This window comes from Babylonia areolata, chromosome 24 (genome assembly GCF_041734735.1).
Source record: "Babylonia areolata isolate BAREFJ2019XMU chromosome 24, ASM4173473v1, whole genome shotgun sequence".
Lineage (NCBI taxonomy): Eukaryota > Metazoa > Mollusca > Gastropoda > Neogastropoda > Buccinidae > Babylonia > Babylonia areolata.
The window spans coordinates 6,253,226-6,325,314 of NC_134899.1; the positions used below are offsets into that span (position 1 = coordinate 6,253,226).

Here is a 72,089-nt window from a genome sequence, read left to right on the forward strand (position 1 = left end):
AGACCCTCGATTAGCAGATAATCGTCTGAACCATTCTGCCACCTACCAGCTACTGAATATATATATATATATATATATATGTGTGTGTGTGTGTGTGTGTGTGTGTGTTGTTGTTGTTGTTGTTGTTTGGGTGTTTTTTTTCAGGACCGAACGTTGTGTTGAAAATTCTACAGTTACATCTTAAGCAGCCCACCTCGATTGGCATTGCGTTTTCCGATCATAATACAAATCTCAAACTTTCCCTGTCTTCATCACAACGTTTTGGTTCGATAAATGTTGCAAAACTTCGGACTTATTAATAACATGCATGATAATCACTCCGGATCGCACGTTAGTCTTCTTCTTCTTCCACTTAACGACCAACATCAGTATGCTGATGAAAATTGTCGTGTTGTGGGAGGTTGCTGTTGGGCGCAATTTAGCTGGGCTACCCAGGGAAGTTCTGTTAACTGATAGGGGAGACAGGTCACAGTCCACTGGTGAATTCGCATCACCAGCTAGGCCAATCCGGCCACTGTAGCAGTCCCCGGGAAACACCCGACCGGCACAGCTGTAGCCTTCTACGACACTACTTACCAATGGAAAAAAAAAGAAAGAAAAAAGTGAGGGTGGGTGGACTTGCTGGCTGGTGCGGGGTGTGCGGGCGGGGACCTTAACAGAGGTGCTGGAGGGTTGTGGGAGAGGTGGGGGCGGATGGGGAGTGGGGGGGAGGGGGTGAGTCTACTCTGATGTGTCACAGGCAGGAGGCGAGTCTAGACTTGAAGCAGTCCAGCGACTCAGCTGTGACAACCTCCTGGGGCAATGTATTCCATTCCGGAATGGTACAGGGGAAGAAAGACATCTGTACTGCGTCCTGCAGGTAGGTATGTCGTAGTTGCAGGTGTTGTTTTTCCTGGAGCTCAGCCTGCTGTCTGATGGTGTTGGTAGGTAGACTGAGCTGATGGAGATGAGACCATGGTGGAACTTGTAAAACATCTCCAGGCGATATTAATTCCGAATGGTTTGTAGAGGGTACCAGTTGAGGGAGCTAAGGATGGAGCCAACACAAGATGTCTGTCGATGTCGGTTTGTGACCTATCTTGCTGCTCGGCGCTGGATCTTTTCGATGGCCTGGATGTCACTGGCCGTATAGGGATCCCACACAGATGCAGCATACTCAAGGATAGGTCGAACAAGGGCTTTCTACGCAGTTTTCTTTGTCTTCTTGTTTCCTATCTTCAGGTTGCGCCGGAGAAAGCCTCAGGTCTTGTTGGCTTTGTTGGTTGTAGAATTGATGTGGGATCCCCAGCGTAGGTCGTCATGGATGTTCACACCAAGATATTTTGTGGTGTTGACGTTTTCAAGCAGATGGCCATGGAGTCTGTAGTTTGGTGCGAGCTTTTTCCTCTATCGACTGACACCTACCATCTACCAACAACTCAAGGTGGAGCACTTTTGCGGGTGGAATTGCATGGCCCACTGTTTCTCCCAGATGGAAAGGGAAACTAGGTCTTCTTGGAGTGTGTGTTGGTCAGCTTCCTTCTTGATTATTTGGTTGCACATGGTGTCGTCTGCAAATAATCTGGCCTTAGATTTGATGTTAACAAACAATGAGGCCAGGAGATCAAATGAATAACAAATAGTAAAGGGTGGTAACTCTCTCCATACATAAGGTACACAACTTCCAAGTCAGTGCTGAATTGGTAGCGTAAGCAGCATTGACTTGTAGTTGTGTACCTTGCGTATGGAGAGAGTTACCACACTTAACTATTTGTTAATCTTAGATGTGATAGTATTTGGGAGGTCATTGATGTAGAGAAGGAAGAGACAAGGGTCGAGGACCGAGCCCTGGGGAACACCTGAGTTGACTGGAATGTATTCTGAGGTGACTCCCTCCACCACAACTGCTTGCTGCCTGTCCTCAAGAAAGCTTTTGATCCAGGTGTTGAGCTGACCTCTAATTCCATAGTGCTGTAATTTATGGGCAAGCAGGGCGTGACTGACCTTGTCAAAGGCCTTGGAGAAGTCGAGGACAATTGTATCCACTTGGTTTCCTTTTTCCAGCTCAGTTGTGGTTTCGTCAATGTATCCGAGCAGCTGTATTTCACAAGATCGTCCTCTTCGGAAGCCGTGCTGTTCTGGGCAGAGGATACCATTGCTCTCCAGGTACGTCATGATGTGGCTGGTGACAATGTGCTCCATCATTTTGCAAGCTACACACATGAGGGAGATTGGTCGATAGTTCTCTGCCTTGTAACATTCTCCCTTCTTGAAGACAGGTGTGATGTAAGCCTACTTCCAGTCGTGTGGCAGTGTTCCAGTGTTGAAGGAACTGTGGAAGAGCAGGGTAAAGGCTGGAGCAATCTCCTTAGCAACTGTCTTTGGGAGCCTGGTTGTGATGCCATCAGGTCCACAGGCTTTGTTCGGGTTCAGTATGAGAAGCAGCTTTCTTACTCCTTCCTCTGTGATGCTGATGTCGCTGCATGTGGTGTAGTGGGGTAGGTCAGGTGGTAAGGGGTATCGTTGGTTGAAGTCATTGGCTGTGATGTCTTCCTCGCAGCCGAAGACAGACTGGAACTGTCTGTTCAAGTCAGACTGGAACTGTTTGTTCAGGACTTGAGCTTGTTCCTTTGGGGTGCACATTACGAAAGTCACTGACTTGACTTTAAGTGTAATGTTCAAACGTCTCTTTGCACAATATATTTGGCATGAACACACACACACACACACACACCGTCGGAATGAGAGAATGGGACGTCACCGACTGGATCACGTGAATCATGTGACTTGAATGGTACGTCAGCAGTGTCGTCACGCTCGGATTTGTACAATGGACCGAACCATCCTGAAGGTCGACGCGTGACAGCTTGATGCGATCGTGTCGGGAGCGCGGCAGCCATAGTACTCCCCCAGTTTCAGTCAGTAATAAAGCGAAAGAGAAAACATTCCATGTTGTGCAGCCATTAATTGCTCCAAGAAACCTCCGAAGGCAGAAGGAGAGAAAGGAACCAAATTTAATCAATAGTAATCAATAGAGAAATAACTTATTCCATTTGTTGTTTATTAGTTTTTAGAATGTCATTGTGTAGTGAAAGAAAATGTGTGTTATCTTTTTCTTTTTTTTCTTCTTCTCCTCCTCATAATGGTTTTAGTAACATTCTTGCACTTGGGATTTCTTTGTAGTTGCTCGTGTGTGTCCTCGTGTTTGATTTGTGTATTTTTTTGAAAGAAAATGTGTTTTCTTTTCTTCCGATAATATCATTGCTCTTGGGCTTAGTGGTTGCTCTTGTGTTTGTCATGTTGCAAGCTGTGCACTCCTATCAATTGTTGTGTATGACAAACACACACACACAGAGGAAAAACAGACCACCTCTTTGACATGTATCTTGACCTGCAATCTTTGTAAGCTAGCTGACTGTTTCAGCGTGGGGTAAGAATCCCCATGTTTAAACATATTTTTCAAAACCAACAAATCAAACAACATGAGGGTCTGGACAAGCATTCTTCTTCTTCCTCTTCTTTGGTGTGGTTTTGCATGAATGGATGTTGTCTCTGAATCTACAGAAAAAAACATTTATTGCAATGGTGTTGAGAAAGAGAGAGAGAGAGAGAGAGATACAAGAGAAAGAGACACAGACAACAACCCCCACACACACCGAGAGTAAGACCGAAAGCAAGAAATTTTGCAGAGGCATGAAGGGAGTTCAGGGTAGAATGCAAATTTAATGCAGGCAGAAATATTGCTTGGCAATTATAATATATCATATCTTTGTGGGGAGAAGGGGAAAGTAAGGTAGGGGTGGGGATGGGGGGCTGCAAGTACTGCTGTATGCAAGACTGTACAGAAAAGATGCAGAGGGCAAAGATTAAAACTCAAAAGGACTGAGAGAAAATGAAAAGGAAAAAAAAAAGTCAATGAATAACACTTGCAAAAGAAACCTTTTCATCAATCAAGCAATCTTTTATTTTTCTTCCTTTAGTTAACCAAGTTATACTATCAACAAACTTAAAACATGATCAAGCAGCACATTCCCCCAATACTCCTTTGACTAGTCCCTTATTCTCCCTCGAACGGTGCAAGATAGATGAATGAAATGTGTATGAATAAACTGTTATGAGAGAAACAAAATAAAATACCCCAGATGAACAAGAAAGCATAAGTAAAAAAAACAAAAACAAAACAAAACAAAACAAAAAACAAAAAACCCACAAAAAACAGGCACACGATGTGTTGAATTTCCATCAGCACTTGCACACAAAATATCAGTTTGAAGAAATACTCACCGACACATTTAAAAAATTCAAAGCATCTGAACCATACTTTTGACATTGCAAGCTGATCAAATGTTCAGACTGTGAACTGGACACTGTCAGCTCCTCTCCCATCTCTAGATATCAAATACTGACCAGTGCCCTTGTGGCACAGGACCAACGACCCCCTCCCATATCCTGCAGTCCTGCCCCACCTTCGACGCTCTGAGACGCTAGGCATGGCCCAGCCTGGTGGAGCTCCAGGAGAAACTGCGATGGACTGCGGACTTCGCTGTCCTGACTGGACTGAAAATCTAGCGTAGCCAGGGAACGCGGAAGAAGAAGTAAGCTGATCACATGCAGGAAAATTTATAATACATCTGCTGCTTCAAAAATAATTTTGCAAAGGTGCTTTAAAATTACATATGGCGAGGGAAGAGGGACCCAGAGAGAACAGCACAGCACAATAATGAAAGCCTCCAACGAAGGGGATCCATTTAATTCAATCTTCATGGTGAGAATTGTATTTGTTATGTCTGACTTATCTCAAGTTCTCTCAAGTTTCGTCTCTAAATGCTGAGACTTGTCAGGTATCTTGGCAATTTGCAGTCTTGTTCCGACAGCAAGACAGACAGTGAGAGACAAAGATAGACAGAGACAAAGTGACAGAGACAGAGAGAGAGTCAATATAAACTTTACATGCCACTGTCACATACTGTGCAGGACATTGTCTTCTAACCATGCGCAGATCTATTCTATACACTTATTCATCTATCCAGTATTCTGTTCATGACATGTATTCTCTTACTCATCTATTCCAGAAACCACAAGTCATGACTGAAACATGCTACAACAATCATCATGTTCCAAATGAAGTGGAGGGGGAACAGGGGAAAGTGGGAAGTCCATGCACTTGCACAAACAGATCTTAAATGAAAGAATGACTATGCAAAAAGAACCCCCCCCCCACCTTACCCCCCAAAAAACCAAAACAACAATAACCAAATTTTGGAATACAATGCAAAGATAATACACCAATTCATATTCAAAAGAAGGAAAAGGAAGACTAACGGAAAACCTGGATTCCCTAGTTGGAGAACCAATTTCACATCCATTAAATATACACATTTACACATGCGCATACACACAGACATGTGAACAGACCATAATTACGACATGAAATACTTATATTTCAAATGCAGCAAATACAAAAACTGGATTAAAAACTTAAAAACAAACAAAATGCACACACACATGCACACGCACACGTGCACACTCATGCACATGCAGACACATGCCCAAAATGAAATGATGTCGTAAGTCAAATACTCAGATTTCATGGCACTGTGTCTATTTTTAAAATTCTGAATGGGTGGGAGAAGGGGAAGGGATTAAAAAACAAAGACAAGAACAAAAAACCACAAAACCATCACTGAAAGCATGCACATAAACAAACAATGGCATTATAAACACCTGTTTCTGAGACTACTGTAGACACCTGCCTTTGTCAGTATTAACACAATGACGAACATTTCCGATACAACATCTTAATTTGATTTATGTCTCTCATAGCCCAGATGACTGTAATGGTACTCTGTGGGCTGAGAACACACGTCAGAATCAAAACTAACTTACATTTACTCAACAACAACAATAAAAACCTGAACCAAACCAACCCCTCCAAACCTTCTTCACCAAAACAGGTCAAGATTGAAAAGTGTGGAAAAAACTGAACATGTGCATATGTCGGTCTGACTTGATACCAAACTGATCACAAGAAAGAACAACAGTAGTGACATTCACAGCAGCAGCAGCAATTAAAAGACCAAGAGCATAATCATGCTTTCAAATACAATTTCGAACATGTTTCAAAACTTGTGTCAAAAACTGATGTCAGAGCATGGAAAGGTTTATCCATCTTGGCAACAGATGCCAACTTCTCTCATCTCTTTTTCAGGAACAATTTGAAATTTTCTGAAGGACAATTAGAATAAATTTTCAAGAAACAAAACATGAAATTTGTTTCAAAGGAGCAAATTCGAAATTTGTTAATGGAATATTTAAAAAAAAAGAAAAAAAAAAAAGAACATTTTCTTTTCTTTAGGGACAGTCAATGAGTCAGGCATTCTGTCAAATTGACATACACGCAATGTTTCAAAATCATCTGAAAATCATTGCTAAAACCTCCAACATGGAGAAGGTTGCGCAAGCTCTAATCCTCACAGCATTCGAAGGCTTAAAGTTAATATTTTGAAATGCAAAAACTTCATGTGAATTGGAAGTCTGCTGAATAAAAAAAACAAAACAAAAAAAAAAACAACCTTGCTTGAGCATGTTTGCTGTACCTTCTGGTAAAATTAATCAAATTTTAAAAAAACATAAAAAAACAACAACAACAAACAAAAACTGTATGGTTAAGTGGTCCTCATGACAAAACTTGTGTCCAACATTTTGTGTGTCACATGTTTTTTCTTAGGTCAGTTGGACAAACATTTGTGTATAATATGTTGTGCATATTAATGCATGTATGTAACTTTTACTGTGTATGCCACAAGCTCTCTGTCTGGGAGACATTAGTGTCAGGTTGCATTATCAGTATTTTTTTAACTGTTTTTAGAAATGATGCTGAAGAGAAAGTGATAAAAGAGAAAAGTGAGAGAGAGAGAAAGAAAGTGAGTAGACGCTGAAATAAGCATGGGAATTTTGTTTGTTTGTGAACCTCAATGAAAAATCAGTCTATATAAGCATGGAAACTTTCTTTGCATTCATCTTCAAAAAATCAATTTGTTTGCATACATCTTCAAAAAATCAATTGGTTTATCTATCAATCACTGTTGCTGAAAGCCTAGCCAAAGCACAAGGAACCATACTGGGGGTGAAAACATTGTCATTATTGATCCCATAGAACCTGAAAAAACAACACAGTGGCACACACACACACACACACACACACACACACACACACACATCCCACCTGAGAACGAACATTAGGCACAAATACAGTGATATTCATGCACTTAAACCTGGGGCATGTCTGAAAATAAGTTTTCTTCTTTTTTGTCAATATTGCTGCTGTCATGTGCCACATTCCACTTTTTATCTTGAAATGAACTGCTTAAGATTCAAGATCATTAAAATTTTGTTCGCTTGTGTGTGTGTGTGTGTGTGTGTGTGTGTGGATGTAAAGCAAAAATTAAGAAGTAGATGTGCTCACTCAACTACCCTCATGAAACAGAAGTAAAAGAATTGTTTCAACTTTCTGCAAAATACACACACAGACACACATACACACCACACAAATACACACACAGACTTGGGGGGAAATCTGATACCCCAACACACTTTTCAGGAAACACCCCCACAAAATCAATGATTTTTCTCAAGCAAGAATAAAATAACAGTATCAACACACTCAACAAACAAGCTCCCACTTTAAGTAATTGAACGAGCATTAACACATAAACAATTCCAATGCAATAATGGATTATTTTAACAACAGTCACATCACCGGTAAAAGTTTAGAAAAATAATGAAAAAATCAGGCACAACTGCTCAGAAGCAGACTGACAGGTTGCTCTTGCACTGTAGCATACTAAGCAACCCAGAACATGAGAACGATACATAATTAAGACGAAACTCCAGAACTGCCAAGAGTAACGAGTCAAAAAAAGTTACTGGAAAAGGAAACAAACATGAAGTGGACTTTTGGTATCAGGCAGGAGGACTGCTCTAGAGAATGCATGTGTGTGTGTGTGTGTGTGTGGTGTACACACATTTGTAGCAAGAGCACAGAATCATGAACAAGAACTTTTTGCTTTTCGTTTCACCTACTGAAAATAAAATAAAAGAAGTGGCAACTTGGTGTGCACATACATATATAATGTGCAGTTCAAAACTAGATGATGACAGAGCAGAAGAAGAGGACAGAGAACAAAAAGTGGGGAAGGCAACTCTGTGGACAGCGAATCTTTGTCATTTCAGTTCAAAGGAAACGGCAGCAAGTACACACTGAACGAGAGCAAAGAAAAATCTCCAAAACATAGCATGGAATGAGGAAGAGAAACAGCATATCTCTCTCTTTTTTTCTTTTTTTTTCTCTTCTGCTTCTTCTTTATTTCATTTTCAGGGCCAATGTAAAAGCATGAAGATGCTGTGCACATCTCTTCATCACAGCTTCACCTTTCACGTCACAGCCACCGCCACTAAGTTGGAAACCAATGGTATTTTATGAGAAAAAAAGGGATTATGGGTGGTTTTGGGGATTTACTTCTTAACCCCTAGGCTGCCTGCATGACGAGATATCTCGTCATGGCAAGCATGTATGCTTCGCTGCCTGCATGACGAGATAACTCGTCATCGAAATATTCTGACTTTTCCCTGGTTTGCATTCACTTCCTTGGCAAAAATAGTGGTAGCTTTAGCCTGGGGAATCTCTCTAGATTCTATTCATAGCTAGAAACCCCATCGACGTCATGAAGCAGTCCTTTATTTGAACGTTTTGGTTGGGTCACTGTCCAAGTGTTTGCCTGACTTCTCTCCTCGCTCGCTCAACAAAATGTCGGACTGACGCCGTGGTCAAGACATGCGATCGTGACGAACTAAATCAAAAATGATTTCTTTCTTTAGCTGATGCTCAGAAAGAACTGAAGCGTAAATTCGAAGGAGAAGATAGAGATGAACATTTATAGGACGATCTGATAGAAAATAAAGGGAGCAATCAAGAGAGTGGCCAAGATGCAACTGTCAGTGAGTGATGTCAGCTGTACAGCTGTTAGCAGACGACAGATGACCGAATTAGCAGCAGAGCGATATTCTTGGCAAGCAGCCAACGCGGTCTGATGAGAACTGAATCAAGTGACCGTGTGAGAGGGGTGAGGAGGAGGGGGGGGAGGGGGGGGGGGTGGAGACTGAGGGGGCGTGGCCTCACATCCATCGTATCACTTGGAGAAGTCACAATGTATTGTGTATCTATCTCTTAAAAAAAAAATATATATATATATTGTGGTTGTTCTAGTATGATTTTGTGTTTGCAGATATCCATTTGTCCAGAAAATATGATGTTTTTGTGCAAATTACCTGACTAATGTTTGTAATGAACAAGCTGAAAATGTGACAAAAAACAAAACACTGATTTCAAAACAACAACATGTCACTAAAAATATATAAAATGGGAAAATAGCATGTGTTTTGTATTCTTTATTCATTTACCTTTCAGAAAATATATACTTTTATGGGTCTTTCTCCAATAACAAAGAGCACAGAATTTTTGGAAAATTTATACCCGTTTTTTGTGAAAAAACCCTGGCAAATAGATTTCACTTAAATCTTATTCTCCTGGCAGCGAAAGGGTTAAGACATCAACAATGACCCTTGCTTCTTTACAAAAAAGCTGCATTTTTATAAAATCATGCTTTTAACACCTCTTGACAGATTTGACTTGCATGCTTATATCTTTTCCTCCATTCTCACACCAAAAAAAAAAGTTAACGGTTAAAGGTCCCATTTACAATTCAAAATCAACATTAACTATTTTCACTGTAAAGCATGGACAGATAAAGATATATTTTTTGTTAATGATGATCTAAATGAAAGAGGCCAATTCTTAAATTTTGAAGAATTCTCAAGGAAGTATGGAATAAAAGTAAATTTCTTGAACTTCATAAGCTGTACACAAGCAATTAAAAAATATGCAGGAAAAAGGAACATAAAATTTGAAAATAGCAAGAAGAACAAAGATAGCAAGGCATTACAAATATTATGTGGAATAAGCAAAGGAATAAAACCATACTATGAATTACTATTGCAAAAGACAGAAACATTTGACATAAAAGCCTTTATGAAATGGGAAAATAAGCTAAATACACAAATTGATTAGGAGATTGTATTAAAAAAAGATAAAGAAAATTAAGGAAATAAAGTTTAAATGGTTTCAGATCAAAGTATGCCATAGAATCCTGGTGTCAAATAATATCCTAAAAGTAATGGGTGTGACTGATAATGACAACTGTAATTTTTGTGACACCGAAAAAGATGAAATACAGCATTATCTGTTATTTGTTAACTAAAAAACACCCTTGCAAACGGTCACCATATTATACATGTGTGTGTATATTATATATATATATATATATATATATATATATATATGTGTGTGTGTGTGTGTGTGTGTGTGTGTATATGTTCTACCGCTATTGCTAAAGGTGGTGTGAAATGCAATTTTGCTGTATTGGTGTGGAATTTCATGTGAAATTATAATGGAGACAATGTTGAAAAGAAAATATAACTTTCTATGCAAGGGAAAAAAAAAGAAGAAAAAAAAGGTGCCATTTACAGTCATCAGGGTCGTGAATTCATATCCACTGTGTCTTGGGGTTGGCAGAGGAAGGCAGGGCTCAGTCCTATCCTTCCCCCATTTAACCTTCAGTTCCCCAAACATAGTCAGGCGCCCATTCAAACTTGGGTGGAGTGCCAAAAAATCGGAGTTAAATGCCTTTCCCTAGTACACAACACCATCCTGATAGCTGGTGAACACTGGACCAGAAGTCCAATGTATAACCGATTCTGCCATGGCATCTCCTGTCTTACAACAGATACATGGAAAATACTTCCCCATTGTCAAACAGTATCTTTACTCAGAAACATTTCATCAAATAAGCAGCAGATTGTCAATGCTAAAACAACTGCTTGCACTGAAAGCACTCCTCTTTACATCTAATAAATTTCACAGACCTCCAAATATTACATACATCTTCACACATGACACTGAAAATAAATTTTCAGCCTGGCAGATGCCTCAAGAAGTGGTATTTCAGGACTTCCTTTATAAACTCCAGCAGTCTGCTTAACCCCTAGGCTGCCTGCATGACGAGATAACTCGTCATGGCAAGCATGTATGCTTCGCTGCCTGCATGACGAGATAACTCGTCATCGAAATATTCTGACTTTTCCCTGCTTTGCATTCAGTTCGTTGACAAAAATGCTGGTAGCTTTAGCTTGGGGAATCTTTCTGGATTCTATTCATAGCTAGAAACACCATCTGCGTCATAAGGCAGTCCTTTATTTGAACGTTTTGGTTGGGTTACTGGCCGCAGTCTTTGCCTGGCTCCTCTCCTCGCTCGCTCAACAAAATGTCGGACTGACTCCGTGCTCAAGACATGCGCTCGTGGCGAACTAAATCAACCAAGATTACTTTCTTCAGCTAACGCTCAGAAAGCATTGGAGCATAAATTCGAAGGAGAAGACAGTGGTGAACATTTATAGGACGATTTGATAGAAAATAAAGGGAGCAATCAAGAGAGTGGCCAAGATACAACTATCAGTGAGTGATGCAGGCTGTTCAACTCTAGCAGACGAATTTTTAGCAGGGCACCGTATGAGCTATTTTCTTGGCACTCAGCCAACGCGGTCTGATGAAGTGACGGTGTGAGAGGGGTGAAGAGGAGGGGGGTGGAGACTGAGGGGGCGTGGCCTCACATCCATATTATCACTTGCAGAAGTCACAATGCATCTATTTCTTTTTCAGTTTTTTTTATATTGTGGTTGTTCTAGTATGATTTTGTGTGTGCAGATATCCATTTGTCCAGAAAATGATATTTTTGTGCAAATTACCAGACTAATGTTTGTAATGAACAAGTTGAAAATGTGACAAAAAACAAAACACTGATTTCAAAACAACAGCATGTCACTTAAAATGCATAAAATGGGAAAACATCATGTGTTTTGTATTCTTTATTCATTTCCCTTTCAGAAAATATATACTTTTATGGGTCTTTCTCCAATAACAAAGAGCACAGAATTTTTTGAAAATTTATACCCGTTTTTTGTGAAAAAACCCTGGCAAATAGATTTCACTTAAATCTTATTTTCCTGGCAGCGAAAGGGTTAAGCTGAATGTGATCATTTGAAAGAAATTCCTTCAGCAGGGGTCTGATCCCTGTCCTGTGCAAAATAGTACTCCGCTCAAGTGGAAAAATCAAAAGTGGCTGCAGCTAGTGACCTCACTTAGCATATAACCTCCCTTCTGCTAGTGTATGCAGTGCCCTCTTTGACTGACGTCTTTGGGTTTTCTTTCTTTGCAGATAATGATAGCAGCTAATCTATTTCTTCTCTGCTCCACCCCTAAAGAAACAAAAGGGCTGTCACTCCGAACTACTGTTCCTCGTTCACAACTTAAATCATGTGGACAAGTCATATAACATCTCAGGGCCACAAGCTTCAAAAGCCACAGAACTAAAAAGGCTAACAGCGATGTATATGCATCTCAGTGCCAACAGAAACGATGAGAGAAGTAAAAAAGCTGCAATAAAATGTTAAATGAAACCCTCCATCTCCAAATCCCCAGTCAAGGAAAAAATACACTGGATTCTCTCATCACCCCCCAAACACAAAAACAAACAAAAATTACCCAATAAAGCCCACAGGGAACTCCAAATACTCAAGGAGGAGGTTGAAAACCTGATGAATGTTGGTTGAATCCCAGCAGTTGAAAGCTAAACAAGCTAGTGTATGTGTGCATCAAAACCACAAACCCCACATCATGGAACACCTTTGCTCTTCAAGCTGTGAAGCATCTTGCACCTATGCACATTCAATTCCCCCCCCCCCCCCCCCCCCCCCCCACACACACCCCTCCCCACCTCACTTCAACAATTCACAATTTTGTTGTTTATAGCCCACTCACCCACACAGGGCCAAATTAAAAAAAAACAAAAAAACAGAAAGAACAAAAAATGGTACAAGTACAGTCACATTCATACAGCAATTAATTCTAATGGATGGTAAAAGGGTGTGCAAGGCAAAGGACGAGTGATGATTAAAATGACATCACAGACATAATGGGACTGAAATATTGACATCTGAGTCTACATGTACACACTGTCTGAGGCTTTGAATGTCAGTTATGCTTGGCCTTTTTTCACCAGACATTTCAGTCAGCAGTTGGTTAAAACAAAATACTTGTGAAATGTTTCACAAATACTGATGGAAATGCAGATGTTCCATTCTTTCTGGTAAAAAGAATAAACTCTGCATCCTAGTCCCCACATGGATTTTAAAAAAACCCCGATATTTATCACCCAAAGGCTGGGCGGATAACAAGAGATCTTTGCATGTAGCACAACATTTGCTTAACAATAAGAATTTTCCGAAGTTGACTCTAATTCAATAGACTTAGGCTACGTTCACACGAAGCCCAGCCAGTTGCTGTCAGCCTGACACACCAACACACTTCAGTCAGAAACAGCAAATTGTGGTCAGCAATGGTGCTCTCCAGATGGATTAAATGAATGTTGATGGGATTTATGCCACAAGTATCACTGAAAAGTTCCGTCCCTTCGACCAGCCAGCCACCTCATCTGTGTGATTGTGACAAATCAAAAAGCTGGCTGGAGATGGCTGGTCACCAGTGGGAACACTTACCACCAGCAAACTGGCATGAAACAAGAAAGAAAAAAATGATGTGCACACAATTCTCAGCCAGGTGCTGGCAACAGCCAAGTGCTGGCAACACCTGGCTAGGCTTAGTGTCAGTGAAGACTTAGGAAAGTCATAAAGCTAAGCAAATTTAGTGCTGCTAAGATCACTTCAGCAATCCAACCCAAACTCTTTCCATCTTCATACTCAATGCTGAAAATTACCTCTCAATATTTAGAGTAAGGCAACACAGTCACTTGGCTGTTTAGCTCATGTTTAGCTCTTTAGTGACAATCTGATGGAAAATCAGTCTGCACTCACTTATTACTAAAACCAATATATATACATATTTGATGCATAACCACCAAAAACTGTTTTGATAAAAAACGACATGTAAGGAATGCAAGAAACTGATGCTTTCACTCCACAAAAATCCACAATGATGTCCTTTTCCTATTCTTTCCTATCTTCAATCAGAACTGAAACAAACTGCACTGAATAATATCACAATCATTCCTTTAGCTAGATGAAATAGAATAATACCATGCCAAATTCTGCCTTGCACAAGGAAAGAATTAAAGCAGTCTCCTCTTGCACACAGTGCAATGAAACGCTCTGCAAGAATATTTCTCTTGACTCCTCTTACATTTTTTGGTCAAAGCGATTCTTTTCTAACAAACATCAGTCAGGAATGCCACACTACATTCACACAACTCAACATAGTCAAAAAAACCTTTCTTGTTAAAAACAAAACATGAAACAAAACACAGTGCAACTTCCATGTGTTATTCCCCATCCCAACCTACTCTCCAGAGAGCCGCACTCCACACTTTCTCAGCCCACACAGTGTGTCCAAGGAATGTAGAAGTCTCCTCATCTACTCCTCTTCCTTCCCTGCCACCAATACAATGATCACCTCCCCGCCTGGACAAAGTGTGGGGAGCAAGTCTCTGGTCTCATTCACAACCACAGAGGTAATACTGCAATGCCTGTGCTCCCATGTCTTCTTCTCTTGTCCAGAAATCATTTTTCATGCATCGGTCGTCAGCGCATTTCCCTTCCACTCTTCTTTCTTTCTCTCTCTCTCCCTCTCTCTCACAGACATCAGATCATATTCATCCAAAACCACCGTCCAGGTTTTCCTAGAGCGTGTGAACATCCCATTTACTTGAGGGCCTTAGGAGTGCACACACACACACACCCTCCCCTAAATGCACACACCTGGAGTACGTCCACAATCCTCCACCCCTCCCCGTTTCCAATTGAAAACTATTTAAATATAACACAAAAATACGTAAACAGTTTCTCTTGATACTTGTGCACACACATGTGTGCGCATTTGCCCCCAAATGTGTACACACACACACACATGTACACTTGTCTGTATCATTCATACAAACACACATACACACACATATTATATATATATATATATATATATATATATGTGTGTGTGTGTGTGTATATATATATATATATATGTGTGTGTGTGTGTGTGTGCATGTGCGCAATACTAGAAACACCCACTAAAATAACGGGGTCCTCAATTTCAGCTTAAGTTATAACTTCCTTTGCATGTGTCACTTGGTGGAATTTTTTAGTTTTAGTGAGTTTGGAAACATATTTGTTCATCAAAATAATGTATTGTTTATCACCATTTATATTTTCCTGAATTTTCAAACAATTTACTTTGTCTGTGGTTTTGGCAAAAATGGCGACAAAAAGTGGGACATGGTTTGGGTTGACTTAATCAGAGCAAGCAATACAATAATGATTTAAGAGTATTCTGCTCGTAAATAAATAGGTAATGCCACTAACAGCAAACTATTGCAAAACACTATGCAGCAGGATGATTTTGACGCATCCAAAAATACAGTGGTTGTACGTTTTGTTAATTTCCACTGACACCACCTGCACTGCACACTGCCCTTAAGACACAGAATTGCTTCAATTGAATCAAAAGTAGCTCAAATGCATCTCAGGGGATTGATCTTCCTGCTCACAATTCACTTTTTGGAAACTTGGATCCGAATGCAGGTTCCAGTTCCGCTGAAATTGTTTCAAGCATGGTAGGTTCTGCTTCCATGTGATACACAACCCATCCTCCTTGCCCAGCAACTAAAGTAACACGGCTGGGTTCCGAACTCTGAATCGACAGTGTGTGGGAACACCCACAACGTGAACATGACAAAAACCACATGGCCCCTGCAGGCTAAAACACCAGCTACACATTGGCTGAACTGTCTCCATCCGACACTGTGAAACACACACATCTGCTCAAATTTTCCTTCTTTCTGCCTCTGATGCTTGGTGTTTATGTGCGGGAAGCAAATAAAGGAAATAACACAATTTTCTTTTTGTTGTTATTTACAACAGCTGTGTTTTACTGGATAAAAACTCAGTAAAATAATAAATAATATTTGATTCTCTCAAACTGCGATCACTTCAACAGTTAACAGAGATTGAAAGAGGACTTAAAACCGTACAAAGCATATTGGTCCCATGAAAATGCTTGCATTAAGTAAGTCAAGGCAAATTCATCTGAAGAAAAGAAATGGGCTTACAGAGAGAAGACTAGGCTGAGGGTGCAAAGATGCCATGCAGAACAGATGGAACAAAGAGAAATAAAACCCCACAGCCTGTTTTTATAAGAGATAAGGAGTCCTGACACATTTGAAAAAAAACAAAACATGGAGACAGCAAGAATCAAGACAGGCAGAAACTGTAAATCAAAAAGAAAGAGAAACAATGAATGCTTGCAGAAAGAAAAAAATATATCAAGAAAAGTAGCACAACCAGCAGGCCATTGGTCAACAAAAACAAAAGAGTGCAGTCCAAAGAAAAGGAACAATGCCAACAGTCCTTGATGAACTTTATCATCATCCTCATGATCCACTTCAACATAAGTGCAAGCATGCAGCTCACTAAACATTGAGAAAAGATGTGCACAGAGCAAACAAATCCTGCAAAAGGACAGCAGCAGGAAAGCTGAGGTGCTGAGTGGATGGTGAACAAAAAACTAACCATTAAACTCCAAACAGAAACTAGGGACCACGTGACAGTCAGCCCAGATCAAACAAAAAACTCAACATTGAACTCCAAACAGAAACTTGGGACCACATGACAGTCAGCCCAGATCAAACAGAAAACTATTTCTTGTTCAGCAACTTCATAACTGATGTGGATGCCATCAAAAAGTAAATGGGTAAAGAAAACTTGAAGAAGAAAAAAATCCTGCACTTGCTGTTGGGATGAAGAAGTACTCTTGGCATAGGGATCAAACTGCTGAAAAGAACCAGTGAGGTGTCTTGACCTTTCTCAGCTTAACACCAGAAAGAAAAAGAAGGATGCCTTTGGTGAAGACATCCAACAAAGGGTTGATGAGTCAACAGGTGACCAGGTTTATCAAGATCACTAACAGATGCAAGAGGAGAAAAAAAAACCACGACATGTCTGATCAGCCGAAAAAGTGGAGTGGTTGAGCAAATGTGCATTCCTTTTTTTCTAATTTCTTCATGGAAGAAAATCTTGGCATCCAACTCACCACTCAAGTGCATTGTTTGCAATGATAAGTCCAGTGTATGTCATGCTATAAACTTCCTTGAGAAGAGACTGCTTGTGTGAATTCTGCACCAACATTGATTTGACATTGAAGGCTATCCAGCTGTTTGCAGCATCACGCAGGCAGTATGAACTCACGTTTGTATACAAATACGACCTCTCACATGCAACAATTTTCCCAAACGATGAAATTTTCACTTCACCTTATGACAGAATAATCAAAACATTTAATCAGAGGGGGGGTTGTGTGTGTGTGCATGTGTGTGTGTGTGTGTGTGTGTGTGTGTGTGTTTGTGTTGCAGATTCTACTGTCAGAAGCTTGTGAGACGCTAGTAAAGTTTTTGCAAGACAGGGTTGGGTACTTCTGCTTTACATTAATTTCAGACACTGATGACACCAAACACTGACAAAATGGGCACCATATTTTCAGTGAGCACATCAAGAATTGATAAACTCATTTTCTTCCATGTTTATTTTAGCAACCCGAGACTTAACTGATTGAAAGGATGGATTAAAAAAGTAAGTGCATTGCCACTTGCATGCATCACTGTGTGACATCCTACAAATTAAAATCTGTATTCAAGAAATTCTGGAGCCCAGCTGACTTGAATAAGCTGGTTAAAATCCAGCAAACTTACTGGGGGCACTTACAGAAGGAAACTGACCTGCACTTTTAAGTTCTACAAAATATAATCAACAGTGTTTGAAAACATATGTTAGTGAAAACTCATTGAAATCTAATAACTTTCATGGATCGACAGCATCCAAGTGTCAAAACAGTGATTTATTCCAATGCTGCTTTATGGAATACAAGATTATTTAATACTTGGATTCCACTTAACGCACACAACATTTCTCAATTACATAAATATGACTACACCCAAGTGCTAATCATTATCATGGAAAGAAAGCTTTTAATACTTGAACTAAAACATATCAAGAGCTTTTCCATTGTATGTGAAAAATTGTCAAGCCACAATACTGAGCAAGTTACCATCTCCACCCACATAGGAGCTTACATTCAAAGCATGAAATAGTTTTTCTTCTCAGGTTTAATATGAGACCCAAAAGTGTTTCCAGTACTGTACATGTGCACACACACACACACACATCTAGACACACACACGCACTTGCTCAATAATGGGCACACATACACACACACATTCACTCACCTGGAACCCTCCACCACAAACAAACCTTCTGCACCGCACACTCATCCGCATCCACACATACAAATCATCTCTCCAAAACACACACACACGCGCTCCATGACCCCCCCCCACTCCCCTCCCCCGACGTCCCCGCCACACACCCCCCCCTGCACCACACCCCCAACTAATCACTGTCACTGTCATCCTTGGGCCTGCCGAGGGACTTGACAAACTTGTCAAAGTGGGGCTGCAGAGCGGCGTAGCGGTCGATCTGCTCCTTGACGTCCTTGAGGAAGTCCTCTGTGCGCACTGTGGTTTGCTCCATCATGGACAGCTGGGCCATGGGCGCCAGCTGCATCTGGTGGAAGAACTGGCCCAGGTCCATGGCCGGCCCTGCCTCCCGGAACGGAGACTCCTGGAACACACACACACACACACGGTTTTCAAGTACAATCTCAAGGTTCCTATTCTTCTTCTCTCCCAACTCTGTGATGAGGAACTGTTCACCAGATTCCTCAAGCTCTGTTGGCTGTGTGTCAAAGCTTCAGTCACTGCAATTAGAGTGTCCATTCTGCAATGTTGTCATGTCTTTTTTTTTCTGTCTTCTTCTCGGTCTCCCTCCTTCTTAAGGGTGAGGACCGGATGCTAATAAGCTTGTTACCTGTTAATCTATCAATAACTAATAATAATAATAATAATAATGTACATTTATATTCCGCCCTTTCTCTCTAAGAACTCAGAGCGCTTTACATGAAGAAAAATCAGACAGATTACATAAATTATTCATAACCACTCTTTCTCGCCCCCACTCTCCCTTTCCCACTTTTCAAGCATCCAAAGCTGACATGGGTGGTGTCAGAGAACAAGGAAGCTGAGAGTGCTTACAGATAGGTTTTAAAAAGATGATTTTTTATTGATGAGCGAAAAGCAGACATAGAATCAGACGCACGGATATGATGAGGAAGGTTGTTTTAGATGTGAGGAGCAGCAAAGAAGAAAGAACATTCACCTTAGATTCTTGTACTGACATGAGGAAGTTTCAAAAGGTAACCTTGATAATAAAGATTTTGTCTTGTCTTGTCCCTCATCAGTTACTTGGAGGGTTATTTTGGCAAGGCCATTTGATCTTGTTTCTTGGGGTTCACATGAGTTTTTAATAACAAATTTTAAAACTTCTGAAAAACCCCAAATATCAAAAATAAAAAACCACAGCATCAGGAACCAAGATGAAAGGTACTTACTTTGAGAGCTACCTTTTGCCCCTGGAATGAACCATTGTTATCGATTGGAAAGATCCTTCTAGGATCAGTTTTAACAATTTGATAACTGTGCTTTGTTGTTCACCATGGACAGATATTCTGGGGTGGGGGATGGGGCTTCAGAAAAGAGAGCCAAAATTAAAAACATTTTACAAACCTGGATCATTGAAAGAATTAATACATACAAAAAGGCATGTATTTTTTCTGTTTTTTTTTGTTTTACAAATTAACTGAATATCTTAAAAACCTGTACAAACTGTACAGGTCTCTTGAACACAAAACATCATGGTATTCATATAGTACATGTCACTTAAAGAATAGGTTTTTTTTTAAACTGTGAACTGTTCTTATATATGTGTGTGAAATGCTCTTAGATATGTCAATGTAATTTCACATAATCTCGTTGAATACTTAAACATGTAATGTCTCTTTAACCTCTTGACTGCGCTGCTGATGTACGGCGTACATCATGAAATGTCGCTCACCAATGCTGCATTGACTTATGTCGTACGTCATGTTACAATGTTCTATGTTTCAAGTCCCGCATTACAGAAAATACAGTCTGCTAACCATTAACTTAGCTCCCCTGAGAGCTCTTTATCTCCTGAGTTCCATAAGCTAAAAATATTCACCTCATTGTCATATTTATGGTGAAAGTTTTGCAAATTTGTACGAAGCTCAAGTTGTGTTTGCAAAGCCATGGCTGAACACAGACGAACCCCAACACTTGCACAAATACTGGAAGAAATCTTTCACGATGGAAATAGTCGAGATGAAGATTGTGGACTGAATGAGACAGAACTGTGTGAAGTTGCTGCTGAAGATACCGATTTTGACATGGATGGGGGTGGGAGGTGGGACTGCTTGACGAAAATGAACACAGACAAGCTCAGCTGAGGAATCTACTTCCAGTAGGTTATCAGCCATAGCTACTTTCATTTTCTCTGCGTATGTGGGTAGCAGTTTGCAAAGGACAGGAATCAGACCCCTGATACAGTCTGCACTAGTGGGTCATGGTAAAGTATGTGTACTTAATTTAAAAGGGCTGTCCTTGGGAAAAATTATGTAGGAAAAATCCACTTTGATACTTAAGGAAAATACAATTCAAGGTGAAAAAAAGGTGACCCTGCACTACTGTGATGACACACTCTCCCCAGGGAGTGCAGCCTAAATTACACACTCCTTATTCCTTTCCTCAGGGTGGATCTCTATCACATTCACTTTATATTTAGCATCATGTGTCATTTGGTTTCAATTCAGTAAGATGGTGTACTGGCAAGGCTGAAGCATGTGGATGGTTCTATTCAGTGTGATTGTATTTATTGTGATCAAGTGTGTTGTCAAATGATAGTTGTGTTGATTGTCACAGGTGGCACTATGTGGCAGTCAGAATCTAATTTTAAGACACAGGGCACATACAGCCGATAAGACATAGTGGCAAGATCTGATTAAAAAGAAAACTGTTGTACCTTACAAGCCGGAAATTACGGTACATATCGTGTGGGTGGTTTAATGCTCGTGGTAATGCGTTTTGATTGGTCTTATAACAGACTGTTTCAACAAAACATTCAGTTTCTATGTTAGATTAAGAAACTGATCTCATAATACCAATATTAACATTAGCAGTAAGGTGAATTCAAGAAAATAAGAAACTTGAAGGAAAAAAATTTTTTAAAAAGAAGAAGAAAAGACAGAGGAAGAAAAAAAGAAAACACAGAAATCATACCCCCCGCACCCCCCAAAAACTACCAACACAATTCCAACCCCATGCAGATAGAGAACACTCACCAGCATGACAAAGCTGTCGTCACTGGGACTGTTGCTCCTCTCCCCCTCTTCCTCCCCCTCCTCAGCGCCACTGTCATCATCGTCATCGCTCTTCTCCTTGGACTTGGCCTCCACCTCCTCTTTCTTCTTCCCTCTCTCCCCCTCCTTCTCCTCCTCCTGGCAGGAAATGTCGGATGTGTCATCGTCCACGCTGGACTCTGTCTCCGACAGGCCAGCCATGAGGGTGGCGAAAGGCACTTCCTCTGCTTTTTCCGAAGGGACAGGCTGAACGCCCACATCCATGAAGACACTCCGCACAGGAACAGGTTCCATCTGAGGGCTGCCCGACACATGCATGCACACATCTCTCACTGCTTGCCTTTTAAAAAAAACTTTTGTTAAAAGCTTTCACCATTTTTGGAACACGTTCAATCTCAGGACTGCACAACCCATGCATGCATATGTATATATACATATCATTTCTCGCTTTTTTGCAATCTTTGGGAACAAATTCAATCTCAGGACTGCCCAACACAATCATCACTCATCTGAAACTGTAGCTCCGCTTCTCTCACTCTCTCTCCATTATCTTTGTTATCTTTGTTGTAATTTTGAGCACAATGATGCATACAGTTCCTATTAAATCTAAGCTCACTTTACTACACTGCTACCACTGTCAACATCATATTTCTTATCATATGTATTATAAACATGCAGATTGCTTTTAATAATATATGTTTTTCTTCCCTTTTGAAGTGTTCAAGATTTTAAAATTGTTCAGTATTACATGTAACTTATAGCATAAAAAAAACCCTCATCATGAAAATGACAAAGAGAGAGAGAAATTTTAGAGAAGACAGACATAAATACCAAAGGAGACAGAGATAAATACTCGACAAGAAAGATGAAGAGATAAACACAGTTAGAGAAAACAGACACAGACAAACAGAGGAAAGAGACAATCAACAAGAAAACAACAACAACAGACTCCAGCTTCAGCCTCACGACGGGCGCAACAGCCGAGTGGTAAAGCGATGGACTGTCAATCTGAGGGTCCCAGGTTCGAATCACGGTGACGGCACCTGGTGGGTAAAGGGTGGAGATTTTTACGATCTCCCAGGTCAACATATGTGCAGACCTGCTAGTGCCTGAATCCCTTTCGTGTGTATATGCAAGCAAAAGATCAAATACGCACGTTAAAGATTCTGTAATCCATGTCAGCGTTCGGTGGGTTATGGAAACAAGAACATACCCAGCATGCACACCCCCGAAAACGGAGTATGGCTGCCTACATGGCGGGATAAAAACGGTCATACACGTAAAGGCCCACTCGTGTACACACGAGTGAACGTGGGAGTTGCAGCCCATGAACGCAGAAGAAGAAGAAGAAGAAGAAGAAGCCTCACGATTTCTTTGCCGTTTCTTTCCTCTTCTTCTTCTTCTTCTCTTTCCCACTGGTGGCGTCTGCTTTCTCCTCCAACCCGTCAATGCTGTCTGTGAGCGTGGCGCTGGCCTCGTTGATCTGGGGGAGGGGGGCCAGGGGAGGGGGTGGGGACAGGCTGCACACAGTGCCCTCTGGTGGACTGGTGGAGAAGGTGGAATTGAAGGTGTCCTGCTTCTCCTGGCTGTCCAGGTACCGCAGGTCCTCCACGGACGTGGGGCTGCCACAGCCAGCACACAGTGACACACATCATCCTTCACACACATCGTCAATGACACACATGACGTACATGACCAATGAGACATGACAGACATGATCAATGACAGACATGGTAGACATGATCAATGATAGACATGACCTTTCTTGAATACATTATCTGTATCCGTAAGGGTCAGGTCAGGTCATTAGATCTGCTACTGGTAACCTGTAATCCAGTACAACCTGTTCAGGGTCGGGTTGCCGGCGACTAAACCGGCACTCCCACCGCTCCCTTCCAGGACTGGTGAGGCGGGTGGCTAGACACCGTTATGGAATTAAAAACGAGATCCATAAAAGGGGCGTCGGCTCAGGAGAGCCACGGACGGCCATCTAGCTCCACCGTGCTGTGTGCATGCCACATGCAGTTGGCCCCCAGGGTGTGTCTACCCATGCATGCGAAGTCTGGATCCGGCAGAATCTGCGGAAGAAACCTTTTGGTTCAACGGAGAGGAAGGTGGTTACAGCAACGCACTGTGAAGTGCAGAGAGCAAGATGAGACACCGAAAGGGTATCTTGGTCATACACTGCATCCGTGCTCATCCTCCAGTCGTCTCGACTTAGTCTTGCCACTGGAAATTGGTGGACCCGACAAGAGAGTGAGGTCGATGTTGCGCAACTCCTCTTCACTTAAAACAAATTCATCGTGCAAGTCATCAGTCACCCTTAATGACCTTTCATCCTTCATCATTTCATCACCCCCAAGTCCTGTGGCGACAGGCGAGCGACAAACGACAGGTGTGGGTACACTGGCAGTTGCAGCCGCAGACCTGCACGCAGGCGGCTCAGGCCATAGGGTCATTCTTTGTCGACAGGAGCAGCGATGGAGCTCGGCAGCCGTCTGAGCAGCCCTCTTTAGGAATGCACTGCTCACCTCCCTGGCATGAGGAAGGGGCTAGAAAAGGTGCCCTAAAAATTGCCTGCTCCATATCACCCTGGCCAGCATACCGCAGCTGGCGGGTACCCTACATCAGCGGTCGAAACAAAGAGAAAGAAAAGAAAAAAACAAGGATCGTTCCTCTCACCAATGGTGCTTGGAACATAAGGACTCTCCTGGACAGAGATAACGCGGACAGACCCCAAAGGAGAACGGCACTAGTTGCATCCGAACTCGCCAGATACAACACTGACATCGCAGCCTTGAGTGAGACTCGGCTTGCAGGCGAAGGCGAGCTCTGTGAACGGGGATCTGGTTACACCTTCTTCTGGAGTGGACAAGGAAGTGAAGAGCGACGTGAGGCTGGCGTTGGTTTTGCAGTAAAACCAGCACTTGTCAGCAAGCTAGCTGGAATCCCAAAGGGAGTCAACGATAGGCTTATGACCATGAAACTCCACTGGCATCTCGCCAGAAGCACCTCACCATTGTCAGTGCCTACGCCCCAACCATGACCAACCCGGATGAAGTGAAGGCGAAGTTCTACGAGGACCTTCACTCTGTCATTGCTGCTATCCCTAAAGGAGACAAGCTCATCATTCTTGGGGACTTCAATGCTAGAGTTGGCTCTGACTACATCTCCTGGGATGGAGTGATTGGAAAGCACGGCGTGGGCCACTGCAACCCAAATAGATTGCTTTTGCTTCAGACCTGTGCAGAGCACGAACTGCTGATAACCAACACAGTTTTCTGCCTCCCTACCCGTAACAGGACGTCATGGATGCACCCTCGCTCAAAGCATTGGCATCGCATGGATTATGTCATCGTCAGGAAAAGGGATAGGCAAGATGTACGTGTAACAAAGACCATGTGCGGCGCCGAGTGTTGGACAGACCATCGCCTTGTAGTCTCGAAGCTGAATATTCAAATCCAGCCCAAGAGACGCCCCCAAGGCCAGAAGGCTCCAAAACGGCTCAACATCCCTAAGCTGAAAAACATCACCATCAAACAGTCCTTTGTGGAGCTGCTGGAAGATCGTCTGGAATCCGCCTCTCTGGACAACCAGAATGTGGAGTCTGACTGGAGGACCCTGCGTGAGCTGATCTATAGTACAACTTCAGAGACCCTGGGACCCATGACCAGAAAGCACAAAGACTGGTTTGATGAAAACTGTGATGAAATCAAGCAGCTTCTGGATGAGAAACGCCGTCTGCATCAAGCCTACCTGAGCAACCCAAAGTCCACATCAAAAAAGGATGCGTACAATCATCAATGCCATCCGCAGGACTGTTCAGCAAAAGTTACGCCTGATGCAGGATAAGTGGCTGAGTGACAAAGCTGATGAGATCCAGGGATATGCTGACCACGGCGGCACAAGGCAGCCCATTTAGTTTTGGCGCGAAGTGGAGGGGAGAGGGATGAACAGCAAGCGAGCGCGAGACGTTGGAAAGGTGATAGCCTGGACAGACAGGCAGGCAGTATATGGGGCAGCGCTCTGCCGCACCACTAACTTCGCGCTATTCTCAGTGGAGCGCATGTTACACGGGCAGTGTGTACAGCTGTGAACAGCTTCGCTGCTGCTGATAAACTGTCAGAAACAGGGTTATGTGCTTTTAAAAAATAATACTCTGTGTCAGAATGCAACAAGAAGGGCGCTATGGGTGTGAATGGATGTGTGATTCTCTGACAAATTTAACGATACCAAACATGAGTAGGTTTAATTTCCTACAGGCAGTGTACAAGCGGTACAAAACTTAGCGAGCACACGAACATTCTGTTCAAACTGAGGAACACACACGAAATGTAGTTCAAATTCAACTCCGTGTTGTGTGTGTATATCACTTTAGTTCGAGATAAAACATCATGATATACATGCATGTCTCCACAATACAACTGGAAGGAAAATATAGCTGATACTGTTACCTAGAGGTGGCAGACCACCCCGGAATTAGTGTCAGCTCCACTGAGAACTGCTGCCAGCCACCTAAGTTTCACACTTCTCTCAACATCACGGGAAGAGAGACAGACAGACAGATATGCAGGGACAGACATACTGAGAAACAGAGGAACGTGTACGGAGAGAGAAAGGGGAGAGGCACAGAGAGAGAGGGAGAGAGAGAGACGCACAGAGAGAGAGAGAGAGAGAGAGAGACGCACACAGACAGGGGGAGAGAGATTTTCGCCGACTGGATGTTTTGCGTGTCAGTATGTGTGCCTTTGCTTGCAACATGCATTTGGTCATTCTAAAAGATACACCTTGACGATACCATGCTTTTAGTAAACAATCACAATGTAACGTACTGACATGCACATGTAAGTTCTAAATAATAAAATACATTCCTACCTGAACTTATAAATCCGTATGAATCCTTGTTTGTAGTTGGTAATCCACTCAGTTGAAGTGTGACACTGACTAAACTCAAACATTTTTTCTTTTCTTGTTTTTTCCTTACAATGTGTGTGTGCAGGAGGGAGGGATTCAGGGTGGCTGAAAATTTCTTTATTCTTTACTTTTTGATTTGTGCCGTGGTTCTCCTGCTTGGGGTACGACTTGCTGAAGCATGGGGGAGACAATAGTCATGTGCTCTTGCATGATGACACGTAGTTTGTCATCTTGTGACTGCATCCCTAATACTTTCTTTTAGAGTGAATTGACGACTGCGTGTGTTGCCTCCCCCACTTGTTCCCCGTGTAGTGCCAGGCCAAAACCGTGAGAATAAATGAATGGAATGCAGTGATTTTCTAGGATGTGTTGCTTGGGAATGATGCGTGTTTGTGGGAATTGTTGGCGGAAGAAAGACATGTACTGTTTGATGTCACTATCCAGTGTGTCAACGTCACTGTCTGTCAAGGGTCTTTGATGTGAGATGTTTAGTGAATGCGTGAGAACAGCATGTTTAGTGTTTTAAACTTCTGGGAAATGTTCCTAGCTCTGAGGTTTATGTCCGCGTCTTGAGTCAGTTCACCTGTTTTCTTGACTACACTGTCACTGATGTGTTCTATTGTTTCTGGCTTGAGATATTTGTGACAGTGGTTTCCAATGAATGATGCTCTGTGGTATGCCTGTCTGTGTATTTTATGCTGTTGAAGTACAGCACCTAAGTGTTGTGTGACAGGGCCAGCCAGGTGTGGAAGGTCAAGCTGTGTCTTGAGATATTCAATGTCTGCATCTTTTTCTTCTACCATATCTGCTAGCTCACGTTGCTGTTTTTGGAAATCACTGAGTGGTGTGCTGTCTCCTTCAGGCTCGTTAAATACAATCCTAGTTTCTAGCAATCTCTTTTCTTCTTCAGCACTTTGGATCTGACTCAGCTTGTCTACAAACTCAGAAAAGGCTGAGTCGCTGTCTATCTGTTTTCCCTGGCTGGTTACTGACTCTCATATCTTTTTGTCAAGAGAATGACACTCCCCCTCCAGCAGGTCATGGTGTTTTCTGACCACTCCCAGAAGAATGTGCAGGTATGGGGGAGCCACTTGGCTAAGTTCTATGTCAACAATAGGCTCCCTGACTACATTGTTGTGCAGGTTGGCGATTTTCTGCTTGGAGTGTTTGTATTTGCTGTTGTCTGTCTTGATGCCCTGTAATGTGCGCTGTGTGATGTTGCCTTCATTGCTGTGAGGTGGATTTTGTGTTTGTGATTTGGATGCTGTGCAGTATAAACATGGGTGTGTCCCCTGAGCACCTGACAGTCCATACAGTTTGAGGAGAAAGTCATAGTCCCCAAACAAGGTCACTTTGACTCTCTTGTTTCGCCATGTCATTGACTGTAGAGCAGCTAACTGTTCTTTGTAGGGTTCTAAGATTTTTCTCAAATTGTCTGGACTGTCCTTGCAGTCTACAATGGCCAGGAGACACATGCTGTGTTTTGAGTTGGGGTTGGTGAGATTTGCAATTTGAAGCATGAGTTTGAATGTCCCCCCTCCATGGTCCCCTCCAATTTTTACCCATATCTCATCCTGCGGTATTCTATCATCATGCCATGTCAACTTGTTTTCTCTGTTGTACTGGTCTAATAAGTTTTCTACCATCTTTGGAATGTCTTTGATTTTTCCTACTGTTGTTTCCTCCTCTGTTTGTCTTCCCTCTTTATCAACAAAGATGAGTTTTGTCTTTTCTATTTCTACCTCCCCAAACATTGCTTCTTTCTGCACCTCCCTCTCCTTCCTTTCCCCTTCATGTTCCACACCAATACTGGCATAAAACCTCTTTTGTATCCTGTGTTGTGCCCAGCTTAACCCCATGGCAGCTCTCAGTGCAGACCCTTGTTTTTTGGTCACTTTCACTGGGCCACATCCAGCAGCTTGCAGTATCTGTTGTCTGTGGCTCTGGGCCGATCTTTTGATTTCTGACCCCTGCTGTTTTACTATGGCTTCTTTACTTTCCCTGAGATGTGCTTTCTAATTTTTTGCATAATTTGAGACCGTTTTTTCTTCAGAGGAGATGATGCTATGGCAGATGATTTGCGGGGTTGTGTGACTTTTTTCAACACTATTGGCTGACCTCCAGTTTTGCATCTGACTGTTGATTTGTCTCCTGACTTAAACATTTTCCTATGTGTTAGTTGTGTGTATAACTTTTCTTCTTCTTCAGTGAGAGATTTATTGAGATCCTCATCCTCTGAGTCAACATACACCGTCTTACGTTTCAATTGTGCGATGGGTGATATAGCTGCGTCAGTGACAGGTGTTTTGGGTGTGATTGGAGATGTGTTTGTGCACAGCGTTCTTGTTTTTTTGACTGGTGTTGATGTGGACTGACAAAATGACGTTGACACACTGTCGTTGGTATCTAAGCAGCGGTCAGACGGATCAAAACTGTCATCTGTGCATTTTTTTACGGGTGCTGATCGTCTTTTTTTCGGACGACCAGACTGACTTTTTGAGTGATGAAAAGAGCATGTTGTGCACTGATCCAAAGATAGATCTGGATCGAAAGTTGTCCAGATTTCTGACATTCTGTCAATGTCAAGTGCAACATTTTCATTTGCAGTTTTGAACTGAGAATTTCCAAGAGTATGTTTCATTTTTATCAGTTTTTTGTAGCACTTGATACAAATGCATGTGGGATGTTTGCCCTCTTCATCATTCAAAACATCTAGACTGAAAAAACGAAACAGTTCAGAAGAATACTTGGCACAAAGTCTTGCATTTAACCCCTTGTCTTTAACTCTTCTGAGAACCCGCTCACCACACACACGACACATATAATCCAAACATCTCAAGTGTTCACTGAAGGTGTGTTGTCCAGTCAGCAAAGCTGCCGCTACCGCACCAGATTCCATTTTTGTCGGCACTCACACACACGCACTTAGGTCAAATAACTGGATGTAACACAAAAACGCGGACAGTATCTGGTAAATCACGCGACACACTTAAAGTTCACATTCACTGGAATCATGCACACAAAAATGACAGCAAACAAAAGTGACTGTGCATGAATATGATGAAATGAAAATCACTTATTAAACAATACACCTTTCTCTGCTGGAAACATAGCACAAAGAGCGCGGCGCGCGCTCCCCTTCCCCCCCCCCCCCCCATCCCAGTGGAATCTAGGTCAGCAGCAGTGCTCCTGACCGCTCACTGAACTCTGGAACTAAATAGCTCTGCTGGAAGTTAAGTGGCAGAGCCGTGTGACAGGCACGATACGAAGAGGTTCTATGATGCCTTAAAAGAAGTCTACAGCCCCACATCCTCAGGATCATCCCCCCTCCTCAGTGCAGATGGGAATACCTTGATCACCAAGAAGGAGAAAAAACGCTGGGCTGAGCACTTCAACAGTGTCTAAAATCGCCCTTCCTCCATAAATGATGAAGCCATAGACCATCTCCCACAAGTCCCCATCAACGAAGCACTGGACGATCCGCCAACACTTCTTGAGACCCAGAAAGCAATCCGTCTGCTATCCAGTGGCAAAGCACCTGGCTCAGACTCCATACCAGCAGAGGTTCACAAGGATGGAGGCACTGTGCTGACTGAGAAGCTTCATCAGCTGTACTCACTCATGTGGAAAGAAGAGACGATCCCCCAGGATTTCAAAGATGCATCTATCATTCACTTGTACAAGCGAAAGGGGAACTGGCAAGCCTGTGATAACCATCGGGGCATTTCCTTGCTCTCCATCGCAGGCAAGATACTTGCCAGGATCCTACTAAACCGCCTCACAGCACACCTTGACAGAGGTCATTTGCCTGAGAGCCAATGTGGATTCTGAAAGAGCGCGGAGCCACCGACATGGTGTTTGCTGAAAGGCAGCTGCAAGAGAAATGTCAGGAGCAAAATGCTGATTTGTTCTCCACCTATGTCAACCTCACTAAGGCCTTCGACACCGTGAGTAGAGAGGGACTGTGGAAGATCATGGCCAAGTACAGATGCCCTCGGAAATTTATTTCCTTGGTCAGCCAATTCCATGAAGGCATGCAGGCTTGAGTCCAGGACAATGGCGAAACATCTGCTCTTTTTGCTGTCACAAATGGTGTCAAGCAAGGCTGCGTCCTGGCTCCAACGCTGTTCAGTCTCATGTTCTCTGCAATGCTTACTGATGCCTTCAGAGATGGCGATGTTGGAATCGGCCTAAAGTAAAGAACAGATGGCAAGCTGTTTAACCTCAGAAGGCTTCAAGCAAAAACGAAGGTCATGACAGACATCATCAGAGACTTTTTGTTTGCTGATGATTGTGCCCTCAACTCTGGATCTGAAGCTGACATGCAACTCAGCGTCGACAAGTTTGCCACTGCCAGCAGGAACTTCGGCCTTACCATCAGCACGAGGAAAACTGAAGTTCTCCATCAGCCAGCCCCAGGGAAACCCTACATTGAGCCCAACATCACAATCAACGGTCAGAGACTCAGTGCGGTGGAGCGGTTCACATACCTTGGCAGCACACTGTCACGAAATGCGACCATCGACGATGAAGTGAACGTCAGGATTGCAAGAGCAAGCGCAACTTTTGGTAGACTCAATGCAAATGCCTGGAACAGAAGAGGCATTAGTCTTGAGACCAAGCTAAAGGTCTACAGAGCAGTAGTTCTCCCCACACTACTGTACACCTGCGAAACTTGGACAGTGTACCAACGACATGCCAAGAAGCTGAACCACTTCCACACAACATGCCTCAGGAAGCTACTGAACATCAAGTGGCAAGACAGGACCCCAGACACAGAGGTGCTCGCAAAAGCCACTCTTCCCAGCATCTTCACCATCCTGATGCAGTCCCAGCTTCGCTGGGCTAGACACGTGGCGCGCATGCCAGACCATCGGCTGCCCAAAAGGCTCTTCTATGGTGAGCTGCAACAAGGGAAGAGATCACACGGAGGTCAGAAGAAGCGCTTCAGAGATACTCTGAAAGTCTCTCTGAAAGCGTTTGGTATCAACCCTGACTCCTGGGAGGAATCTGCAGTGGACCGTGACAAATGGCGCGCTGCTGTGCACAAAGGCACCATGTTGTGCGAGGCCAACAGGACTGCTGCAGCTGTTCAAAAGAGGCAGGCCAGAAAGTCACGGGCAAACAAGCTCCCTGACAATGATATGCCTGTCTTTGTCTGCCCCAACTGTCAGCGAACATTTCGTGCGCAGATTGGACTATTCAGCCATCTGCGCATTCACAGAAAGATTCATGAGCATCCTCCCCCCCACCCCACCACCACCCTCCCCCCATCCCCCAGCTGGATGACAACGATGGTCATCATCGATCTCGATGGACACACCACCACCATCTGTATCCGTATCCCCAAAATAAGACAGATGGGCTGGGTTACATTAGTGATCTTAGTAGTGACTAAGTATGTCTATAAGTCTATGGAATTAGTGCAGACTTCAGAAAATTCTTAACACTTAGCAAGCTAAGTGCTGCTATGATTGCTCATGCAACCTAGATGTGCTGTTATGTCTTTCACTAATGCTATGACTAGTCACCTCATGCTTAAGAATCCTGTTACAGAAATCTTGACTCCAATATCTTATTTATGCCACACACCATCACACACTATCTCCCATCCCACTCTGAAAAAAATCGGAAAAAGGATGCAATAGCCCACTGTAACTACAAATTAAAATATAAATCAAATGAAAATTACACACAATCTTATAAAACAAAACAGCAGCAGTTTACCACAATGCTGCACACAGTAACAACCAGTCAGCAATCCACATTCCTGGCAGTGAACAAACCATCAGTTTTGGCCAGGCTCTCTCTCTCACACACACACACACACACACACACACACACACACATGATCAACACTCTCACTCACTTTCTGAACTTCCTGTTGCAAGGCTTGGGTTCAGACACCTGGCCAAGGCTGGGCTCACTGAAATGGTCGATCTTGGGGAACAGCGGTATTCCAGACCTGGGCTGCTGGGGCATCTGGGGCTTGGTGGTGTAGGAGAACGTCACCTGGATCGTCCCCATCGGCGTGGCCACCGCCCCAATCCGCCGTGTCTGCACGTCCTCCATCAGGATACCCAGGTTCGGGGGCCCCACTTTATACCTGAAGGTCAAGACCCATTTTTTGCTGTTGTCATTTTGACAGTAACTTTTTTTTTTTTTCGCTTGAACAATTACCTGACTTAACCAGTTATTCTCAGTTCAACCAAGTGCAGTGCTTCCACACCAAAGGAATGTGTTTCCACTCTTACTTTATCACCACTTGGATCAAAGTCAAAGCCAAACCTTAGCCCAATGATGGAGGCATAGAATGAACTTCATATCAATGTCAACAGACAACAGGTTCTTTGTTCCACAGGTCACATAAAACACACAAGGAATGTGCTGCTCAGCAGAACATGACAAGATCACACATTTTGCAAGAATTAAACATTACAATCCAACATCTGAACATGCAGTAAAGAAAAATACCATGCACACACATGTGAGTGTGTATGTGCTTTACTGAAACCTGAGTCTTCTTCTTCTTCTTCCTCATTCGCCTCCCAGTAGATAAGCAGCCCGGTGTCCTCGATGAAGGCTGCCGTCCGTCGCAGCTCCTCCAGGGTGCCGCACAGTTTGGCTTCCACTGCTGTTGGTGTTGGCCAGTACTTCCTCCTGGATGCTGCATGTGTCCTACAGTTTGGAAGGATGTGGTCAGTTGTCACTGGTCCCTCACCACAAGGGCACTCTCCACTCTGTCCAATGCCAAATTGTGTGTGCATGTGGTGGAGCAGGCGGTTGTGTCCAGTCCTCAGGCGGAAGATCTTGACCTGTTCCCGTCGTTCCAGCAAATGGTATCTGTCTTCTGGGTTATATTTGGGGTGTTGGAAGCACCACTTTATTCCTTGCTGTGCCTTGATGATTGTCTTGATTTCATCGTAAGACACCAGTTTGTTGGCCTGCTCCATCTGTGCACCGTCTTTTGCCACAGTGTGCTGGTACCCCTTGTATTACCACTTTCTCTACTCTGGCACTCAGGGCAACAAGGGCTGAAGTGAGATGGTTCTGTTCTTTGCAGCGGGAGTTCTTGAGGGCTTGGAGTACGGAGAGAGTGTCTGAGAACACCACCATCTGCCCTGTTGTTCTTGTGGAGTTCTGCGAGACTTGTGGCTGCCTCACAGAGGGCTTCTCGCTCAGCTCGGAAGTTGGTGGAGTATTTTCCTGTTGGGATTGCAATATCTTCATCTCCGTCTTTGTATCGGAGGAAGATTCCAGCTCCACCATCCCTCATTGCTTCTGTGGCGGAGCCATCTGTAAAGACATGGGTCCAGTGAAACCTGAGTGAATGACACAGGAAACAAATGATGAGCACCCAAAGGCAGCGCTCAGTCGGCTCTAACAGATTGGAAGCCTGTTGTGCAAATGACCCCATCTTCATAAAGCACTTGGACCTTGGTCTTTGACCAAGTCAGGCACTATATAAGTATCCATACCATTCGTCATCATCAAGGCCACTGCATCTTGTTAACAGCCTTTTAGTCACCTATCAAAACCAAAGCCAAAACAGTGAACTTACTGATAGTGGATCTGGAAGTCGTCCTTCTTTTGGCGCTGAGCGAGGCGGTAGGCTGGCGCCACCCTTGAGACACAGATGATGGATTTCAGAGCTGAAGTCATCCGCCCATAAAGAGTGCTGGATACCTGAAGTCACACAAACTGATCAAGAGAAAAAGCTAACCATTGGTCAGAACAAAGTGGCAGAAAAAGCAATAGTAATTACCATAAAGGGGTCAATAACTAATGGTCAGAAAAAGTGGCAAAAAGAGCAACAGATCTATTACCATAATAATCCAGCCTGCAATGCGCAATACCGCATTAAGGCACACCCCCTGATTTTAAAGAAAGAAGTTATTTTGAACTTGTACAAGGCATACAAATCTGATAAGCTGCATCTGCCATAAAGTGAAAGTCCTCCACTTTGTCTCTGCCAACAGCAGATGGGTTTTTTTTCTGAGTAGTGACATCATCTTCAGAAAACTGGATTGGAATCCAACTTATTTTTGTCTGCTTTTGACTCGGATCTGTTACTCTGTCTACTCAGTTATCTGCTGCTTTCTTCATTTTACTTTGATTTTTTCCCAATTCTCCAGCATCCAGTCCAATGTACGTTGTTGTAAATTCATTAACTTGCCCCATCAGAATCCAGTCTGCTGACTCTGCTTTTCAGTCCCATCCACCATTTTGCTTTGAATTCTTTCGGAAAATGATCAGTTCACTTCCAATTTCTCAACATTCACCTATAAATTTATCCCAACTCAGATACTGTTCTTTCCTCATAGCCTAAGGGCGAACTGCTAACTCTAACTGCTATTGTTTTCAGTTGTCTTCTTCTTCTTTGTTCATGGGCTGCAACTCCCACGTTCACTAGTATGTACACGAGTGGGCTTTTATGTGTATGACTGTTTTTACCCCACCATGTAGGCAGCCACACTCCATTTTCAGGGGTGTGCACGCTGGGCATGTTCTTGTTTCCATAACCCACTGAACGCTGACATGGATTACAGGATCTTTAACGTGCGTATTTGATTTTCTGTTTGCGTATACACACAAAGGGGGTTCAGGCAAAAGCAGGTCTGCACACATTTTGACCTGGGAGATCAGAAAAAGCTCTACCCATTACCCACCAGGCGCTGTCACCAAGATTTGAAACCATGTGTAGTATAAGATTTGGTTTCAATTTGATTTGATGGTGAACATGAACCATGTTAAATCAAACAGTGGTAAGACTGTTCAAAGCATTGCTGTTCTGCGTGATCATGAGCATTTATTGTGATCCACAATGTTGTCCTCTACTGAGTCTGTTGTGTCAGAAGGCTCCACGTAATGGTCTGAATTTTGTTTTCATACACAGATAGGGCGCATACAACTGATAAGATACAGGGTTCAGTTTTTAGTATAAAAAAGCACAAAAAAAAGCAGTGCCTTGTACAAGTTATAGACAAAAAATATATGTATTCACATTAATTCAAAGGTATCAACAATGACTCATCAGAACAAAGTCACAGAAAGGGTGTTAGAATCTGTTTCACTATTTACAGTAAGGGAGCAAAAATCACTGGTCAGAACAAAGTGGCAGAAAGAGCGACAGATCTAGCTAGTACAGTATAAGGGGTTAAGGAATGGGGAAGCTGCAAAGCAATCTATTGTCAATGTATGGTCAATGAAACAAAAATGGACTTTTGCTCTTAATCTTAAGGGGATCAGTGGGCGGTTCTGTCAGAAATTCTGGTGTCATACAGACTGAAGCAGGAATACTTATTTGCCTCTGTTACAGGATTCATATTGAAATTAAGTGAACTTTTGATTTATATGGGGTGTGTAATAATGTCTACTCATATGCTGTGTTCATAACGCCACCCACACACAATGCTCACAGAAAGAGCAAGAAAAATTAAGTGCCTGCATAACAGACAGCACACAAAGAAACACACAGAAACAGAACTTGTCAGACAGTGCAAAGAAAGAAAAAGTGCATAACTTTCACAAACATTAGACGCTATGTTTTTCTGCCCTTCTTTTGTTTCAGATGTGTTTCAAATAATTCAATAACTCTAAATATCTTTTCTTTTCTTTCTTTTTTTTTTTAAAGCTATATTTCTACAAATGTGAAATGCAGAACTGCATACTGAATGTAAGATTCTGAGAATGATAAAAAAAGAAAAAGACGTTTCACTGAAAACTGTCACCATTGTGTGAGTGAAACTTAACTCATTCTACTCCAGGCATGAGTTAACTCATACCATGACTACTTATGCTGTGGACCAGGTACAAGTATTCCGGTACCAACACACTATCCTTGCTAAAATGTATCATTGCTTAGTTCAGTTGGCTGTATAAGCTGAACCATTTACAGATTCAGGAAGCATGAAAACAAAGCTTTGTCGGACCAATGAAATCAACAATTCTCCATCAATTTTCTGTCTAGAATTTTTCAGTTTTTTAGTAGAAACACCCAGTTGTTGTTTTTACAGCAGTGGTCTCATGTAGTACTGGTCCAGGGGAGTTCAAGAAGGCATGTAGCTGTGGGGCAAAATGAGTTAAGAAATACAGTCTTTGAGCGACTGGTTGCCTCACACGAGTCACAAGACAAAGATGGAGACAGGAGACATGACAGAAAAATAATCTGATCAACAAACTTCATTTCAGTACATGTATTCAGCAAATGTCAACGACTGCATATGCTCTGACCTCCTACACATATAGCACACACCAGCCAGTGTTCAGTTGATCTTCAACCAATATTCAAAGTCTTACAAACATGCATAAAATCTAACTGTCAGTGTAACTACAAAGTAAAAGCATGCCATACAGGAAACACTACAAAGCTGCTAAAATATTGGGGATAAAAACCAAAAAAACCAACAAAAAAAAAAAATATATATATATATATATATAACCCAGCCCCTCTCAATCTCACCTTGACATCAGGGTCACAATTATCAACATCTAGTGACAATGACCACACCTCCAGGAAGATGTATGCATTGTTCTCCTTTGTCTTCAGTGATATCTCCACGTTGACGGGCTGGGCTAACACAGGGCCTGAACCCAGTGTCTTTCTTGCCACCGCCGACAGTTCTGGAATGTCTGGAATGGGCAGGGTGAACTGAAACAACACAACAATTGCTTCCTGGATTCATGTCTGGCTGACTGATGCCAAATTATGTGAAATGATGCATGAATGAATGAAAAATACATGTGCAGAACAAGAATGATAAATACAATGAAAGACTAACAAACAATAAAGAGTGGTACCTCTCTCCATACGCAAGTTACACAACTCTGCTTTTACTTGGTCTTTCATAATAAATTTTACCTGTGTTTTAGCTGAATTGGTAGCATAAGCAGCATTGATTTGAAGTTGTGTACCTTGTGTACGGAGAGAGTTACCACTCTTTATTGCTTGTTAATCATTTACTCTCCCACTCATTCTTCTTTTACAATAAAAAAAGATTTCAGACTTAGTATGTGTAACAATTGAATATGAATGTGGCAATAATGGAAATAAAGTAACAATTGGAAATGGTAAGCAAAATGAAAGAAAACAGATTACTAACAAAATCATAATTTACATGAAATGAGGAAAAACAAAAAGACATGTCCAAAATAAGACTGGTGAACAAAGTTAATAAATACCACAAATTACAATCTATATCAAATGATGAAATAACAAAAATGTAATATTATGAAAAATGGACAAAAAAATATATATATTAAATCTGCCTATTCTAGAGTTACCAATATACCACACATTCATTTCTTTAAACATAATTTTTTTTATTTTTTTTTTTTATAATGCTTCAAGTTTGTCAAAAAGGTGTTACTGCATTTATATACCACTACACTACACTATACTATACTATATCTGCAAGGCACATGTTTAACAACAACATAATCCAATATGCTTGTCAGGCCTTGTGTGCAAGCTTCCTATCAAAGTGGATTTCTTTTTACATAATTTTGCCAGAAGACAACACTCTCCTTGCCATGGGTTCTTTTTCAGTGCACCAAGTGCATGCTGCACATGGGACCTTGGTTTATCATCCCATCTGAAAGATGCTCAGTTTGATTTTCCAGTCAAACTTGGCAGAAAGGGCAAGAGCAGGATTTGAACTCGCAGACTCTCTGCATTGGCAGCTGAGGATTTCAACCATTCTGTCTCATTCGTTCCTCAGACATACAGATTTTGACTAAAGAGACAATATCACAATCCTAGCTGCAATGACTGATACACAAACATTAGTAAATAGGTAAATAAACACAAAAAATCACAGAACTGAAGACATGGCTGTCCAGTGGACAACCAGTTCGTAGAATGTTACCACAATATCAGTGAACTTAGGACTGCACTGCACAACACAAGAGAAAAATGATGACTTGGATGGTAAAGACAGTGATGAGAAGAGAGCAGCAGTAAGCAGATAAATGGAGCACCAGCCAACACAGCTAAATGCTGCAAATGGGACCAACTGGTACTGACACTGGAAACAAAAACACAGGCGACACATGTCCAGCAGAGTGGAGCACACAGAACACAGAAACGTGGCCATCTGGAGGAAAAACAATCCTCTCTTGAGGGAACCAACAGAACAAAAAAGCCCCAAACCAAAACAGGAATGACTTTCCTCCAAGAAGGCTGTGGCCACAACAACAACAACAACACACACACAAAAAAAAGGCCTCGGAAAGTCCTACTGACAGGAGAAAGAGAGACTTGAAACTCTGCTCAGCAGTGACAGAAACACATGACAAAACTCCACAACTGGACAAGAAAAATGTAAAACCAAGAGTGAAACACACAAAATGCACAGACTAGTGAAAAGAATAAATGGGGAAGGGCACGCACAAAACAGAACTCTACACTTGATTGTCATGAGTTGTGTGACACACGGTATAAAACTTCTGTACATGTTAAGATGATGTAACTACAAGACTTCAAGAGACTCACATAAATATAAATATAATTACATAATGAATTATGAAATTTATATGATTTTATTTGATAACATGCAATATACAGATCTATAACATTAACATCATTATGCTAAATGATATGATATGACATATTATTTTATTAACTTGATATTAACATTTTAGCAGAACTGGACTTTCCCATCTTGACTTCTTTTGTGTGTGTTTGTTGTAACTTACATCATAAGTTGCATATTAGTTATTACTGTGGAGTAGCAAACACTGAAACAGCCTGTCACACTGACACACAGACCCTGGCAATATCCACATTTCTTCCCCTGTGTTCTTTCAATTCACTGTCGTTCCTAAGATGGAATAATCGTAGGTTTGTTTAAATAACATTGTAACACATACTCCACATTTCTTCCTGTCAATAGGCGTAAAGAAGGTCAGTCAAAAAAGTGGAGGGGAAGAAATGTAGAGTATATTACAATACTATTACCAATTTACAACTTTTCCATCTTATAAATGGAAATGTACAGGGGAACAAATGTGGATATTACCCAAATCCTTAGCACTGACTTGTCAGTTGTCATGAGCAACAAGATATATAACTCATTTATATTTCTTTATTTGCTATCTAAAAAATGTCATAATCTGATAATCACGTCATTGTTATTCTTCAGTTTTAGTTCTATCAAATCAAGGGAGCAAATTTATTCAATCTCTGATTTATTACTATTTTTAGTCTCACCATCTGACAAGTTACATGTACTACGATGTATAAAACTTTGCGGTTTTCCTTTGGTACAGAGGCCCTGACACTAGTAACAAACTATAGTTTTGTTCTGAACAAAAACATGCATCAACGAGATATAACAGCTATGATTTACTGAATGATTGGTCATTGAACTTTGATCTATTTATTACCGCAAACCACTAATTAAAAAATAGTGATCTACAGTCGCAGAAGTTTTATGAAACTTCATAGGTTCATGGCGAAAACTGAAAGCCTGGCTAGGGTTATTTCGGGACAATAATCCGCGAAAACGGAACAGAGACAGTAAAATTCCAAAAACAAATGCAGAATTGTTAATATATTAAGATTACGCTGTACTGTACTTCACTTCAGATTCTATCACCACATCTAACAGTAATGCGAAACCGATCAGGGTTCCGCAAAACCGAAAGAGGTTCCTTAATGTGTCGGTCTGTGGTCACCGACTTCTCGAGACAACCACTTCTTAATCATGACGATGGATGCAGATCAACAGATGTGGGTCGTGTCGTTGCAGTTAACATGCTCACCCATTCCAAACTTGAATTTTCCTTCACAGTGTATCTGCATTTTTCGCCCATCCGCGACTGAACAATAACTTGTAAACTCTTCAATACAAAATTGCGAGTATATTTATCAAGCTCGCTTTGCAACGCCATCTTTGTTGTTTATGTCACACAGCTGACAAGAAGAAAACAAGAGGGACTCTTTTTACCGGAAACTGGCAAAACACGTTTGTTTTAACTAAACATTGTTCAAAATGAGGAAGGGTAAGGTTCGGCAAAATAACTGCACTGAATATAAAATGAGAAAAATTGTTTATTCAGCGCGTCCAGAATAAGTTCATCATTTATTCCCAAGGCCTGACTAAGCGCGTTGGGTTACGCTGCTGGTCGTTAGGCATCTGCTCAGCAGATAGTGTGGTGTAGGGTATATAATATATATTATATTAATGGGATTTTGTCCGAACGCAGTGACGCCTCTTTGAGTTACTGATACTGATACTGATTATCACATCGTCTATTTGAACACTGACTGTGCGCACGAGCGCGTGTCAGTGACGGTGTGTGTGTGTGTGTGTGTGTGTGTGTGTGTGTGTGTGCCAGTGTGTGTGCCCACGGTGTGTGTGTGTGTGTGCGTGCCTGTGTCCCAATGTGTTCTTTCTTTAATTTTCACTTACGTCCCGTGTGTGTGTGTGTGTGTGTGTGTGTGTGTGTGTGTGTGTGTGTGTGTGTGTGTGTGTGTGTGTGTGTGTGTGTGTGTCAGTGTGTGTGTGTGTGTGAGTGGGTGCCGGTGACTGAGAAATCAGTAGAATAACTATCAGCCGAGTGTTGCATGTTATCTGAGGTGGCGTATTCATTTATTATCAATCATATATATATATATGGAGTCTCCCGTCAGCCGTCCGACGGATGAGTAGGCAGGCAGGCTTATCTGTCGGTGTGTGTCCTCATATGGGAGAAGAGGCCGATTCTGGATGCGCAGCACTTCCCACAGGTGTTGCAAGGGAAAACGTCTCCAGAAGTTGAGCCCTGTTTCCTTCGCTCACGCTTCTCCTTAATGGACAGCGTTCTCTTGTTTTCAAACGTCTTTATGCCACAAGAGCGCAGCATCCTCCAGCGACAGCGGTCAAGGGCATCAGTTTCCCAGGAAGCGATGTCTATGTCACAGGCTTTGAGGTTTGTCTTCAAAGTGTCCTTGAAGCGCTTGCAGGGTCTTCCAAGTTTGTGGCCTTCCTTCAGCTGGCCATACAAATGCATCTTCGGGATCCTGTTGTCTGTCATGCGGACAACGTGTCCTGTCCAGCGTAGCTGGCACTGGACCAGCAGGCTTTCGGTGCTGGGCAGGCCGCTCCTTTCTAGGACCTGGAGGTTGGAGACCCTGTCTTGCCACTTTATGCCGAGGATCTTTCGTAGGCGCTAGGCATCTCTGGTGAAACTGCTCAAGTTGTTGAATGTGACGGCGATATGTCGTCCATGTTTCACAGCAGTACAACAAGGTGGTCAGCACAACAACTCTGTAAGTTTTCATCTTGGTTCTGAGCCTGATGCCTTTGTTGTTTCACAGCCTGTTGTTGAGTCTGCCAAAGGCGGAGCTGGCCTTGGCGATGCGCAGCGTCACTTCTGCACCAAGGGCTCCGTTGCTGCATAGGGTGCTGCCCAGGTAGCAAAACATGTCGACTGACTTGATCTCTGTGTCATTGATCTTGATTGCAGGTGGGGGGGAGGCTGTGGCGCTCTGTGAGCTAGACGGTTGGTACATGGATTCTGCGTGCATGTACAGCTAATCGTCTTAAATCTGTACTTCCCTTCCTCATTGATACAGATCAAACTCTGGCTTTATGTCAAACAGATACATGGGAGATAATATTCGTCATGGTATCATTCATTATCTAATTGATTGCGATGATAAGTTATCTGGTCTGCTTCTTTGTATTGACTTTGAGAAGTCTTTCGACTCGATCTGTAAATCTGAATTTTATTTTGAAAGTTTTGAAAGCATTCGGATTTGGTCCATTTGTCGTTGGGTTCAAACTTTTTTTTTTTTTACAATAACATAAAATCGACTGTGGTTACAAACAGGCATGCTAATTCGTGGTTTTCAATAGAAAGAAGATGTCGTCAAGGCGATCCAATATCACCTTATTTGTGTTTGCTCTGTGTATAAGTTCTTGGAATAATGATAAGAGAAAATGATAATGTTAAAGGCATTATAATTGATAATGATGAAATTATTTATAACTGAAATTTCACAATTTGCTGATGACACACAGATGACATTAGAAGGTGATACAGCATGTTTTGGTTCAGGAAACAATATACGATAAACTCTTTTGGGGAAAAACGAACAAACCAGGTTTATGCAAGATTACTGGAAAACGCAAGCCGTGTGGTATGAAAGTTTAAAAAAAAAGAAAAAAAGCAAAAAAAAGCTAATCATCACCTGTTAGAAAAACTTGCCTCCTTTAGAAATGGAATTGAATCCACAGAAATTTAAGATTCTTGGAGTCTGGTTGACAGCCGATCGACTTATGATACAATGTTGAAGTCCTTAATTGTAATGATAAATTTTCTGAAATTGTAAAGTAGCACCGAGTTTAGGTTAAGAGACTGATTACACTGACACTGATTAGAAGAATATCTGTACTAAATCTTTTTTATCCTGTCTAAAATTATCCAGCTACATGATTACTTTTGCCAAATCCACCGATACTTTCATTAATAACGTGCAGAAATTATAAGTTTAGGATTTATTTGAAATCAAAAGCTAGATCATATAAGTGGGAAGACTATCATAAAAAGTATTAAGAAAGGAGGTATTGGTATGTTTAACTTAAAAACATTCATAAATGGATTCAAACTTAGTTGGATTAGAAAGCTATATATAGGAAGCTATTCTTTAAAATTTACTGAATGGAAAAATGTCATCTCAAACATGTTCCTTATGATTGCTCAACTTGAACTGTATGGAAGCTGTTTATCTATAAATGAAAAAGTAAATCGGTTTGGGGTTGATGTCTTAGTAGCGTATGCATGAGTGAGTCTCTAGTAGGAAGCTATTCTTTAAAAAAAAATTAACGGAAAAATGTCATCTCAAACATGTTCCTCATGATTGCTCAACTTGAGCTGCATGGAAACTGTTTATCTATAAATGAAAAAAGTAAATCAGTTTGGGGTTGATGTTTTAGTAGCGTATGCATGAGTCTCTAGCTGAGTGCAGAGCGAAGAAAGTAAATGCAGAATAACTTGCAAATGAACCTATCTTTTGTAACGAGAATATTAATATTGGAAACAGGCATCTATTGTTCAACGATAGACAGAAAATGGTATCTATCTTATCCACCAACGTATGCAAAATAATGGTAACTTCCTCAATTTTAACCAATTTAAGCTAAAATAATTATATGACATGTAGATACACATTTCATTACGAATCACGGCTGGATCCAGGCTATGAAAAACACTGCAATAAGTTTCATTTTGAAAAATAATATATCACTAAGCTTTAGATATTAAAAAAAAAAAAAAAAAAAATCATAGCAGATTATTCATTCTGTCAATAAAGGAACTTAACATACTATGAAATAATGAACTTGATGATAACTCTACGAAACCAAACTGTGGCATAAGTTACAAACAGATATAAATTGGGATATTATATTTCATAAAATTAATTAAAAATAAATAAATAAATACATAAATGAAGTTAGACTCGATCCATGCAGTGGTTTTATTCAGGTTCGGCTTGTTCATGGGATAATCGCAACAAACGAAATACTGAAGGAAAGGAAATTAGGCAATACGAAATACGTCTGCATCTCATAGAGAGTGAGGATATCGAACACCTAGTTGTTTTGGAGATGTAATATATCATTGTCAATTCTTTTTGGTTTGCCTTTAAACTGACTTTGAACAAAAAATGCCAACATCAATGGTGTTTGAACAGTTCATTGTCCTCAGTGCTGAGGTCTGGAGTTCAGAAGTCACTCCGAGGACCATGCCCCGTCAAACTCCAACAGGCTGAGTTGCCCTCCAACCGACTGTGCCACCGCATCACTTGAATAAGTTGGCTGTGTCTTAGGGGAGAGGGTTGAGGGAACATAATGGCTTTGTAGGGGCATAGTTTGTTCTGTTCGTTTCTTTGTTTGTTTGTTTTTGTTAGTTTTTTTTGTTTTTGTTTTTCCTAAATTCATTAGTCATCCATCACCCTTATCACCCTTTTGTCTTCGGGAATTTTTTTTTTTTCCTCCCCGGGTAGTGGTATAGATTGGGGTAATTGGGTGGGTGTAGCACTCTTTTCTATCTGTAGGCTAGCTAGCATATATTATTTTGTCCCGTTCTCTTTCTGCCTCTTCTTTCTGACATCGTGTGAATGCGTGAATAAAATATGTAAAATATATTTCATTTTTTAGTGGCCGGTCTGCTGTTTGTGTGCGAGGGTGGTCGACTTGAGCGAATCCTGGGTATAAATTATACAAAACATACCTTAGACGAGACATAATGTTTATCCTTTACTAGTACAATCAAAGCAGTTCTTGAGATCAAAACGATTATCTTGTACAATACAGATAGACCACGCAATAATGAAAGTATATCATATTGTATTGTATTGTATTGTATTGTATTGTATTGTAACTTAAGACCATTCACACAAGTCAGCGAAGTTTCGCATTGTCCAAAATCTGGAAATGATTTTTTTCTCATTAATTATTCATTTTTGTTATGCATGCATGGGTACATCAGTTTTCTTCTTCTTTGCTTTTTTGTTTGTTTGTTTGGGTTTTTTGGTTTTTGTTGTTGGGTTTTTTTTTGTGTGTCTGTTTTTTCTTTTCTTTTTTTTGGGGGGGTGGTGGGGGTGGTGGTGGTGGATGTGGACACGTACACAGTGGATATACATTATAAATGTTATGTGACTCTAAGGCAAGTTATGTAAGTGTTCCACATATATGACTGTCTGAATTTTGTTTCAGGTTAGTATTGTCTGCCTTTTAGTTGCCGTTATCTCTGTAAAATTAAGAAGAAGAAGAAGAAGAAGAAGTTCAGGAGTTGTCATGTAAATATCATATTATTATGATTTTTATCTCTCGGGGACCGAGGATGGGAACGGTGCGTTCAGATCAGTTGTGCCTTCATCGGTGGACATCATCGGCGGACACGCACGTGGCTTCGGAGCCCAAAGTCGGTCCGAGGCCGGCACTCAGCCTCATTGGGGCATGAACGCCAGCTGAGGTGGGGCATATAACGCCATGCAGCAGACAGGACAGGGTCAGACACAGCTTACTCAGTCGTCAGTGACGCCGACCTTGAGCAGTTGCAAGGCGCTGGTTACGGGCGGCCTCCCTCGAACATCCTCAATCACTGCGGGTTTTTGCCACTTTGGCCACTGAGGCCGATGGGCGTGCCCTGCAGTGTGCAGATACTTCAGTCTGTTGACAGCAGCAGCACTGACTGGAGTCTCAAGCTGCCAAGACTGAAGTTTTGCCTGGCATTTGAGGATGGCCTTCAGGTTTCTTCGTACCTCTTATTTCGGCGTCCCTGGTTGCGAATGCCACGCACCAGCTTAATTCCCACGTGGTACTCTGGAGCCCTCCATATCCGTCGGACTGATGACATTACACTGAGTGCGGCCAGACCATTCGCTAAACTGAGGCCTGGATGATCTTGGCTTCGGTGCTTGTAGTGCTGGCTCTGTCCAGGACTTCTTGGCGAATGACGTTGCCCTGCCAGCGTATCCGCATGACTGACCACAGGGAACGTGTGTGGAATCACTCCAGCCGTTTGGAAGCGAGCTTGTGTATACATCAAAGCACATGTATACATGCACTGCGTTTAAATCTGCTGCTTGTATAGTCTTAGAAACAAGGGCACAACTTCCGTTGCTGTCTGCTAACACAACTGCTTCACAATCATGATCCAGTTCAACCGAAAACATGAACTTTGAACTTCAGTATTATAAACAATGAACATGGGAGGGTACGACAGGCCACTTCAAAACAAATATGTGCACTTTTCCCTCTCGGTCCCCTCGATGATCAAGGGCACTTGCGCGCTTCCGTTGTTTGCAGCGTTGGTTTGTGTTCTCTGGTCGCTGGCGAATGACTTCGAAGCAGCCACTCGAACGCATTGCAAGGTAGAGACCATCTAGGCCTTCTGAGTTCCAGTGGAAGATCTTTGGTGGTAGAACCCAATCTTAGCGTCATAAATTCCTAGAGCTATCCAGATCTTTTAGTTTTACAGTCTCATATGTGGCATGGAAAAATGTAGGACCTTATGAGAACGTTGATGTTGATCAATAAAACCTGACAACATAATATTCAAAGCAGAAAAGTATGGATTAATTTCAAAACCTCCGATTCTAGGCAATAACACACACACACACACACACACACACACTGTATATTTGTATATATCTATCTATATATATCTATCTGTCTGTCTCTGTTTCTCTCTCCCTCCCTCTCTCTCTCTCTACACACACACACACACACACACACACACACACACAATTTGCACTAACTGTCCCTTTCTCTCCCACGACCACAGGCACACAGACTGACAGACACACACAAACACATATGACCCTCTTGGCATGCATGCTTTCTGACATGTATACTCACACACTCACCCCTCATGACTCATGTCACCTTCACCTTCACCTATCCCTTGATGTTTTCTGATGTTGTTTGGGCACTGGTGAAGAGAACACCACCTGTCCCTGTCCCACATTTCTCCTTTGCTGTTTCTTATTTAGACTTAGGACTTGGGTATCTTATAATGTAATATCACACATGAGTACAAGCTGAGCTTTTCTGTTGACTCTGGTATGCCATCATCTTCAGCTGTTTTGTTTTATTTATCGTGTTTGTTTTTTCCTCTTCTCCAGAGCTTTCAGTTTCACTATAGTTATTACTAGTTTTTATTTCTGTGTTTTCTAGGTGTACAATTTTCTTCCGACAATCAGCTCAGTGACAGGAGGATTCACACCTCAGCGCTACATCTGGCAGATATGTATTGCCCTTCATGCCCCCCAGCGCCTCATGATTGCCTTCACGTACTACGGGTTCCACACGGCTGTGCATGCAGGCGCTCACAACGAAGTTTACAAGACAGTGGCAGGCAGTCAACAGTCTCCTCCACCTTGTAGAAGTGCTCTCACTGGTGGGGTTGAGCATGATCACATCCACCGATAACTATAGTGAGTTGTGCACGCACACACACACACACACACACACACACACTCCATGTATGGATGAACATGGTTTAATTAAAACTCAGTAGGTTTTAACCAAGCCTTTACGACATAATCATTTTGTTTTCCCGTAGCCTGTGTATACTGTATTCTTTATACTTAAAACAAAAAGTTCCCTTAGCCAGTATATATTGTTTATGTATGTTCTCAAATGTTTCAGGTGCTCATGAAAAACTGTTCATCTCTTTCATGTCTTGTGCTGTATTCTACATGTTACTGACAATTGTGCTGATGAGGTGGAACAGATTTGGAAAATACTCTGCACCCACTCGTCAGGTCAGTAGTATGCTTCAAGGACCTTTTTTTTCAATCATATTTTTGGTAGTTTCATATGAACCCATATCCATTAAGCTTAAGTGTTAGGGGGAAAAGGTGCAAATTTAACATAACTGTTGTACAATGCAGTTGTCAACCAGTATGGATTTGACTTCATTTCACACAGGTATCTCCATACATGTACAAGAAACATTCAAGCAAAATGGCACACAATATCAACAATGATTTATGATGCATAACAAATTGCATAACTATCTCAATTTATAATTCAGTACAACTATGTGACAATGCTGTGCACTTGCATAATGTTTCAAAACAAATTAAAAAAAAAGATTTTCCATAAGTTTAATATAAGGGGACCGTTTCTCTGTAAATGGTATGAAAAACAACATGTCCAGTGAATGTACTTATCTTTCAACTTTATAGCCTTCAAGGAGATGTTAGTTGTTTATTAAGGGTGAAAAAAACAATGAATTATGTGCTTGAAATATGTGTGTGTATATGTGTACTCAAAGTGTTTATATAAATGCTTGTGACAGGAAAGAGAAATTCAGAATGGGCCAGGAGGCATTTGGGAAATAAACATACTGAATAGATAGAATTATATTAATCAGAATGAGGGGTGTGGGAGTAATGTCACAGAAACAATACAGATGATGGGGCAGCACCCCAGAAAATATGAAAAATAAAAGAAAGAAAGAAAAGTGTGGTTAATGATGTGCTTTCACTTTCAGGAAATACAGTCTCTGACATACAAGACCAGACTGTTCATTTTCCATATATCAACGTTTGCCGTTGCAATCTACCTGTTTTACCGTCACAATACATATTGTGAACCAGGAGGTAGTTATTTCATTCTGAGATACATGTACTGTGTGCAAGTTGTGTATGGCCATGAGGTCCCTGTAATGTGTGATTTTAGTTAAGTCTGAGACATTGGAGGAAACAGAGGAAGAAACACAGAGGTACAAACAAGTATAGCCAAGTGGATAAAGTACTGTGTTGGACTTTTCAGTCTTAGCATCCTGGGTTTTATCCTGGCAGTGACACGAGTAAAAGCCGAGTTGTTAAAAGCGTTGGACTTTCAGTCTTCAGGTCGTGGTGTAAGTCCCTTGCAGCATCTGGTGGGTTGAAGGTGGAGATTTTTCTCATTTCCCAGGTCAACAGTTGTGCAGACCTGCTAGCGCCTGAACCCTCTGTGTGTGTAAACGAATGCAGAGCATCGAATACACATGTTGAAGATCCTGTAATCATCCAGTAATGCATGTCCGAGGTTTTGTTGGTTATGGAAAGAAAGAGGCACTCAGCTCATTAGCAAGATGATGTCAGTCATGTAACAGAAAGAAGCAGAAGATTGATAAAAAGACAGTGAGAGAGAGAGGGGGGGGAATGTGGGGTGGGGTGGGTTGGAGGGGGCAGAGAGAGAGAGAGAGAGAGAGAGGGGGATGAGTGGTGTTAGATGATGCCATTTCATATTGTTTCTGCTTACCTGTATTGAAAGCAATTGTCTAATCCTCACACCATTTAGTTCTGGATAGGATTATGTAGGCATAAAAAAAACTATATCAAGTTAGAGTTATTCTTTGTCATTTTATTGCATATGTTTGTAAACTTCAATAAAAAACAAACAAACAAAAAAACACACACAAAAAAACACCCCTGTGTAATGGGCTTTGTTCTTTCAGAAATGTAAGGTTACCCATACTTTGAAATCATTGAAACATCATACAGATTTTGTGTGTGTGTATTCATGTGTGTGTGTGTGGGCGTATGCACATATATGTTTATATCAGCATTTTCAAAAGTTCATATTTTTAGCAGTCAATGACTTTTATCGAATAAGTACTCTTAAATTACCATGATGATGATTATGGTCATCATCATCATCATCATTGTTGTAGTTGGTGTCATTGTTGTTATATCTTGATGATTATCATCATTATTATTGTTATTGCTGTTACTATTTATACTATCACTGTTGTATACATATGTTTAATTCTGCAGTATACTCATGCTTCGCCCTGTGTGAATACCTGTTGATCATCTCCAACATCGCTTACCATGGCACGGCGGTGGTGGACTTTGGACCCACTGACATTTCTGTGGCAGACACATTACCACGCAAAGGAGCTTCCCTGGATCATAGTGGCAGCAGATATGAGTCCAGATATAATGGTTTGGGGGTTAGGGGTGGGGCAGATGATGTTATGAGGATGGTGTAGTGTTAGAACTGTTGGTGTGGCTGTAAGAGTGTGTGTGTTTGTGTGTGTGTGTGTGGTGTGTGTGTGTGTATGTGTGTGTGTGTGTGTGTGTGTGTGTGTGTGTGTGTGTGTGTGTTTAATTTAAAGATATTTTGTCATGACTCACTGCCAAAAGGTGGGCACAGAAAGTGGACAGTGACTTGGAAAAATCATTTATAAAATTTCATGAAGACGAATGCTTTATTTTAGATGGACCATAAGAGGTCACCATTGTGTAACAGGACAAGACAGCATTTTTTGGTATTATTTGAGTAAATTACATAAGTCTCTTTTGACAAGTATGATGGACGTCAGTGTTTACAACACATGCACACCTCTTTGTAGCACGAGATCAATCAGATAGGTTGAAAACATCTTTTTGTGCAGAGTTCTGACCTTGACGTACTTAATCATGGTGTCAGATATTTGTTCCCAGCCTTTTGCCTCAGCCTGATGGAGTAGGTTGGTTGTAATCACTGATGTCCATCATCGCATCAAGACCGAACATTGTTTTAAATAACAACGATTACATTAAAAAATCAAGGAATGCTATCACATAATAAGAACAAACACAAAGAAAATTTTCATTTAGATATTTGAGATCAAAGAAATTTTGCTGTTTAATAAACACAAAACAAATGTATGAGAGACATAAGTTTTACACAAGACATTTTCCTGCGAAAGGAATGACATCCATAATGTCAACAAAAAATTGAGATGGACCAGCAGGATTGACAGCAGGATTGACAGCATTATTGTATCTCATTCCCTGTATATATCTCAGATATTTAAGCCTTAAATGCTGTCAGAAATGAATTTCAAACCAATACATACTTCTCCTCCTTCTTCTTCTGTGTTCGTGGGCTTCAGCTCCCACGTTCACTCATATATACATGAGTGGGCTTTTTATGTGTATGACCGTTTTTTACCCCGCCATGTAGGCAGCCATACTCCATTTTCGGGGGTGTGTATTTCCACCGAACGCTGACATGGATTACAAGATCTTTAACGTGCGTATTTCATCTTATGCTTGCGTATACACACTGGCACTGGCAGGTCTGCACAAATGTTGACCTGGGAGATCGTAAAAATCTCCACCCTTTACCCACCAGGCGCCGTCACCGTGATTCGAACCTGGGACCCTCAGATCGAAAGTCCAATGCTTTAACCATTCGGCTATGGCGCCCGTCAAACCAATACATACAAAATTTGCAATCTCTGCATTGAAAAAAAAAAAGAAGAAGAGATTAGGATGCTGACTTGCCACAAGTTATTTCAGCCACCAGTCCACAAAGCCATACATTATTCAGTGAAACATTACACAGGGGTCACTAATTCTTAGTCACTGAAACTACCAAAAGCTGATCCCATTCATCCACTACAAAATCCATCTCGGTGACCAAAGCTCGGTAGTTGTAAGTATTATAGTATTGTTGCTCATCATGTTAAAAGTATTTAAGAAAGGACAGACATCAACAAACTGACAAAAATTTAACATGTCTGAGTTTGTTTTATTTATGGAGAAACAGTGTCATGCACAGCACATTCGAATGTGTGTGCATGCTTGCATGCACATATATGTGAGTGTGTGTGTGTGTGTGTGTGTGTGTGTGTGTGTGTGTGTGTGTGAACTGGCCAGTTGAAACCATCAGCTTGTAGTCATTTGGATCAGCTGTTAAGGTGATACACGTCACAGACCATAGAGAGATTGTTTTTATTTTTATTTTTACACCCATCATCGTTGTTTGTATAGCTATATTCATGTGTGTGTGTGCGTGTGTGTGTGTGTTGTGTGTGTGTGAGCGCATATATGCACGGGTTTAGAATGTATAAATATGCATGCTGGTTCAAGTGTGTACTTCATAGTGTTTTGTTTTGCAGTGCCTGTGTCCATGTTTTCATGTGTCATGTATTTGGTGTAGTGATGTGAGGATCTACCACATGATATGGGATGGGTTCCGACTGTGTTTCTTTCTTCCTCTTTTTTTGTACAGATGGTTGCAAGGTCGCAATTAGAAAAATATTACATGAGGGCTGCAGTCCATGGGAGATAAGTACATGCTGTGCGGTTGACAGCGGAAAACATTCCCTCCCCTTCCACAATCGTGTGTGCAAGTGCGTGGATGTGTGTGTGTGTGTGTGTGTGTGTGTGTGTGTGCGCGCGCGGGCGCGCGATCGAAATGGAAAAACAAAGGAAGAAGATAAACGGGTGCAATGTGGATGATGAGCATGATCATGATCATGATATATATTATGTTTAAAATAAAGGTGTATGTATGTGGTTTCAAAATGCTGTTTGGAATATTATAGAAAGATATGTTTACCCGAACTCCATCTTTTGTCTAAGGTGTATGTGTGTGGTTTCAAAATGCTGTTTGGAATATTATAGAAATATATGTTTACCCGAACTCCATCTTTTGTCTGCTTCTCTGTTTGTTCACCGTGAGTGTGTGTGTATGGTGTGTGTGTGTGTGTGTGTGTGTCCGTAAAGTCCATGACACACACAGAAACACACACACACACACACACACAAATGCACATAAACGAACACGCACACACACACGCACGCACACAGTCACACACATCATAGAGGCAAGCACAGGGCATGCACACAATGCACAACGACACCACACACACAAATGCACATAGAGACACACATAAATGTGCACCAACACGCACGCAGCACACACACACACACACAAAGTAATGGATATCATCAATTAAACGATGATTGGAGTTCCAGACAAAAGCCCCGATGTAATGTTCTTCGCCCGGACTGTTCATGGCCATCACAGCCAACCACATCACAGACTGCACTGAGCAGTCTCCCAGTTACACGCTCACTGGGTGGTCGTGCCGCAGCCCAACTCCACTGAGAATAATGAACAGAATGTGCCTTTAAGTGGTGCACACCCTGCGGCTCTAAAAGCATTTTCAAATACATCTGGTGTGAACAAGAAACATGATAGGAATGTTAAGGTACAAACTTGTTTGATGCTCTTTGCATTAAACACTTTCACATGATATAATAAACCAAAAATCAAGAAAATTCGAGATACTGCCCTTAGGCAGGCATCCCAATTTTCACCCTTTTGTTTGTAATCTATATGCATCACACAGATTCTAGTCTAGTGAGATAATAAAGTTATTCTGATTATGATACTGATCTTTATCCACATTTAGTCTTAACCAAAGTTTTTAGTGCGTGTTCACAACCCATTTCATTTTGTTATCTTTAAAATGTGTTTTATTCTATTTGATTATACATTGTTCTTTTGTTTGGTGTTATTCACTCTCACTTGATGAGTGACCTCTCTTCGTCAATACTAACCCCCCCCCCCCCCCCCCCTCTCTCTCTCTCCCACCACTTCTGTTTGATTTTAACAGACACCTCAGATTTACATTGACCAGATTTAGATTTGGAATCTCTGAAGTAAACACACACAGATATCGTTACAAAGCAACATGTCATTCTGAACAATTGTGCCCACTATGCAAAGAATCAAGAGAGGATGAAGTTCACTTTGTTTTAAAATGCCCTGTGTTGACTGACTTACGAATACAATTTATTCCCCCCAAATATTATATAAATCCATGCTTGTTTCGGTTATGTTTATTAATGGCATCTAACGATGAAAACACCATACGTAGTTTTGCTATGTATCTTTATAAAGCACTGCAATTAAGAGAGACACTCATTTCTTAGATTCACTGATAGTTTGTTGTGAATGACGTTATATTGTTTATATTACCAATTGCAATGACACATGTAAAGCTGTTATTACCCCCTATTCATATGGGGCTATGGCCTTAATTGAATAAACCATCTTGAATCTTGAATCTTGAATCTCTCCCACCACGTCTAGTTCGTTGAATACTGGCCGGATGTATTGTCTCTCTCTCTCTCTCTCTTTTTTGTTGTTGTTCTGACTTTGTTCGAAATTACCTCCCCCTCCTCTCTCCCTCCCCTTCTTCTCCTTCCGACGGGCACGAGGAAAAGAACCTTCTGACGCAGACAATGGAAGGATTGTCAACGGAAAGGAAGGGGGGCAATCAGGAAAGCAGTCAGGCATTACACGGTTATTTCCATTGCCCCGATCTCACTCTCGCTGTCTTGCGCGCGCGCAAGTGTGTGTGTGTTGTGTGTGTGTGTGTGTGTGTGTGTGTGTGTGTGTGTGTGTGTGTGTGTGTGTGTGTGTGTGTGTGTGTGTGTGTGTGTGTGTGTGCGCGCGCGCGTCAGTGTGTGTGTGTTGTGTGTGTGTGTGTGTGTGTGTGTGTGTGTGTGTGTGTGTGTGTGTGTGTGTGTGTGTGTTGTGTGTGTGTGTGTGTGTGTGCTCGCGTGCGCGCGTCTGTGTGTGTGTGTGTGTGTGTGTGTGTGTGTGTGTGCGTGTGTGTGCGTGTGTGTGCGCGCGCGTCAGTGTGTGTGTTTGTGCGTGCGCTGGTCGTTAGGGTTGGGGGGGAGACCAGACTGTCGTTTTGACTGTTTCACTGTAAGTGACAAAACACTCTGTCAATGGGTGTGAACAGTTACCATTTCCCGGTCCTTTCTTTCTCTGTTGAATGTGCTGACTCCAGGGGTTCACAAACAGGAAACTGATCTGATAGATGTTGAGGACTGTATTACTGACTTTCTCTCTCTCTCTCTCTCTCTCTCTCTCTCTCTCTCTCTCTCTCTCTCTTTCTCTCACACACTCTCTCTCTCTCTCTGTGGCAATGTTTTGTATGATTTTCATGTTTCCGTAATTATAGTCTTTGATTCATCCATTTATGTGACTATCATTATCTATTTGGTTTGTTCTATGTCATTTATTATTCATACTTATTTCATTATTACAATGTGTGTATGTGTGTGTATGCGTGTGTGAGGGCATGGTGTAAAGAAGCTTCCAGCTTATCCATTTTACCCTCAATAAAACATTTGTCATTGTCATTGTCATTGTCATTGTCTCTCACTATACGGAGAGAGAGAGAGAAGGGACAGTGTGGAGCGAAGATGTGGGTTGCTACAGTGGCTGTATCGTGCTCAAGGCATCTCAAGTTACAGACAACACTGTGCACAGGGTACCGAATCACTGTCACAAGTCTGTGAAAGTTCTATTTGATTGTGCGTTTTAACACGACTGACACCTCCTGTAACGTGCATCATCAGAAACTTTATCAAGGGAAAGTATATTTCATATAAAAACTGACAATATTTTTAGTTATTTCTATCATGGTTTTTTTTTCTTCTTCTCTCTCTCTCTCTCTCTCTCTCTCTCTCTCTCTCTGTGTGTGTGTGTGTGTGTGTGTGTGTGTGTGTGTGTGTGTGTGTGTGTGTGTGTGTGTGTGTGTGAACTAAGAACTCAGAACTCATTTATTAGTCGTGAAACCCATCAAAGAAATTATGGACACTAAAACTAAACACAACAAGCAAGGTATAGTTAAGGACTGCGAACGTTAAAGCACTCAAATATATATCTTGCCAGTTCTGCTTGAAAATGGCTCAATGGTAACTCGGAGTTTTGAGTATAGTGTTGTCAATGCCATCTGGCCAATGATTCGAAGATCGGGAATTTACAGTCACAAGGAGGCATGATCTTAAGTCAAAGTACATAATACAGTTGTCCCCAAAAATGCAGTTCATCCACTATACCACCACATGCTTTACATAGGCGGTCTTTCCTAGTTAAGTTGCAGTGATGTCCTCGCTCAAGTTCAAGTTCCATTTATCCCAGTTTTGTTTAGTTTCAAAAGACGTGCATTATGCCATATACTGTCGAATGCCTGATCAAAATCAACAAAACAGCTGCAGAGACACCCATGTATTTATTCATGGTGTTGTCAATTGTCTTTTTCAGGACGAATATGTGGTCAGTGGTTCTAGAATGCCTTCTGAATCCAGCCTGTTCTTTTATTTGTAACTTATTTTGTCCTAAGTATGTTTTGATTTTTCTGTTGATTACTTGACAAAACAGTTTTCCAAGGGTGCTATTGAGTGCTATGCCCTGGTAATATTGTGTGTGTGTGTGTGTGTGTGTGTGTGTGTGTGTGTGTGTGTGTGTGTGTGTGTGTGTGTGTTTACATGTGGCATGTGCACTAGTTAGGATGTGATTTTAGCCACTTGTTCAAAGCATGTGAACACACTGTGTGTGTACAATAGCATTAACACTAAGACACAGAAAATCCTCCTGTTTCCGTGAAGCCTAAGTTGCATATTTTCAACCAAACACCCATTGCAAGTTGAAGTTAGTCAAGTTTGATGACCAAGCCACATGTCCCACGGCGTTGGGGTGGCTTTCCTTCCTCTTATCGCTCCAGCGCTGAAGACGCAATCGCGCTGTTCTATGGCGTAAACCCACTGGCCTCAGATCGTCCCAGACGGAATCGAAATGTATACGGCCCTCGTCTATAGAAGCAGAATATTGCAAAGGCGATCGGGGGGTGTTTGGAGTTCAGGGCTAAAATGGCAAATCTGTAGTCAGACCTCAGGTAGCTACGCAAGAAACTGAGCGCACAAGCATGGGTGTCCACTAACCCATTTGATGGGTCACCTTTGGATACGATTTCTGCTGGCACACCAGACCTCTACGCTTTGCTAGGCCTTGGAGCTTGGTCAAAAGCCCTCTTTAGCATCGCCCCAAGGAACCTGAGTTCGATCCAGAGGGATCAGTCTCCTAAGAGCCCCGCCTAATCCTGGATTACAGTTTCCGATACCAGGATCCTTTTGGGCGGACCTGCTCCTTTTTGTTTCCCGACCAGAGCTGACTGTGCTCGCCTGCATCTGACCCACCTCTGTGTCTGGGTGCCTGTCATCAGGCCCCTTTGGATTCTACTCAGCTCTGCATGTTAGCCCTTGGAGAGCAATTGTACCCTCGGCGAGGTAGGTCCTGGGGCTTGATGCCGGCCATGCCGGAGAGACACGGGATGAGGGGGTCAGGCAACATTCCCGTGTTTATATCAGATAGGGGTTGGATGATCTTGTGGTACTGGAATGATTCTTCCATCCATCTCGCCAGCTGCACCTGTGGGTCTTTGAACTTCTGGTATTGAAGTCAGCTTGAAGAAAACTGGTTCTTCACAACCCTGCACCATAGAGCAGCAAAACCCAGCAAGCATCACCATAAAGCAGACACCGTCCAGCAGTTCTACTACCTCGGAAACATCGTATCCACTGACAACACATGTGGAAAACAGACTGGTCAAGGCCAACACTGCCTTGGAGGGCTCCACAAGATGGTGTGGAACAATGACCACCTCAAATCAGGGACGAAAATCAGTGTCTACAGAGCCGTGGTGTTGACCACCTTCCTGTTAGGCTCTGATTTTGGTCTCCTATTGCTGTCACATCCACCGTCTGGGTTAAATTCCACCAACACTGCGTCCTCACCATCTTGAAGATCCACTGGAGTGACGACATCACCAATGCTGAGGTCCTCAGGAAAGCCAAAGCCACCGGCGTCGCGGCCATACTGCTGAAGACCCATTTGTGCTGGGTAGCACAAGTCTCCGGAATAGAAGTCCACCGCCTATCCAAGATCGTTCTACACGGTGAACTGTCATCCGGTCAGCGCAACAAAGGAGCACCCTGGAAGCGGCACAGAGGCACGCTGAAGGACCTCACAACCTCTGACATCAAACCTGCTAATCGTCTACCCAAGCCGCTGACCGAAGTCCCTGGCGCCACACCATCCATCAAGCTGCCAGAAGTTTTGAAGCAAGCCGTCGTGCCAGTGTGTGGGGGAAGAGGACGAGGCGGAAGATCAGGGGACAAACAGAACCTAACAAATACCAGACTTTCACCTGCAGCCGCTGTGGAAGAATCTGCCGATCTTGAGTCGGACACCTCAACCATCAGTATGCTTGCATTCAAAAGATACTAAACTGGTTTTATCTTCACATATCTTTGATCCCGAAGTCATCACCAACATGTATGTATGCATGCAGTAGGTAGGTAGGTGGGCGGGTATATAAAGTGGCAGTTGATGCTTATTCAATTTACGTTCTTGAAATAAAATGTTGACTTCCACTTTAATTGTGAGTTTGATTTTCACCCCCCCCCCCCCTCACACACACACACACACACTGTCTTCCAAATGGTTAAACTTGTCAAAACGGTCGATCAACACAAGACAAGATAATTGAAACAACACTTTACGATTCCACCAAGCTCTTGGTTTCTGGTAGCTTCTTCGCTGCCGCTGTGTGAACAGTGAGTTTATAATTCATGTGTTTTACAGAAATGTTGATGTCTGAAGAGTCGATTTCTTCCCGTGCTTCTTTATGGACACATACGTTTCAGTTTGTGTTCAATCAATCCACACTGTCTCTCTTATGTTTCTGCCTGTTGATCAAACGGAGAAAGAACTCGCATCTCGTTTATACCACAAGAAAAACAACACTAACTACTACCACGACTACTATTGCAGATCGTGGTAGGAATCGCGGGGTGTTTTTGGAAAAAGGAAAAGACAGTTCACTATTATTTTTTTTTGTTCACGACAGAGCTACTTTTGTTGAGTGTCATGTAGTTTATCACCTGATGGATTTCAGTCATGGCACTGGCCTTGTACAGCTGTGTCGTCAGCAAACCTTTCGTGAAATAAACAGTGACGATCGATAAAAAAAAAAAAACGAAAAGAAAAGAGAATCTATTGTTGTGCATGATAAACAAGACACCTGCCAACATCAAACATTGTGAACTGTGTATTCCAAGTGTTTAGAAGACATTTATTTGCAATTTCTGTTTACGTTCGCTGGTGTAAGATTTTATCTACGCATGGGGAGAGCTCCTTGAACGCCAAAAGAGTTCTGCAGTCTAGAGAGAAGGAATGCGTGACCACTCGTGTCAAAGGCGGCAATTCGAGCTATTTACCAGTCAGTCGAGATGTCTCCGTTTCCTGACAGACACTAATTACGTTTAGGATTTTTTCAGTCAACAAATGATAGTATAAAAAAAAGGAAGAAAAAGAAATATAAAAACCACGTGTGCATGCACAACAAACCATTGCCAAGAAAGATTTGATTAGCTTTTTCTTTCTCCTTCGATCGATCAACAGACCTGTAATCCAGCCATGAATATTGTAACACTTCTTGCATGTGCAGTCAGGCCTGACTCCTATCATCTTCTTCTCTGCCTCTTTGTCCCGTTGTCTGTCTGTCTGTCTTGTCTGTCTGTATATGTCTCTTTCTATGGCCCTTTCATCGTCTATCTCTGTGTATATATCTTTGTCTGTCTGTCTGTCTACCTGTCTATCAGTCTATCTGTCTCTTTTTTTTTTATTTCTTTTTGATTATGTTTTGGGTATGTGAGTGAGTGTGTGTGTTAATGAAGGTTAAATAAAAGCGAATCACCCATATTTTAAAACGGAAAATTGAATACTAACACACACACACACACACACACACACACACACACACACACACACACACACATACACACACAAGCACACACACAAGCACACACACACACACACACACACACACACACACACACACACACACACACACACACACACACACACACATACACACAGATAACATGACACGCAGTCTCGTCACCTGACAACGGAAAGGAATACATTGGACAACCGTCCCAGCACAGCCCACACCTCTGCAGCACAGCTCAGATCACAGAAGGGTGTCAGCATGGGTGGCCGTTCATCCCTGTCTCTCTGCCAGTCAGTCCTCGCCGCCTGTGTCCTCGCAGTCGTCCTCTCTGACATCACCATGGCTCAGCCGTCATCAGCATTGTGGAAGACAGTGGCCCAGCAGTATGTCAGCTCGTCCTTGTCAACCACTACAGCAAGCGAAAGTACGGATTGCGTGATGCAGTGTCTGGTGATGGAAGGCTGTGGGTCTGCAGCCTTTGATTCTGCATCCAACATGTGCTACCTCCATCCCGCACACCGCCAGTTCACTGCAGGAGATGAAGGACCGCCTCTGGACGTCTTCACCGTCAACAGTGGTAACCATAATGCCTAGACGTATGAATTCCGAAAGTGCTTCTCACGTTCTGGAAATTAGTGTACACACACACACACACACACACCAACTCACGCATATATATATATATATACATTTCTCTCTCTCTCTCTCTCTCTCTCTCTCTCTCTCTGTGTGTGTGTGTGTGTGTGTGTGTGTGTGTGTGTGCGCGCGCGCTCTTTAGTTCTCTCTTTTATGTATATATTATTTTACCCCATTTTCTTCGTTTTCTTCCTTCTTTTTTTCTTTTTATTCTTTCCTCAGCGTCTTTTCACCACACATGACCCCATTTATCCTCATTGATGGTTTTATTGTTCTGTATACATGCAAGTACTTATGAATGTGTTCAACGCAGATTTATGTGGTTGAGTATAGTTTGCTCCATACTGCTTTTGGCTTTCACTTTACTGTGACTGAAGGGTCAAGAGTAAAACGACATACTGTACCTGTTCCTGTACCCTCTTGACAGGAAATTTGCTTCGATTCAATTCGTTTCGTCCCCTCCCCTCCTCCTCCTCCTCCGGTCTCTCTGTCTCTGTCTCTCCCTGTCTCTCTGTCTCTGTCTCTCCCTGTCTCTCTGTCTCTGTCTGTCTGTCTGTCTCTCATTTAAATACTAAGGTCTGTCAGTGTCATCGGCCGACACCAGGCAGACGGATCCAGTTAGGTTTACATCCATTGCCCTATCCTGATAAGAGGTGTGTCATGTGACCGAACGTATTTCCACACCACACAGGAAAACTGTGTCTCACATATAATGATACTAATAATGGTATTTATATAGCGCTGAATCTTGTGCAGAGACAAATTTAAGCGCTTTCGCACCAGTCATTCTCACGCACGCATAACTCTAAAACTGGAGAAACTGAAGACAAGGAAGAGGCAGGGAAGGGAGGCTATTTTGGGAAGAGGTGGGTTTTAAGGCCAGACTTGAAAGAGCTGAGTGTGGAGACTTGACGAAGCGAAAGAGGAAGTTCATTCCAGTTGCAAGGTCCAGAGACAGAGAAAGAACGGCAGCCAACAGTCGAGAGTTTGAATCTGGGTATGCGTAAATGGAGTGGATCCGAAGCTGATCGTAGTGAGCGAGATGGAGTGTAGAGGTGAAGGCAGCCACAGAGATAGGAAGGGGCTGATTTGTGAATACATTTGTAGCATAGAGTGCTGATCTTGTACTTTATTCGGTGTGAGACAGGGAGCCAGTGGAGATGTTGCAAAAGAGGAGTGATGTTCTCAGATCTTTTCTTTCTGAGGACGAGTCGGGCAGCAGAGTTTTGTATGCGCTGAAGGGACTGAATGGATGAAGCAGGCAAACCAGACAATAGAGAGTTACAGTAGTCAAGATGAGAGAGAATGAGAGAAACGACAAGTCTAGATGTTGCGTCAATGGACAGATATTTCCGGATGGAACTGATGAGCCGCAGTTATATATTACATATGTTAATACATTGATCTTAAGAACGGATAAAAAGTTCTGGCAACATTGATAAAAACAAAACCTGAAAAAGTACGACTAAAATGTCATTAGTTTGTTTCAGAATGTATTCACTTTAATATCAAAAGGAGAACAGCTATGCTAGGCAATGGGTTGAACGCGAAAATTGTCAAGTGAAAGACGTATTGAATAATCTAGATGGTTTCCTTGATTTCTGGTGTGTTTTCCCCCCCATAAAACGCCCAAATTACCGATTATTCATTGGTGCCATCGATGCTCAGTTTTTGCTGGCAATAACACATGGAGCACAAATCATGTTAACTGAGTTTGGAAAAGATGTATTAAAAATTCCTTTAGTCAACATCAGAAGCACGGTTGAGGTTGTTCCGGTGTAGGTTGCCGTTAAGAATTCTGCTAACAGGCAGACATCTTTCTTTCGCCTTTATTTTGTGGTGACGATGAAGAAACAATTGTTCACTTATTTAGGAACTGTCACATTCCTGATACTCTCTGGAATCTCTCGAAAGGTTAAGAAGGATACATGTGAAATTGACACTAACTTAGCATGGTCAGAGGATTTTGTCTTCGTTTCGATAGTTTTTGCTTGCTTCTTTCGTGTATGTAAGTGCAAAAAACCTCACTTGGCTGAGAAACAGATACAATGTGGAATGCTACTGTAAAGTGATGACAGAAATGAAATGTTTCTCGACCAATAAAAATCTCTGTTTGAATCATTTCTTATCTGAGAACCGAGAATATCGTGGAAAATGGAAAACTAAACAAGTTTCTTTATGTCTACCATTTATTAAACGATGTTCGTCTATATTTGATTTGCATTTAGATTTTTGTGATGAGGCGTTATTCACTCGATTCGACAATTAGACGTTTCTCTCGTTTTCCGTCTGTCTGTCTCATTATTTCATTCACACACTGACTGTCTCTTCTTTATGTGGTACTGTGTGTGCATATACCGCTACTCTACTATTCTACCTCTTTTATTTACAAGCCGGCGGCCTAGCATTAAAATTCTTTGAGACCTTAAGTCTCTCTCTGTTTCCCTCTGCTCGTTTTAGTGTGTGTGTGTGTGTGTGTGTGTGTGTGTGTGTGTGTGTGTGTGTGTGTGTGTGTGCGCGCGCGCGCGTACGTAATAATACAACAATTGTTCTTTTCATTGCTTTGTTACTGTTAATGGAATATTCCAGTTACTCTTCCCATTCGTCGTTATTGATATTTTACCTTATTTCATTTTATTTACTTATTTTTATGTTTTGTGTCGTTAAATGGGCAAAAAAGGCCTTCACTGTGCCTAATTCTTTACCCATTAAAGATTCAACCAATCAATCAGTCTCTCCCTCTTTCTCTGAATGAGGAGCCCAGAGTGGCATGAGGCAATGTGCAACATCCAGATTCAAAACTAACATGGTTATACTGCCCTGGATATGTAGGGTGTTAATGGAATTGAATGAGTCAGCAGACTTGCTGGTGTCGCAACAACAACGAACAGTGTACATCTGAAAAGATGTGAAATCTTCAGAAAAGTGAAAGACTTCAACAACAAGAAGGACATCACACCATGCACTGACTGAAAAAGTAGGCTAAACAAATTTTCAAAAAAATAAAGAGAGGGAACATGCATCTGGAAACAGATAATACCAACGAGACACGCACTGGAAAATTACTGTTGCTGGAAAATATGTGTTTTCAAAACCGGCTTGAATGAATTTTGCGAGACAGAATGTCGCAACTTTTCTAGCAGTTTATTTCACAGTTGGGAGGCCTGAAAAGAGAAGGATCATTGACCCTGTTGCTTCTTCTTTACAACAGTGATTTTCAATAGCCTGCTATCAGTAACAGAACGAAGGTGAAGAGTTGGACTGCACCACAAGGAGGTCAGACAGGTAGCAAGGACCAGAGCATGAGAGGGCAGCAAACGTCGAGCAGAGAGCTTGAAGCTAATCTTTTTGAAACAGGCAGCCAGGGAAGAGAGTGGAAGAGAGTTGCAACACGTTCATATCTGGAGGATCTGAAAGTAAGTTGAGAGGCATTTTTCTCAACTCTTTGGAATTTGTCAGGTGGATTTTTTGGAAAGCGAGTTGCAGTTGTCAACCCTGGACAAAACAAAAGCACAGACTAACGTTTTGGTTGCTTCAACAGACATGCAATGGCGAACGGGATTAATTCTTGGCAACTCATGATACACTGATTTGGAAACGTTAGATCTGTAATTATGAAAGGACAGACTGTGATCAAGACACCAAGGCTACAAACAGATTGGGAAACAGGAGTGACAGTGTTGTTCACCAGAAGAAAATGTGGGAGAAATGGGTGGTTCCAAATTTTCTTGGGGCACACAAGCAACAGTTCACTTTTTTCTTTTCCATTTAACTGTTGTCTGTTTAAATTCACACAAGATTGTAATTGTTACACACACTTTTACAGTGTCTGAATGTAGCGTCGGGGATGCTCCTGACGTTCCTAACGCCCATGTCAGCACCTGGCGCCTCACGTCATCATCCCTGGAAGGTGACGTCAGTTGTAACGAGGACTACATGTTCAGCGCTGACGTCACGTCACTTGTCAGCTGTCAGCTGGAAACTGGAAGTTGGACCACACTGACGCCTGCCACCTGCGAGCAGTATGTCTGGAGGGACGGCACGGTATTTACGTAGCACAATTTTAGTTTTTTAGTTGCGTTTTGTTTATTTATTTATTTGTCTATTTTTTATATGTATTTTTAAAATTCATAATAACGTTTAGCTTGCATTCTCAGCATAGGCGCCCGACAAGTGTGTGTTATAACCCCACTGTTGTATTCATTATTTACACATGAATGTGCAGCCCATAATCAATGTAATACCATGGTCAAGTTTACTCATGACACTGCCACAGAAAGGCTGATTACGAACAGTGACAAGTCAAAATACAGGGATGAAAACCTGGAACTTGCCAGCTTGTGTGATCAAAACAACTTGGAACTCAACGTATCGAAAACAACAGAACAAGTCTGATCCTATATCTCATGTTATCAATGAAAAGTAATTAGAGGTCATCAGTCAGTTTCAATTTCTCTGACTTACCATTTCTAGTTACTTGAAATAGCAGGGGGGGGGGGGGGGGGGGGGGGGGGGGAACACGGAAAAATTGTCAAGAACGCACAACAGAACATTTTCTTTGTACAGCGTCTCAAACGTTTGGACTCAAAAAAGAAAACATGGCAGATTTATACAGAGCTGTCAAGCTAATCTTCACTGTTATTGTTCAGTACCAAAACATTTCTGAGGCTGAAAACACACACACACACACACACACACACACACACACACACACGCACGCACGCACACACACACACACACACACACAGGTGAACATATGACGTTGGTACCTACAGAAACTGAAGAATTCAACTGTTGACAGGTAAAAACCTACCCTGAGGGAGAGTACCCCTTACCACGCACCGCACAAGCCGGTTGGGCCATGTGTCTGAGGGCCACACCCACACTGGAGACAAAGTGTGTTTCATTCTGTTCACCTGTGTCACAATGTCTCCCTGTCTGTTTGTTTCTTCTTCTTCTTAATTTGTTTTGTTTTGCTTTGTTTGTTTTCAAATCGTAGTGCAATTGCTTAAGATGATAACTGGAGGAAAGATCACTCTCTCTCTCTTTTCTCTCTCTTCATATACCAGCTTCACCCCACCCCACACCCCCACGCCCCACCCCACCCAACACACATCCTGCACACACGCATACACAGTCTTGTTCATATATTCGACACATTTTCACTGGTGGTTTCAAGTAGGCTATATACAGACTTCGCTCTCAATCATTAGCGACTTCGTATTAGCACTAATGTTGACATTTCCTAAGCCACAAAACAGACTAGATGATAGACTCATTCAGTAGAATGTCCCCAGGTCCACAGCCTTCACACGTACACAAGAGCTGGATAACAAGACTGAAGAGACTTTCGCTCCACTTCCCTGTTGTCAACATCAGGGAAGGTGATTTCAGGTTGACGGGCGCAATAGCCGAGTGGTTAAAGCGTTGGACAGTCAATCTGAGGATCCCGGGTTCGAATCACGGTGACGGCGCCTGGTGGGTAAAGGGTGGAGATTTTTACGATCTCCCAGGTCAACATATGTGCAGACCTGCTAGTGCCTGAACCCCCTTCGTGCGTATATGCAAGCAGAAGATCAAATACGCACGTTAAAGATCCTGTAATCCATGTCAGCGTTCGGTGGGTTATGGAAACAAGAACATACCCAGCATGCACACCCCCGAAAACGGAGTATGGCTGCCTACATGGCGGGGTAAAAACGGTCATACACGTAAAAGCCCACTCGTGTGCATACGAGTGAACGCAGAAGAAGAAGATTTCAGGTTGGCTCTTCTCAATGATCCCACCAGTGTGGCAGCTAACACGCCACAGTCACCTCTCTGGACAGCAACGAACTTCACACTATGTGTGCACACATGGCATGATCTTGCATCTGATCATTATTCTATTTTGCATCGCCTCAACAGTCATTCAGATGTCTGCTATGCTGGTCTGTTAGCAAAACTGATTACATGAAACGTCCAAGCAGTGCTGCCCAATTCGTAACGCCACTGTCAAAGTATTGCCACTGTCATGTCATAACCTGTTGTTGTTGTTTTTTTTAAAGTTTCATGCTAGAATTCCTTCGTTCATGTTGGCAAAAAACAATACAAGTTTAATAATGGACTACTATTTGAAATAAACTTTTCTGGTGTTAGCTTTGTCCAAACAGTTTTATGATAATGGCGAGTGGCTAAAAAGTGAAGTTTTGTTTCTGTGACCGGGGCACGCTGTGAGAGATCACGTCTATTTTCAGGTCATATTTATATCTAAAAAAATAATTAAAAATAAAAGAACGAAAACAACCCCCCAAAACCCAAACAACACTTCAGTTGGGACATTCCAAAATCAGTTCATGTTCACAATTTGATATCAGTGACAACGCAGACGAAAGAGAACAGATCAAAAGGGGAAGACATTGCAGAATGTAATAATGATGATGATGATGATGAGAATAACACTACTACTACTACTTCTAATGATGCACATTATGGCTTCAGAAAAAAAAAATCAACTGTGTAGCTATTTCTGCCCACGGAAGTCGTACTGCAGGCCGGGTTTTTATGATGCATTAGAGGTGGGTGCAGGCCTGAAAAGCATTTCAGCTTTCCCAAGTCATGATCATGAGACCAAACTGTTTGGAGGCCTCGGAAATTTGTGTGAGTATGATCTGCAAAGATAATGAGATGAGACTGGAAAATGGTTTTCTTTTGGCAGTCAGTCCGCACAGTCGAAAATGGAGTCATCTTAGCGGTAACATATGTACCTTCTTCTAATTGAATCATTGCCTGTCTGAGAACACAGGTGAAGAACAGATTGAAAAAGACTGGTGCCAGAACGCAGCCTTGCTTAACCCCGTTGGAAATTTAGAAGGGCTCTGACTGAGCTCTGTGGGGGAGCATCTGCCGTACCATGCCATGATGGAAGGACGCATACACTCCGTATAACAGGTTCAAAACGTATGAGATTAAACAATACATATACATTAATGCATACTGACATACAACATTTGATTAGATTAAACTAAGTCTGTATCAACATCTGATTAAGTAAGATTAAGTCTGTATGGTTTAGTCTATACTGTGAAGCTTCTTAAGAAACAGTTTGTGTCGAGAGACATTGTGTTTTGTCCCCAGCACTGTTTACTCATAGTGTATACAAAGTTTAAACATATCTTGGTTCTGTTGATATGTATTCGTTATCGACAGTCCTGGTATGTCCATACCGGAAGTGAAGATGAATAAGGCATATTTTGACATGAATTATAAAATAATGAAAATAAAGTCATGTTTAGGTCGCAAGATGAACCTAAAAATTCATTTTCAAACAATTTTCCGCGTATCTAATTATTCCGTCGCCAATTCCACATCGCTCCACTCACACCCTGCATCCCTCCTTCTTCCTGCAGATCCCCATCTCCATTATGTAAGTGGTGAGAAAAGCCGGTAATTAATGTTTCTATGTCTCTTTACTGAGCAAAACTATCTTTTCGTCATGTGTTGAAGACATGTGATCGTACTGCTGGCCAGCACTGGGAACAGACCATTCGAAGTGAGTGTGCGGTTTGGCAGCCTGGACCACAGGAGCACAACAGTCCTAAATTACATGATCGACGGCGGTTGGAGCAACGCTGCTGTCGTTCTGCGTGACCCTTCACCCCCCTTTCCATTCCACGTGGGCGTCGAGTCCAACATCACAATCCGCGCTCACTCTGCTCATCAGTACGATGTGAGTATCGCTCTCTCCCTCTCTTTCTCCCCATTCGATCTGAATGTTTGTCTCGTGCTCTCTCTATTTCAGTTGCTCCCTCCTCACCCCATCTCTCTCTCTCTGTCTGTCTGTCTGTCTGTCTGTCTGTCTGTCTCTCTATATATATGCATATATTTTTCCCCTCTCGAATTTCTTTTTTTCCCTTCTCGTTCGGGAGGGCAGCATGTGAAAAAATCGCATTGATATGTTTAACCGACGTTAATAAAGATCTCTCTCTCTCTCTCTCTCTCTTATGCAAGAAAGAGAGAGAGAGAGCGATACTCATATCGAACTGATGAGCAGAGTCAGCACGGATTGTGATGTTGGACGAGGAATGGAAAGGGGGGTGAAGGGTTATTGTTGTCATAAGGACAGATTGGAAGACTGGGCGATGCCTAAAATCTTTATCCTTGAGTAATAAAGTTTTTGAATCTCTCTCTCTCTCTCTCTCTCTCTCTCTCTCTCTCTCTCTCTCTCTCTCTCTCATCAGTGTGACAAAAGGTAAACAGCCAAAACTGAAACACCAGGTCCCGCCAAGTCCAACTGATTCTCATGCTCTGGTTTGCAACTGCTGTGACGGGACCAGTTGAGTTATCCAACCTTGACTCTGACCTTTTCTGCAGTCAATGGATCCGTTCTTCCTCTGATACTCGACTTCTCAGGATACCTCAAGTCAGAAGTAAGACCTATGGACACAGATCGTTTTCTTTTCAATCGCCAAAGACGTGGAACAAGCTCCCTGATAACCTCCGTCATTCTGATTCCCTCGCATCTTTTAAATCTCGTCTCAAAACTCACCTTTTCCCTCAGCAGTAAGTTCAATCGTGGCAGGTCCACTTCCTTTGCGTTAGCTGAGCTTGACTAGATATGTATACATATGTATGTGTACATAACGACATGCATGTATATGAATGTGTATTGTGTGTGCGTGTGTTTATGTAAGTTTGTGCCTACCTATGTGTGCATATGTGTTAGGGTAGCTGTTAGATACACATGTATTGTTAAAATGTATGTATGCAGTATGTGTGTGTGTGTGTGTGCGTGCGTGTGTGTGTGTGTGTGTGTGTGTGTGTGTGTGTGTGTGTGTGTGTGTGTGTGTGTAGTCATATTTTGGTGTGTGTATGTAACATAGATGTAATGTTTTATGTTAACAAAGCGTTTTTGTAAAGCACCTAGAGCAGATTTCTGGATAGTGTGCTATATAAGTATCCATTATTTATATTAATATTATCCAGAACTCGAATCCGTAATGCACGATGAAATGGTTGAAAAGAGTTTCAGCGGTAGTCCTTGCCGTCTGGTTTCTGGTAGGAATCGCCTGTGCATATCTGGTAAAGTGGTCTGTAATCACCAGTACGTGCTGATAACCACCAGATGATGCTTCCATACTCATGTAGCCTATACAGACGAGGTCCAGTGGCTGGGTTGTGGTGATGTTCACCAACGGTGCAGTGTCTGTACGGGCCTTGCGTCGCATGCAGCGCGGGCAGTGTCGAATCCAGTCCTCCACACGTGTGCTCATCCCAGGCCACCAGAAGCGTTCCCTGGCCAGCGACAAAGTGCGGTCCCGGCCCGGGTGACCGATGTTGTCATGGATGCCTTCCAGTGCCTTCTTTCGGAGTGAACTTGGTAGGGCGAGTTGAGACACGGTGCCCTCTTCTGTCTCCATTTCCCTGTACAACGCTCCTCTCCTCAAGCGGAAGTGCTGGAAGTTCCGAAGCATGACGGAGTCACCCGGGATCTTGCAGACTCGATGATTTGGCTTCTTCCTGGTGCGCAGATACGTCATCCAGACTCCAGTGACTGGGTCATTGTTCTGCTCCTTCCTGACGTCTTGGGGACGGAGGAGCGTAGTGTCCTGGTCTTCTGGATGGTCCAGCACCGCTGCTGACATGCAGTGAGAAACGACGACAGACGTATAGTCATGGAAGGCCATACTACAGATGGTGTGGGTGACGTCGTCTGACAGTTCTTCCTGTAGTTGGTTGGCGTCCGGCTCACGTGGCAAGCGGAATAGCGTGTCAGCGTCTGTGTTTGATGTTCCTGGTTTGTATTTCAGGTCAAACTGAAACGCTGCAAGGGCCGCAAGCCAGCGATGTCCAGTAGCATCCAGCTTGGCAGTGGTCAAGACATAGGTCAGAGGATTGTTATCCGTGTGGACATTGAACTTTGCACCATACAGATAATCCTTGAACTTGTCAGTAACTGCCCACTTCAAGGCGAGGAACTCCAACTTGTGTGCTGGACAGTGTTTCACTCAGTCCTCTCGAAGCGTACGCAATGACGCTTTTCTTTCCGTCTTGTTCTTGGTAAAGGACAGCTCCTAATCCCTGGCTGGACATTATATAGGCAGATATGTGAAAGATGTTTTCAGCCCTAGTGTATCTTCCATGTGAATCTAACCTATCAACACACAAACACATGCTCTCAAGAACAGCCCCCCACACGCACCATCACATGTACCGTGTTGATGACGCTGATAACACAGCAACACCTGTGATTTCCTTCAGGTGTACGTGGACGGAGGACTGTACGGCTCCTTGACTGTGCCACCTCTGTCGGTCACTGACGTCACCAGTGTCAAATTTCTCCACGATATTCAGGTCCACTGTCTCAATCTGTGGTGTTAGATTTACGCTTCCAGAAATGTTTGTAAGTAATGGATCTTTATATACTATGTGGATCCAAATAGATAGGCAAGGGGGTTGGTTGGGGGTGTTTTTGTCACAGCATGAGTGGCAAATCAGCTGTATTCACCCAGTTAGATCAGGAAAAAGAACACTAACATAGGTGAAGCGTTATATGAAAAAAAAAGTGTTGCACAAAGAGAAGCTGCCTGGCACTGGAACAAACTGAAAAATAACAATAAATTAATCAACGGTGGAAATCAACCACAACTCTTCTTATAGAAAAAAACAACAACAAAAAACAAAAGAACAACAACAAGAACTACAAATTTGTTGTATTTTTCATGAGGGAATGTGGGAAAGAGTGATGTAAACCCTTCGAGATAAACAGATCACAGAAGTTGCTTGTTGATTACGGCTGAGTCTTTTGTGAAGGACTATGACGAGGAGGCAAAATTGCACTGGCTCTTAGTGCTGCAGCTTTGGGTAGGGATGGAAATTTATGTGTGGTGGGGATTTAGGGGAGATGAACAGGGTTAGTGAGGAGGGGGAGGCAGAGATAAAGAACGAGACGGTGTGTTGGTTTACTCAGACAGAAGGAAATAGGTGCGTTCTCTCTCTTTCTCTCCCTCCCCCCTCCCCCCCCTCTCTCTGTGTGTGTGTGTGTGTGTGTGTGTGTGTGTGTGTGTGTGTGTGTGTGTGTGTGTGTGTGTGTGTGTGTGTGTGTGTGTGTGTGTGTGTTAATTCGATTATTATAATGCATGCCACTTCTGTTCAATTTGCCTGTAATGATGTTTTCAGTGCGCTTGTTATTGTTTTCTTACAATGTGCTTCCCCCCTCTCACAACTTCACACACACACACACACACACACACACACACACACACACACACACACACACACACACACACACACACACACACACACACACACACACACACACACACACACACACACACACACACACACTCACTCACACACACACACACACACACACACACACACACACACACACACACACACACACACACACACACACACACACACACACACACACACTATCTAAAACACCTGCGTACACGAACCTCATGCCGATACGGCTCTAACAAGTACATTTTACCACGCACCCGAATTGATATGTTCGAAACTAGTTTTGCATTTTCCGGTGCATCCCTGTGGAAATCCCTTCCTGCACACACGGGCTAGTTCTCTTCTCTACCTATTTTCAAATCAAGTCTGTGTAAATGTCTTCACCCTTTCCACCAATAACTGATCTTTGAATTGCCGTTGACAGTAACAATTAAAGAGTATGCAGTAATGTCTCATTTATTGGATTAATTGTTGTTGCTGTTGTTGTTTTGTATGCGTGTGTGTGTGTGTGTGTGTGTGTGTGTGTGTGTGTGTGTGATTTGCACGCTTGTGTCGGTGTGTGCAGGTGTACATGGGTTCACTGAGCGTGGCCCATTTCCATTCATGTTTACATTTCAGTCTTTTGCCTTCTGCGTATATTTTCCTTCATTGCATCTTCATGTATTTAACTTTAAAAAATGTATTCTTGATTTTTTTAGTTAAATCTTGTTTATTAAGTTTTATTGGTTATTTGTTAATCTATCTGTTTATTTTAAATTTTTTTTTACTACTTTAATTTTCTTACCTAGTTTACGCTGTGAAGGCATGATGAGCGTGATGGCTGGTTTATGTGAAGATCAGGCATCTACTCGTGGTGTAGACACCATTTTCCAGTCCTCCTATTCTCTGTTCAACGAGCTGACTCCATATATACGTATTCACTAAGAATCCAGTAGATGTTGAACATTTTGTTTCCATGAGTTTGAATGAGAAATGGAGCCTTTCTCTCCCCACTCTCCCTATCTCTCTTTTCCCTCCCTCTCTCTCTCCC

At 42.2% G+C, this 72,089-nt stretch overlaps 1 protein-coding gene and 1 pseudogene across 2 annotated transcripts; one reads left to right on the forward strand and one right to left on the reverse strand.

Moving 5' to 3' along the window:
• Positions 1–15,122: 15,122 nt before the first annotated feature.
• LOC143298774 (autophagy-related protein 13-like) lies at positions 15,123–40,230 on the reverse strand. Its single transcript, XM_076611726.1, has 7 exons — positions 40,097–40,230; positions 36,795–36,983; positions 33,894–34,018; positions 32,202–32,438; positions 22,786–23,040; positions 21,401–21,719; positions 15,123–18,768 (listed from the first exon to the last, which is right to left on the reverse strand). The coding sequence occupies exons 1-7, from the start codon at positions 40,223–40,225 to the stop codon at positions 18,538–18,540; spliced, it is 1,485 nt and encodes a 494-aa protein (XP_076467841.1). The 5' UTR covers positions 40,226–40,230; the 3' UTR covers positions 15,123–18,537.
• A 5,717-nt stretch (positions 40,231–45,947) lies between these two features.
• Positions 45,948–49,856, forward strand: LOC143299061 (acyltransferase PGAP2-like; annotated as a pseudogene). Its single transcript, XR_013057465.1, has 5 exons — positions 45,948–46,196; positions 47,002–47,261; positions 47,476–47,591; positions 48,326–48,434; positions 49,596–49,856. The product of XR_013057465.1 is annotated as an acyltransferase PGAP2-like (transcript).
• Positions 49,857–72,089: the final 22,233 nt, after the last annotated feature.

Excerpts from the sequence above, each read along its gene's own strand:
- LOC143298774 (XM_076611726.1), bottom strand. The coding sequence starts at position 40,225 with ATGGCGTTGCAAAGCGAGCTTGATAAATATACTCGCAATTTTGTATTG. Across the intron at positions 36,984-40,096 it reads AAAATTCAAGTTTGGAATGG|TTCACCCTGCCCATTCCAGA; the intron begins GTGAGCATGTTA and ends GTGTTGTTTCAG. Across the intron at positions 32,439-33,893 it reads GACTTCCAGATCCACTATCA|GTATAAAGTGGGGCCCCCGA; the intron begins GTAAGTTCACTG and ends CTTGACCTTCAG.